The sequence below is a fragment of the Nelumbo nucifera genome, chromosome 3 (assembly GCF_055504915.1).
Source record: "Nelumbo nucifera cultivar China Antique chromosome 3, China Antique-T2T, whole genome shotgun sequence".
NCBI classification, from domain to species: domain Eukaryota; kingdom Viridiplantae; phylum Streptophyta; class Magnoliopsida; order Proteales; family Nelumbonaceae; genus Nelumbo; species Nelumbo nucifera.
In genome coordinates, this window is record NC_142651.1 from 40,778,732 (window position 1) to 40,838,318 (window position 59,587).

Sequence of the window (59,587 nt, forward strand, 5' to 3'; positions counted from 1 at the left end):
GCTAATCTAATCTCAGAATTCACCCCTCACATAACTGATCAAATCATCCCAGTTCGAAATGGGCTTTAGGCCCAATAAGGTTATGTGCTCACTTAGCCTTCCAACTGTTGCCCAGTTGGGCTTCCTTATATGGCATGGGACCCAAACATTGATCTACACATCAGCCACATGGGTTCAGCCCAGCCTTTGTTACAAGGCCTGGCCGAATACACTATTATGGGCAGTGCACCCCTTAAACCCATCACATGGGCTCTATGGGCCCAACACTTACCCTAAGTGGTCATTGGGCCAAGCCACCTTGTAACATATAGGGACTGTGGGCAGATGCAAGATTAGCCCATCAGGTATTACCCTCATTGGCCTTACACTTAACCTCTCAGCCCATAATGATCAAACACTGCCCAACAAGAGAGAACCTCTCCCTCGGCTGCAATGAACAGTGTTGCACTCTCTACTCACATGGATCCCGAGAATTAAAACATTTTTGCAAACGTTTGGAAACCATATATATATATATATATGTATGTATGTATGTATATCAGTATATAAATATATTTTGCAAAACAAAATTTCAACGATTGAAATCGGCTGCCGGCAGTCTTGGTTTCCATCAGAGAGAGTGCATCCCCGATCATTACCTTTGTCTGACAAAGGGGCTGATCCTGTCACTATGATCACCCACTCAGATGAATTCTCAGACTGTCCCAACATACACAGGTTTTGACCCCCGCTAAGGATCTCACTGATTGGCATATCAAAGACATCCCAATCCGACACTTAGTGCAATATCATAATCGAGTCTAGGGGTCAGGTGTAACTTTCCAGTTTTGCCCATCAATCTCCAAGGTCCAGGGCAATACTGGAAATCTGGTCCGGTTCAAAGATTCAATTAATCCTACACTGCATGTGCCTTGGGTCTCACCCTGGTGGCTGAGACAGGCCACCCCAACATTTGGCAGCACACCAGTGTCAGCCTTGGCATGATAAATCTCCCCAGACTTACCCAACGGCTGTGAACATTCTAAACCAACACGAGTCTCATAAGTGTCCAGTTTAAGGGTATTACACAGAAACACACCACAGGAACATGAATCAAATATGTACTTTATTCATTTACAATAAATTCATAATGTACATCATTCTGATTGGAGCTAAGGGCATACAACTGTCTAACACTTTTTGCCCTTAATATCAATAAAAAAATACTATTTTTATATAATAACCAAAATGGGGTATTTATTTAGGAAAATACCAAACAAGGGCAGTGTCACTATTGATCGTCTTCCTCTACCTCTGTGTAAGTCCTCCGGGGATGGCCTACCAACCTACCCTCTAATTGGGTGCTTGATCTCCTTCTACAAGAACTGTTGCCGTCTCTTGGACTGGTACACGGACCTTATCACGGAATCCCTGATGCAGACAATCGTGGTACGCCGTTTCGATGCAAGATGAATAGTCATCATGGCGAACCCTTCACTGACATCCTGAGAAACTTGCTCGGCTGTGGACTAGACGAAAGCAGAGATTTTATTACAGTCTTGGTCCGACTGAGAGACTTGCTTGGCTGCGTGCCAGTTGTTATTACAGTCCTGGTCCGGTTGAGAGGTTGTCACTCGACTTAGACAGAAGCGACAATCGTGGTTAGACCTGTTCATGGGCCGGGCCGGGCCGGGCTCGGGCCAGGCTTTTACTCATCATTAATGGAAATACGCTAGGCCTGAGCCCGAGCCTGACCTGACCAACGGGCCTATAACTTGGGCCTAAGCCCGGCCCTGATAAAAAGCCCGAAGCCTGACCTAATAAAAAAAATTACAATTTTCCCTATTCAAATTAGAATTAAAAATTCATATGTTTTTTTTCCTATTTAAATGAACAATGGGCCTATAAGATGCTTTTTCTCCCTTTCTTTTACGTTTTAAAACACAGTTTTACATTCTTAAATAAAAAATAATTATTCAAATGGACATAATCACATAACTCATTTTAAGTCTAATTTTAGGTCGGGTCGGGCCGAGCTCGGACCGGGCTATTTTGACAAAACCCGAGCCCAGCTCGAATTTATTGCGGACCGGGCTTTTTGGCCTGAGTTTAAGCCCGCGGGCCTATAAACATGTTCAAGCCCGTCCGGGGGCTGGGCCGGCCCATGAACAGGTCTAATCGTGGTACCCTTTAATTGGGAGCTTGTTTCGAAGAAGTCACCCAAATACAAAGGAGGAAGAAGAATCCCTTATTTGATATTTTTCAAAAGAAGATATTATTTTTATTGATATAAAAAATATTATTATTATTATATAAAATATTATTTTTATTGATAATTGATGTAGCGCGATCCGGTCACTCCTAGCTGGCACTCACGTGGCTCCTGAGAGGTACCTGAGACAAGAAGAAAGAAGAAGAACTCCTGGGGGGTTTGCCTAGCGGGAACACTCCAATGATTAAGTCAGTATTCTGTGTGAGAAGCAAAGGGAAAACGAAGGCTAAGAGTGCAGATTGCGCAGATGGTTCGAAAATACCTTGTTCCTTGAAAATCAGCTTCTTATAACAGAATTCCGTTGCTTTGGGTCTTCCAGTTCGTCCTGTTCTCCCAGTCCGGTTGCGTTCCTTTGGTGAGTCCTCCCGTGCTTCCTTTCCCCTTTTAATTTGTTTCTTCCCTTCAGTTCACTATGTCATCTAGTGTAGACAGCCTTATCGACGAGCCCGAGGTGGGTACCTCGGCTCGGGGTGGATCTTCTGCTACTCATCCATCCGAAGTACGGGTGGCTTCGGGTCATCTGGTGTCCACCTTCCACCGAGGTCAGGAGCCAGATCAGTTCGGCCCTTCTATAATGACTTCGAAGAGGCTTCAGGACCTCATACAGAAGTTCAACCTCCCTAGGGAATACTCATATAGCCTTCCCACCGGCAACTTTCCATGGGAGCACGGTCCTGACGAGATCGTGATCTTTAGGGAGCAACTGATAGCCAGGCCCCGACTTCCACTTCACCCTTTGATCGTTGAGGTGTTGGTACACTTTAACATCACCCTAGACCAACTCCACCCAAACTCCATACGGAATGTGGTGGGGTCCATTTCTCTTTGCTTTGACCGTTCTCTCTCCATAGATTTAGATATTCTTAGCACAATTTTGGCCATAAAGAAGAGTGCTTCGGGCGCTCTCCCCGGGCACAGGCGGTCCTACTACCTGTCCCCCCGCCCGGGTTTCAAACTCAAGCACAAGCTCCCGAGTAAAGTCCCAGCTTGGAAGTGGGACTACTTCGTAGTTCGGAGCAGCACGGGGTGGCCTTTCCCCACTGATTGGAGGATGGCCATTCAAGACCCCGGTGTCATCCTAGATGGGAAGATCAAGAAAGCGCTCCAGTCACTGGCTCAGCTCGGGTTGAATTATACAGACTTCACATCCGAGGAGAAGCTCATCCAGGCCAGCTTGAGCCCGGGTAGGTTTTCCTTCATTTCGGCTTTCTGTTCATATGTTTACTTTGGGTAGCTGATGTCGTGTTTTGCTGTAGGTCCCATGGAGGCGGAGAGAATAGATAACTAGAAACTCTTCCGCCAGATGAAGAGAAAGAAACGCGTAGCCAAGAAGGTGCGCGTTGAGTCCCCGCGAGCTTCAGCCGAGCTCCAACCTCTGCAGACTTCAGCCTTGGGGCCCGAGGTGGTAGCGGAGCCTGTCATCGACTTGGAAGAAGGGGCTGTGCCTCAAGGGACCGAGGTGACAGCGGAGCCTGCCGTTAGGCCCACCGAACCTGCTGCCAAACCCGCCGGACCTGCTAGTGCTGCTATCGGGGCTCATCCTGCCGAAGCTGCCGCCGCCGAGGCCTCTGAGAGTTCCACTTGTGATGTGGAGATGACGGCATCCAGCTCGGAGGGTCAGGGGAGCCAAAACGTCCTGAACCCCTAGCGCAACCTGGAGAAGAGCAAGCTGGCTACATACCCGGGGGAGGTCAGCGAGTGGGCTGAACTCACTCCTGGTCAGCTCGGTGCCTGAGCTGCCACTCATACTATGGAGGTGAGTCTCTCTTCTCTTTTCTCTCTTTTTTTTTTCGGTTTCCCTCTTGACAGGTTCCCCTTTTGCAGGTGAACTCTGCCATTCGCGCCTTGACCCTTCAATCGGACCGACACCTGAGGCGGGCTTTGGAGACTGAGAAGTCATCCCGCACAGCCCATACTGAGTTGAGGGCAGCTCGCTGTTAGGTCCACCGCCTAGAGAGTGACGCCTCGGTTCAGAAGAGCTTCATCGAGGTGTTAATGGCAGAGAAGGGGGAGCTGGCCCGAGACAAAGATAAGTTGAGGGCCGAGGTAAACAGGCTCAAGGTCGGTCAGGAGGCCTTAGGGCTCGAGGTGAACAGCCTCAAGGCTGAGCGGGATGCCCTGAACCTCGAGGTGCAAGGCCTCAAGGAGGCAGAGGGGAAGCTGGAGCATGAAGTGGGGTACTTCCAGGAAGATATAAGAGAGAATACTGTGATCTTCGAGGGTGCTCTCGAGGAGGCCAAGACTCAGGCCGCCATCGATTACGTCAATTCTTCAAGGTTTGACGACGTGATGATGGAGGCCTACCGTAAGGGCTTCAAGCTTAGTCGGTGGCTAATCAGGCACCTCTACCCCGATCTGGATACGAGCGCCATCACTACTTCGCGGATCACTGACGACATCGTGCGTCAGTCAAAAGATGACCCCGATTTCGAAGATGAGGGTGCCGAAGATGAAGCTGAGGATGCTGGTCCAGTTACTGCCCCCGAGGAGGTCCCTGACAGAGGCGACGAGCTCCCGAAGTAGTTCGCTCTTTGTATTTGTAAACTGAATCTTATCCCCTTTTCTTTCTTGTAGTTAAGACATTCTCAACGGAATTTATGTACTAAACCTCCTATAATGAAGAGATTTTTTCTTTCTTTTTGCCAAAAGTTTGTGCATTTTATTTTGTCGAAGTGGTCATTCACCCCAAGCTGTTAACCTATCGAATTGAGCTTCTGAAGTGGGTGTACCTTAACGGTCATCGTGGCCCCGAACTGTTTAGTAGGGGTAGCCTTGTGTATGTCGGGGTGAGGGACATAGTAGGGCGCATGCCTGACCTGTCTGCACCCGGGGTAGTTTTCCATCAGTTGTCCCTACGTGTTCAACTCTTCGCATGCCAAGGCGGGCTATTTGTTGTAAGGTTCGTGCCTGAGTCGCCTGCGGCTCAGGCGCTGCAAGTACTTAGTTCATGCTGACGGGGCAACTTAGTTTTGTACGCTGCCGGGGCTTCTTCATTAGCTCGGCGTTTCAGCCCTTAGGCTGGAGGAGTGGCTTGTGGCCCACTCTAAGGGTCTGCCCATGCCATAGAGGCGACCTGGTCCTGTGGTGCCGAGGTCATATTAGCTCGATATTCTGGCCCTTAGGCTTTTGGGAGTTGCTCGTGGCCTACTCACTTCTTACAGATATATTGTCTTAGGTTGACAATATTCCATGCCCAAGGTACTTGTTTCCCTTCGAGGGTCTCGAGCTCGTATGTTCCTTCCCCGAGCACTCGTTTCACTCGGTAAGGGCCTTCCCAGTTGGACCCGAGCTTGCCAGCGCCGGGCTCAGGTACCATGACTTTACGAAGGACCAGGTCGCCAATGCGGAGACTCCGCTTCTTGACCCTGGCGTTATAGTACCGAGCTACTCTCTGCTGGTAGGGTGTTGTCCTGATGTATGCGAGGTCCCTTACTTCATCGAGTAGATCGAGGTTGGTACGTAGCTCTTCTTCGTTTGTCTGATCACTGTATGCTTCTAATCGTAGCGTAGGTACTTCAATCTCTGCGGGAATCACTGCTTCGGTGTCGTAGGTGAGATTAAAGGGTGTTTCTCCCATGGCGGTCTTCTCCGTGGTCCGGTAGGCCCATAGAACACTGGGTAGTTCATCTGCCCATAATCCTTTAGCTCAGTCCAGTCGTGCTTTTAGTCCACGGAGGATGGCTTTGTTCGTAACTTATGCCTGACCATTTGCTTGAGGGTGCGCGACTGAAGTAAAATTTTGTCGGATTCCCATGTCCTGGCACTAGTCTCGGAATTTGATATCCTCGAACTGCTTGTCGTTGTTAGAAATCAATACCCAAGGTAATCTGAAGCGGCACACAATGTTCTTCCAAAAGAAGTTTTGGACATTTCGGGCTGTGATCGTTAAAAGGGGTTCGGCTTCTACCCACTTGGTGAAGTAGTCCACTGCTACTACTAAAAACTTCCTCCCACCCGTTGCTGGCGGGAATGGCCCGAGTAGATCGATGCCCCACTATGCAAAGGGCCACGGGCTGGTGAGATACTTGTGGTCGACAGCGGGTTGGTGGTGAATATTGGCATGTCTCTGGCATTTGTCACATTTTCTAACGAGCTCAATAGCATCTGCCTTCATTGTTGGCCAATAATACCCCTATCGAAGTGCTTTCTAGGCAAGGGCCCTGGCCCCCAAGTGCCCGCCGCACAACCCCTCATGAGTGTCGCGGAGTACAAGCTCGGCTTCCGTAGGCCACAAGCAACGCAGATAGGGGAGCGTGTAGGATCTCTTATACAGTCGTTCGTCTATCATGACGTATTTGGTTGTCTGGCGCTGCACCTTTATGGTTGCATTGTGATCTGCAGGGAGGGTTTCGTGTAGCAGGAAGCTCGCAAGTGGGTCAATCCAGCTCGGCTCTGCCTGAACGACGGGAGCGACCTCCTCTGCCCTCCTGAGAATGCTACGCCGGGGCAAGTCCTCTATGTACACGGTTCTCATGGTGATGTCGCTAGTGCTGGCTAGTCTGGACAGGGCGTCGGCCTCAACGTTCCCTAACCTTGGGATTTGTGATGAAGTGTGACTGGAAGTTGAGCAGGGCCTCTCTGACTTTGGTCAAGTAGGCAATCATGGTTGGCTCGCGAGTTTCGTACTCGCCCATGACCTGGTTGACCACGAGCTGGGAGTCGCTGCAGAAAATGATGTGCTTGGCTTTTACTTCTCTGGCTAGAGCTAGTATAGCTATCAACGCCTCGTACTCCGCTTCATTGTTAGATGCTGCAAACTTGAAGCGCAGCGCGTACTCTAGTTTCGTGCCACTTGGGCCGTGCAGAACTATTCTGGCTCCACTGCCCTGTTGGTTCGAGGAGTCATCTACGTGAAGGATCCAAGGCTCTTCATCCCAGCTCGCGTTTGGCCGAACTAGGAGAGATGCCACACTGGCTATTACCTCACGGTGCTCGGACTCGATCGGCCTGGGAGCTTCGGGCTCACCCGAGCTGGGGGCCTCGTGCTCAACTGGCCTGGGGACTTCGGAGCTGGATGTGCATTCGGCGATGAAATCTACTAAGGTTTGTGCCTTAATGGTAGTTCGCGGCTTGTACTGGAGGTCGTACTCGCTGAGCTCAACGGCCCACTTCGTCAACCGACCAGAGACCTCGGGCTTAAGTAGGACTTGCCTCAGAGGTTTGTCGGTGAGAACGATAACAGTGTGAGCCTGAAAGTACGGGCGGAGTTTCCGAGCTGCAATTACCAGTGCGTACGCTAGCTTTTCTATCTCTGGGTATCTCGTTTCTGCTCCCTACAATACTTTACTAACATAATAGATGGGTCATTGGACCCGATCTACTTCTTTTATTAGTACCGAACTGACCATTTCGTCGCTTGCCAAGAGGTACAGTTCTAAAATATCGCCCTCTTCGGGCCCAGTTAAGATCGACACCCTAGCGAGGTATTTCTTGAGCTCGTCAAACGTGAGCTAACAGTCTTGGGTCCATTCGAACCCTTTGCTCTTGATTGCCTTAAAGAACGGCAGACAGCAGTCCGCCGATTTGGACATGAAGCGGCTCGGGGCGGCTACGCGGCCATTCAACCTCTGAACCTCCTTCAACTTCCGGGGTGGTCTCATATCTAAAATGGCCTTAACTTTGTCCGAATTGGCCTCAATGTCGCGTCGGTTGACGATGTATCCTAGGAACTTGCCCGGTGTCACCGAAGACACACTTGTTTGGGTTCAGTCTCATATTAAACTTATGCAGAATTTCAAAAACATAATGCAAATCTTGTATTAACTCATGTGAGAATTGGGTTTTGACGACCATGTCGTCTACATAACATTCTACTTTTATGCCGATTAACGGCGCAAATAATTTATTTACAAGCCTTTGAAAGTTTGCCCCTGCGTTTCTCAACCCGAAGGGCATAACCTTGTAACAGTACAAACCGAACTCCGTGATGAAGGCAGTCTTTTCTTCGTCCCCTGGGTCCATCTTGATTTGGTTATAGCTCGAATAGGCATCCAAGAAACTTAGCAATTCGTGCCCTGAGGTCGCGTCCACCAAGCGGTCAATTCTGGGGAGCGGGAAGCAGTCTTTTGGGCAAGCCCGATTTAGGTCGGTGTAGTCGACGCACATGTGCCACTTGCCATTGGCCTTTTTTACCAGGACGGGGTTGGCTACCCAGCTCGGATAATGGACTTCTCTTATAAAGTCAGCTGCGAGGAGCTTTTCCACCGCTCCGGGGCTAGGTTGCGTTTCTTCTATCTAACGGGCCTAACTACAGGATCAATATTCAGCTTGTGAGTTATAAGGTCGGGGTCTATACCGAGCATCTCTGCCGCAGACCATGCAAAAATATCCAAATTTTGAAGTAAGAAACTTACCAGTTCGGATCGTAGAGGTTCCTAGACGAAAGCACTGATCTGAAGCGTCCGAGCTGGGTCTGCCGCTGAGGTCGGGACTGCGACGGTTTCTTCTGTGGGCACGACTCGTTCTTCGCCTTGCTCCGTAGGCCGCTCCAGTTCGAGGTCGTCGGCTACCTTGGTCTTTCCCTTCAGGGCGGCGACATAGCACTTGCAGGACTCGAGCTGGTCGCCCCGCGCTACCCCCACTCCGAAGTCTGTAGGGAACTTCATAGCCAGATGGTAGGTGGAGACCACCGCCCGCAGGATATGGGTGATCGACCAACCTATTATGGCATTGTACGGGGAGGGGGTCGCGACCACCAAGAAGTTGTGGTTGAGTCTGACTACGCAGGGCCATGTGCCGACTTCCACAAGTACTGTTATCTTCCCAAGGGGCCGGACTTCTTCTCCGCTGAAGCCCACCAAAGGAGTGTCCGCAGGCCTCAAGTCACTTTTCTGCAACTGCAGCTGGTCAAACACAACTTTGAAGAGGATATCTGCCAAGCTGCCCGAGTCAACGAGTACACGCCTGACCTCGAAGTCGTTGATCCTCAGCTTTATCACAAGTGTGTCGTCGTGGGGGTAATGGACCCTTCGCGCATCATGTTCCGTGAAGAAAATTGGCTCTTCTGTCCTCGGCCGCTTCGGAGGATTCTGTTCTTCCCGGGCGGTTTCGCGAACTGACGTCCGAGCTGCTGCTGAAGTGCTGTCCGCGACGATTGATCCTCCCACTATGACGTGGATGGTGCCCCGGACCGGCCTCTCTTCCGGAGGCTGCCTCTGCGACTGCTCGGTCGGCCTGCTGCTGGACTCGGGAGCGTCTTTACCGTACTCCCCTTGCCGACCTGTTTTATTATTATTATTATTGCTATTTTGTACAAAGTTTCTTAAATATCCACGACGGATGAGTTCTTCAATCTCGTCGCGGAGATTTTTACAATTTTCGGTGCTATGATCGTGATCTTTGTGAAAACTACAATATAGATTCTTATTTCTCTCGTTGGGATTTCCCCTCAAACGGGGTGGTCACTTCACATACGGAGGAGCGTCTTTGATCGCCATCAGGATTTCGGCCCGCTTCGTGTTCAGTGGGGTGTAATCAGTTCGGTTCGCTGCAGGAGCTCAGAACGACTGAGCTGGCTTTACCCCCCGAGCTGCGTCCTTTTTCTTTCGGCTGTCCCCTTAGCTGGAAGGCTCTTCTTCCCTCTTCCTCTTTTCGGGCGCGCTCTCGCCCTTATGGTGATATCCTCTTCGGTGGCTATGAACTTGTCCGTGAGCTTAAGAAATTTAGTTATGGTCGCTAGTTGGTTGACGACCATGTGCCATTTGAACTCTTTGTGCGTCACGCCTTTCTTAGTTGCTGCAAGGTGCACGGCGGGGTCCAGGCGCGGTATCTGCATGCAAGCATCATTGAACCTTTTGACGTAGCCCCGGATGGATTCTCCTTCTCTCTGCACTATGTTGAGGAGGCTCTCTTCAGTTTGCGGGCACTGCTTACTGGTAACAAAGTGGGATGTGAAAGCCTGTGCGAACTGCGCCCATCTTCTTATTGATCCGGGCGTCAGGTTCCGGTACCATGTGCGGGCTACTCCTCTGAAAGTGGTGGAGAAGGCCACGCACATGCACGACTCACTTGCTCTTGCTAGGTGCATCTACGACTGGAAGGCATCTATGTGATCATTTGGGTCGAACGACCCATCGTACTTATCAAGAGGGGGAGCTTGAAATCTTTGGGCATTGGAACTGCCAGGAGCTCGGGAGATAGGGGGATTGAACTGAAAGGATGGGTGCCTTGACCTCGCCCGAGCTAGACCGGTGAGCTCGGCGGTGGCGTCTTTGCTTCCTGGCGGGCTCGGCATTTGTGCTGCTCACTTTTGTATTATCATGAATGGTGTGTGCCAGAAATAGCTCGGGCCGCTGGTGACGGCTTCGGACAGAGGGCTCCTGCTTGGAACCTGTGGCCAGGATTTCGAATCGGTTTTCCAGGAACGGGGTACCAGGCCTTGAGGGCTGAGGCGACGTGGGCCTGGCGAGCTGAGGTCCTCCCGACCTGACTGCCCGTGGCGAGGTCGGGGCGGCTGGTCTTTCTTGTCTGCCATGGGTGGAGGCCTGGCTCCTTGGAGGGTTCTGGGGGGCCTCTCCTTGGCGAGATGGGTGCTCCTCCTGTCGGCGAGACCTAGCTCGCTGTGAGACTAGGTGCCGAGGGGTAAGCTGTGATTGTTGAAGCTGAGGTTGAGGTAACTGGGGAAATTGCTGCTGATACTAATACTGGGAGACTTGGTGCAACACATGTTGTTGATAGAGCTGAAGTTGCTGGAACTGTTGCATTTGGGCCTACATGGCCCGCATGCACTGCATCAAGTCCTCCAGTTGGTTCGGGCTGGCCGCTGGGGGCACGACCGAAGGTTCGGTGAACGTCGCTCCGACTGTAGCAGGGAGTGGCGCGACGACAGATGCCACTGCAAGAGGCACATTCAAGCTGGGGATTCCGTCCACCGAGAGGGAGACGGTGAACTGTCCGATGCAGACAGTAGGAAGCTGGGGTTGTTCCCTAGAGTTATCCATTTCCGTGCTTCGTCCGACGTTGCTAGAGGAAGCCATGAGTGTTGGGTTTCTGGAGAGTAAAGAGACATGAAAGTTTGGAGAAAGGCTTTTCGAAGCGATTCCCACAGACGATGCCAAATGATGTAGCGCGATCCGGTCACTCCTAGTTGGCACTCACGTGGCTCCTGAGAGGTACCTGAGACGAGAAGAAAGAAGAAGAACTCCTAGGGGGTTTGCCCGGCGGGAACACTCTGATGATTAAGTCAGTATTCTGTGCGAGAAGCAAAGGAAAAACGAAGGCTAAGAGTGCAGATTGCGTAGGTGGTTCGAAGATACCTTGTTCCTTGAAAATCAGCTTCTTATAATAAAATTCCGTTGCTTCAGGCCCTCTGGCTTATGACAGGGCAGGTATAACCGCCCCTGTCAGTCTGCCACAGCCATTACAGGCAAGGCTGAGGTGGCACGCGCGGGGCCGTCATTGTAGGGTACGTGCCTGCCAGGTGTAAGGCACCTTCTAAAGGTGGCTGGCGCGACGCTATCTAACGAGGGGCATGGCTGATGTCCCCAGATTTGTCAGGTACGGTGGTCGGGCAGGAGATCTTTCGGTGGCGCGCCGAACTACCCTTTCGCGAGTTACCCTGTGCCGGGCTATCCCATAGGCAGCGAGCTGCCTGTGGCAAGCTATGTCGAGCTACCTGGCCCGAAGTGTTTTCACTCCAGGGTGTCTAGAGGTGGGTTGGTGAGCTCCCGTCGAGGAGTGGTCCGAAGTCCAACGGGAGGAGCTCGGGTATAGAGAGAGGTCAGGGTACCCCGACCTCAGGGTATCCCGAAGTGCCTTAACCTCGGAGAGGAGACGCAGGCAAGACGGCTTTTGGCGAGTAGTTTATCTGTCCAGTTGCCGAGCTCAACTCGATGGGACCCCTCCTCCCGAGTTGTGGTCATGTTAGTTGTGCTGTCACGCTGAGTCACTATTTAAACAAGGTCATACCCACGTGTACCTGTACTGTGAGGTCGGGTCAAATCACCTTCCATCAATAATAAGGGCAAAAAGTTGCCCTTAATGGCTAGAAACCCATTTCCTAATAAATGGGATATCAAATGGTTAAAAAGCTACCAATGCATTTCTTTTTTACCCTGAGATCCGGATTAAGACAGGGATGAAGTTAGGATTTTATTTTCTCGGGGGAGGCCAAACATTAATAAACAGGCAGCCAAAATATAAATTTAAACGGGCATTTGTGAGGATTTTCAAGGCTGGGGGGTTTCTTGAAAAGTAAAAATTGGGGTGGGGATGAATTTTGTGAGTTTACAATTTGACTATGTAATAATATTTTGAATTTTATATGAAAAATAATTAATAGTTTATATATTTTTTACAGGTTTAATCAAATAATTGAAAAAGTTAATGTTTGTTAATGCTATTTTAATGCACTCTCAAATGTTGAGACGATCTTGCATTTTCCTGTACGAAAAGAATTTGGGTTCTGAAAATCAACCCGCTTCGGCTTTTGGTGTGGATACAGATTTGAAAGGGAGGCGGATAAGGTTTAGAATTTGGAAAACCCTCTCTTAACCCGTTTCATTGCTATCTCTACTTGGAGTCTCGGACCTGATAAATAACTGGTCTATAGGGTTGTCAACTGTCCAGGTTTTGGTTTGAGACAGGGTAGAACCATTCTAAACCGATTGTTAAAATTAATAATACTAGAACAAAACCAGCCTGATCGGTTTTATTGTTTCAAAACCGGAATTGAACCATTTAGTAATTGGGACAATTGGGTCTAACCCGATTGGACCTGACTAAACAAAATCCCTATTAATACCTAAGACCTATATGTTTTGATAAAAAATATTTTATTCAATAACCTATTATTAGTAAATGTGACGAATAGAAAAATGGAAAGGGTTTTAGATTTTAAACTTGCCTAAAATTATCATGTTAGATATGCAAAATACTTATATCGGTTCAGGTCTAATCGGTTTGGACAGCCAAAATCAGTCCCGAACCAATAATAATCGAGACAGAAAAATTAAAACCAGAACAACCCATCGGAATGATTCATAGAACCAGAACCGTTATAAACGGTTCGGGTCTGTGAGTAGACCCGAACCATTGACAGACCTACTGGTCTTGTATTCCCATTGAACGATCACCAACTGATGGTGGCAGGTGGCAGCTCAGTTGGTAAGTTAATTGGAGACTTGGGATCAAATCCGGTTGCTCGCAGGCCCGTCACAGCTCATATATCACAAGATTCACAACTTTGCCACTCGGGGGTTCCACCACCCGGGACTGGTCCTGATTCCTGAACGCGTTATCAACTGGACAAGACAGAAAACGAGAGGATGGGACCTGGCCGTGGTTGTCCTTTTTTAAAAAAGAAAATGGCACTATTGTCACTTTAACTCACCTTCTCCCATCCTTCTCTCCCTCACACCCCCCCCCTCTCTTTCTCCACCGAGAGTCTGTGAGAAGACGAACGCAGCTTTGACAGTGATCCTCCGGTGAAATCCCAGTCATTTTAACGGTTTCCATTTCAGCTTATACATCACAGGTTTCGAAATACTTCTTTGATATTCCTTATTACTTTCTGGGCAAGTACTGATATCATTTGTCTTCATCTCTGGTGGTACCTGTTTTAGTTTAATTTATTATATTAATATTATTGTTTTATTCTCTGTAGATGGATCGCCATTAACTACTTTTCTTTTGTTTGGCGCCTTCTCCTCGGAGTATTCCGTCTCCAGTTTTAGGGCTTTTTAAGCAAATCTTAATCTCCTCTGGATTTGCTCCCTGTCACTGCTTCCACATCACCGCACTAGAATCTGTTTTGGAGTTTCCTCGCAGTCCACGCAAATCTGCTTCATTTTGGAGCTTTCGCTTCACTGAACTAATCGATTACATTTTGGAGCTTTGTATTTGGAATTCTCCGGTAAGCAACAATTTCGATCTCATTTTCCAACTCTCGTCGCTTTCTGAACTTTTTTACAGGAATAATCTTTACTCCCCCAAACCGCCTACTTTGATTTTGCAATTCTGATTTTTTTAAAAGCTGGGGTTTAAGTAAAAAACTCTAAGCTATTCTCGTTTGTGAGTTGTGATTATTTTGTGTATGATTCTTTATTTGATAGAAAATAAAAGAGAAACAGAAAGTTGAGGGAGGGATCATTATAAATTTTGTGAAATTTTTAAGAAAATATTTCCTCAACTTTCTATTCTCTTCTTATTTTCTATCAGACCAAAAACAGCCTTAGTGATATCATTTTATATCAAATCCTTAGCTTAGCTTCCATCTATTTTCCATTCTTTTCTCGCCATTAAAGCTTTTCTTCGTGGTTTCGGTCCCCATTTACAGAGGTTCTGGTCAACCCTTCCACTCGGGACTGGGGGACAAAAGAGGTGAAAAAAAATGCTTCGATCTGTTATCTCCTTGCTCCTCTGCTTCTCGGCCATGGTGCCGTTCCTGAAATATACGTCGGCTATCGGTGACGTGATAACATGCTCTGGGACTGTACCGATGAGATATCGGAGCGACAAAATCTCCATCACGGACTTCGGGGGTGTCGGAGATGGGCGTACATTGAACACGAAAGCGTTCAGGGCAGCGATATACCGGATCCAACATCTGAGGAGGAGAGGTGGTACGCTACTCTACATCCCTCCAGGCGTTTATCTTACCGAGAGCTTTAACCTTACCAGCCACATGACTCTCTACTTGGCCAAGGATGCCGTCATAAGAGCTACTCAGGTAAGTAAGCCGTAATCTGTTGTATGTAACTATGTATAAACATTGTACTTTCCACGGGAATTTGATCATTTTTGTCCAATGATTTGTATTCCTCTCACCCCTCTTTGCGATGATGATGATGATGATGTTTATTCATGGCGAAACTAATGATTTTTTTTTTCTTTTTAAGACAATGATTTGGACGTATCGGGGACACACCCACTAGGATGTGCAGACAGAAAACGAATCGGGATTAGCTGCACTTAATGGCAGTGTTAAGGGCTGTTTAACCAATAATAACGCTTCGCGACAGTCGATGCGTGCGAAGATGCGAAGTGAGTGGTCGTGGCCTCGTGGGGATATACTCTTCATGTGGGGCGTTATTATTAGTTAAACAGCACCTAACATACCATCAAGCAGTTGCAGCTAATCCTAACACAAGAAACACAGCATGTGCCCATACCATTCCCCATCTTTTATTATTATTTCCTCCAATAACGGTACTATGGTGCTTCACTGCTTCCCTTCTCGTCATCCGTTACCCATGCTACCCAAAAATCTATAATATTGAAGAGTGCATAAATGCGTGCACTTGCTGCAAATAATATCCCTAATATTTATTTATTTAATGACCATATAAGGTGCCTAAATAATGGGCAGTTGCGTTATAACTCCTTTGGTATTGGCTGTCATGCCAAGTTGTATTGATAGCAAAGTTGGCCCCCCAAATGTCGGATACGACAGTTGTGGAGCAGGAGGAAGATTATAATGATTTCTACTTGTCTATTCATTTTATTTCATGCCTATTATTGTCATGGAAATTGGAAAGCCTCTTTAAGGGAACGGGATCTGCTCTTCACATGGGGGCGCCTCACATGCACATCCACCGTGCATTGGGAACATCTCCCATGAATAATAACTTACAAGTACGGGAGATGTTCCCAATGCATGGTACGATGTGCAAGTGAGGTGCCCTGTGTGAGGAGTAGATCCGGTCTCCTCTTTATGGTCCTTGGTGGGTTTGGGGAGGTTTTGTTTTTTTTTTTAAAGCCATAGGGGAGGTTTTGTTTTTTTTTTGAAGCCATTAAGGAGGTTTTGTAAATTGTAAACTCTATCCGCTTCCTTAGACCTCCCAACTCCTATCCTCCTCAAGACTCAGATTAGATTTTCAGAATCCAAAACCCTCCCCACACATGAAAATGCAAGACCCTCCTCAACCCTACCCCTCACATTTAGGGACGGGTTGGGTCTAGACCCCACATCTAAGTTCTTATTATTTTCTATTATATATAAGCAATAAACAAGTAAAATAGCATGAACAAACATCAAAATATCTAATAATTTGATTAAAACGTGTAAAAGCCACAAACTATCAATTATCCTTAAAATAAAATTCAAAATATTATTAAATTAATATGCCTTCCAACAATATGAGAGTCATGTGTACCCTAATACCGTACCCTACCTGTATCCATACGGGATGTAAAATCCCAAAACCCGTCTTTGCCCCAAAATTCGTTTTTCAAGCAAAAAAAAAAAAAAAAAACCTGCCCCGTCGAGGTGGGTAAGGGCAGGTACCCACCAAGTAGGGTAGAAATTTCCATCCCTAGGTATTGATGCAGTGAACTCCAGTTCCTCTATTTTTTTGGTATCAATTAATAGGAGGTTCCATGAAATCTGGGGTAGCAGGTTCAAATAATATATAAGCAAGTATGATTAAGAGAATCATAATGATAATAATAATATTATTATTAGAAAGATCATTTACACCATCCAGTTTCACAAACCAATCTGTGACTTGATCTACTTTCCTGTAGGCAATGTATTAGTTTTACAAAATGTATCCTATGGTATCCAAGGGCGCTGAGCTTTATTAAACTAGGCTTGTTTAGCCATATGAGCTCAAATTCAGGCCCATGAACTGAGATAGCTTGGCTTATTTACAGTGGCATTTAAGATAAAATACTTTTGCAATTGCAAAAAAAAGGGCATAGTGATATAAAATATTGCCTTCAGGGGTATCCCCTCTACTTATTTTTTAAGAATGAATGTTATTCAAATATGTGCTTTAGGGTTGAAATAGGACAAGCCAAGAAAAAACATGATGTTAGTTTTAGAGATAGACAAATTTGTCCCAACTCCAATTATCCTTTCCAAACCTTATCTTATTAATCTCCTCTTAATCACTGAGCTACTTGATAGGTGTTGACCTTAACTTGGGTCGACTAAGGGATGGATAAATGAGCAAAATAAAAAAGCTATTGATCTTGAATTAATTACAGTACAGAGGATTAAATAAATCACTAATAAACAAATGAAATTTAATGAAGGATAAAATCACCTATTTTGAGAAATTAATAAGAGGTTGTTCTTGAGCCATCTTGTTACTAAATGCAAGTATTCAAACAAAATAACCCTTAAATGAATTTAAGTTCTATCCTTAAAAAACAATATTCTATATCATTGAGCCTCTTTTAGAAATTTTTAAAAAGATTTTAAGTGCAAAAAATTTCATACATAGTCCTGCATTCCTAACCGGAGGTTTATGTATTACATCAAAATCAATTTGGCTGGTCTCCAAAGGACTCTAGCACTGCTTATTAGGCCAATGAATTAGATGGGCAAGAGTCAACTGATCATATTTTTATTCTAATTTTTACTTTTTGGTTGGTCTCTATCTATTGACCAATATTTGCCATTAAAACATAACAAACTTGTGGCACAGTACTCCATTTCGAAGGTTGGGTCTGGGCCATTGGACCAGATTGGGATCTGGGACACCACAATTTGTGAACTGTCCAATATTTAGAAGATTTGGAGCCACAATACACTTGATCCCATTTTCACCATGAAGCATGATACCAGTAATTTTTTTCTGCTTACATTTAGATAGTGGTATCTTCTTTTTTGATCTATCCAGTAGGATCCTGATCCTCTAAATATGGAAAACTGGTATCTGAGTGTCCCAGGATGCAAATGTAGGCCATGTAGCCCCAGACTAAAGATTGTCCCTTGAGAAGATAGAACTTGGGGTTCTAGTATTACTTTTAGAGTGGTTTGGCAGTTAAACCAGGGAACCCGTGATGCTTACAGCTTTCCAGTTCAATGTATGATCCCATTTCCACTTTCCAAAACATTGGCATGAATTCATAAGCAGATGTACTGAAAATGTGATTAGATGAGTGCCTATGGTAAAGGATAAAGGTCATTTGTCATCTTTATCATTTTTTGTTTCAGAATCTGGACCATATTGGTATTTTAACCCGAGATTTTTATAGATACTGCCAAGAGGTGTGGGAGAAAGATTGTAATGAGTTGGATGAGGATCAGCAGTCTATTTTGGCTGTAGGGGAAGAAGGTTCTAATAAAGAGGTTTGTTTGAGTGAGGTGATTACTGAGATGAAGGGAGTTGAAGTGGTTACTTGAGGAGAACGCTTTACGGATGAAAGGGTTAGCAACCAATCAGAGGTGGAGATTGATAGACAAATTAAAGAACAGGTTGCAGCTGATAGGTTAGTTGATGGAGGAAGTTTTGTTGAAATTGTGGCAGGGAAGCTAGAGAAAGATTTGGGGAGAAGGAAGATCAAAGCAGAGGAGTTTGGTAAAGGAGAATAGAGAGATCAGTGGATTCTCCTTGAACTTGAAAAGAGCAAGGGGATCAAGCTCTTATCAGCTGGTCCATGTGACCAACGTATTTTCTTGGCTGAAAGATGGGCTGTTTAGGGCTGGTCCTTGCAATCAATGTACAAGAGGAAGAAGACATTAGTTAAAGCAAGACACAATAAGGAAAATTTGTAAGATTCACCACAAGTTGAAGATTAGGATCTTTTGCAGATAAAGGATGCTGATCACGTGAGTGTACAATCAGAGTTTGTTGATTCAACTTCTGTTGGTGAAAGAACAGATTGGGATGGCAAAGATTCAGATGTAGTGGAGAGTGAGGATGAACATGTTTTAGATCAAACAAGACCACTTGAGAAAAAGTTGGATCTAAGATAAAATGGTTGAGGCAGCTCCTCTCAAAATAGCCCTTTTTACATGGGTAGCATCATTGGGAAATTTTGTTTAACATCTGAAAACCTGGTGAAGAGAGGAATGATGGTGGAGCCTAGCAAATATATAATGTGTGGTGAAAACTCGAGGACATGGAATATTTATTCATGCATTGCAAGTTCACAAGGGAGCTATGGCTGAAGGCTTTTGAGATGCTTTGGGGTGCATTTGCTTTCCAAAAGGTTAGCTGGAGTTACTATATGAAGCTGGAGTCTAGCTGGTCTATCAAAAAAAGGAAAAGTTATTTGGGGAGTAATTCCACCAGTTGCAACGTGGACAATATGGACAGAGTGGAACGGGAGATTTTTTGAAGACAAATACAATACAATAGGCACAATATTGAAAGGATTTTGGAGAAGAATATTCTCTTGAGCGGTAACACATAGGCTCTTCAAGAGTATTGCCATACAACTCTTTTTTTGATGGCAATAATCTTTTTGTATCTAATTGATTAAAATGGGATTTTGGGATGCACAAAGAAATTTCTGATTCCTGCTCAGTGCCTCATTGTGCAGGACTTTGTAATTATGCTTCTCCTTTGGTTTGAATCAGGGAGACGGGGGTGTAGAGGCTTTCGTTGGTATCAAGTTCTGGAGGTTGGCATTGGGCGGTTTTGGGTTGGAAGGTTCTTGGATAGTTGGATGTGGTATTTAGCTCTTGATTTGATTGTTAAGGGTGCCCTTGTGAGAGTTGGTTGTTTGGGACTCAGGAGGCAGTTGGTTTTGTTGTTTTTTTTTGGCTGTTTTTTGCGGTGATTGTTCATCACTTGTCTTTGTATACAGCCTATCTTATTCTTAGTGAATTTCTTTTTTATTTGTCTTCCAAAAAACTGCTAGTTTTTTTCTTGGATAACATGTTCTACCATAAAAACAATTGAATTGACCAATAAAATCAATACACATACTAGAAATTTAAATTTTATGGCAAAATGGAAGCTGTCTGACTTGAATTCGAACTTGCGTGAAGGAGTTTTGCTTTACCAACCACGAAGTCTTGTTTTCATTAATTTATAGATAAATTCTTGTAACCAAATTTACTATTTGTTATTGATTTTAATCTTCAATACTTCATGTTTAAATATTTCCCTTGCATGTCAGTTCCCTATTTCTTTTTCTTTTTTTTTTTCGTTTTAGTTATAGAATTATCCTTTTCTTTTTAGTTGCATCTTTTAATATAATATTTTACTAAAGTTATTATTTATTTATATATTTATAGTTATAAGTAATGAAATCGAATTTGATCCTCACAAAATTGTGCTCACACCATTCTCACAGCCTTTTTCATCGTGTATTGAGAATATCTCCATGAATAAAAAGATACAAGTATGGAGATGTTTCCAATGTACTGAAAGGGCTGTAAGAACGGTTTGAACACAATTTTGTGAATCCGCCCTCATAAGTAGTACAAATGGGTTTGACTGATTCAACCTTGGTAAGACTTAGGTTTTGACCTATTTGGCAATATCAGTCCTATCACTCGTCCAGATTTTAGAATACTAATTCATTTATTTGATGCTCTTGAGGGCCACCAGACAGTAAAATCTGGTCCTAAATCCAGTCCTAAATGTAATTGAATTCCTTAATTTAGAAAAAAAAAGCAATCTGATATTGACTACTTTCCAGAAATCAGAGGAACCAGACACATATCTACAATGTTATTCTCCTAGTCACATGTCAACAAATGCGTAACTCTGTTGGATGTAGTGCACTGCAACATAAAGTCATGCATTCTAGTTTAGTTTATCAACCACCAATATAAAATTATAAATATGATAGTTTTAAGAATTCCACCCACTGAACCTTAATTCTAGTTGAATGAAACCTTGTCTGAGACCCATTTTTGTACGGAAAATACTACACTGCAGCCACAAAAACCGGCTGTACTGTAAAGGCAAACCCAGCCAATCACACCCCGTGGTAAGTTACCTACTTGTGACCGGCAATAGTAGGTCACAAGCCAGCTGTAATCCACAGTTATTAAAGATGATTGGCTCAATTTTGGCTTTATGGTTTTGCAATTTTTTTTGCCGTAGTATTGGTTGCCACTTCTATGATATTGTTTGATTGGTTATAAGTTTTTCCTGCCTTTCCAGTATCATAGTTGAACACTTGAGCATATACTGCAATTTGATTTTAGATCTTTTTCAAGTCCTGATTGGGTTTATTGAGTGCCAAATTATTACTTTTGATTGTTTTGATAAATGGTAGAAAGTAGCACTGTTAGTTCTAATTAATGCTCTAGTCCTGTTGACTTTTCCTGCTTTACTTGATTGTACAGGATACATGGAACTGGCCTGTGATTGCTCCCTTGCCCTCATATGGGAGAGGGAGAGAACTACCTGGAGGGAGGTATATGAGTTTTATCCATGGGGATGGAGTTCATGATGTGATAATCACAGGTGGTTTCTGAATTCTACAACTGCTTTTTTCTGCTTGCTTTTACTACATGTGTCATTACCTGAAAACTATTCTCTTGTAGACTACATATGAGTTTACTACATATTAGTCTGTCATATAGCAGAGCCTATTCCAAACTAGTGGTGTGAAAATCGGATTACATATTAGCATTGGATTGAAAATGACTGAACCCTGTCAGATTTCTCCAGATTCCGAAACCACATTATGTGGAAAACTGCCCAAAACTGTTGAGAAGGACCAAACCAATAAGACCACATTAACCACCTGATTTGGCGATGATTCCATGTTCAAATGATTTTCCCTTTACTTTTACCTACTTTGGACTATTTTATGAGTTTGAAGAACAGCCTGACCGTGAATTAACTAAAATGGAACCAGCTTCACTTCCAATTTGCTGCCTTCTTCAGCTTTTAAACTATTTCTAACCAGATAAGCACAAGTTCACAGGTGCATATTCATATGCATTTGTGTATGTGTATAATTGTAATACCTGCAGCAATATATGTGAGGGAGAAAAAGGTGCCAGCATGACATAGAAGTATTGAGGCAATACCAGTGATTTAAAAGGTGCGCCTAGGCACACAGGCGAGGCGCATTTTGGGGTATGCGCCTTGCCCAGGTCCTAGGCGTACCCCTTTCAAAAGGCACACGCCTGGTGCGCCTAGGCGCACCCTTAACATAGACTTGTTCGGGCTTGCCTCGAGGGGCGTGGTACAAAGGCGACTCATAGAATCAAGAATGCAATATGTTTTACATCACATTAGCTACTTGAAGCAATGCAATTAAGGAGAAAAAGAGATTGTGGGTTTTACATGCTTGAAAATGCTTTATATGTTTGCTTTTATTTTTAAATTTTCATTTGAATACGCTTTACATGTTATGTTTATGTATTTTAATTTTAGATAATAGGTTTTTTAAAACATTTATTTTAAAATTTAAGTTTATATTTTTTATTAACATTATTTTTAATATTTTTTGATTTTTTTGCATTTATTTTTAAATATTTTTTGGCATTTTTTTTTGAATTTTATGACTTTTTTTTTGTAATTTTGCGCTTTTCTTGAAAAGGCGTGTGCCTTGCCTTGTGCATTGCGCTTTAAAACACTGGGCAATACTTTTTATTGCATTCTATGCTGTATCTTTTTCCTTTTTCATTTTTTGACAAGTATTTACTTTTCCTTTATTTTTCATTTTTTCTGATTGATATTTTGTTGTATCTTTACCATGTTTTTAAAGAAAATATAATTTGAAGTGTGATGAGTTTTGTCAGAACCAGGCCATTCACAGAGCTGCAAAGGGAGCTTGGATATCCTGAAAGCAAAAGCTCTGAGAACACAGAATCCAGCTGCACATCAAGAATACCTCATGTACATGTTTCTTAAATTCATGGGGAGATGTTCCTAATGCGTAGCTGGCTGCCCATGCTTGCAGAGTCTTTGCAGGGTTTTTCTTTCAGGATATACTTGGGCCAACTAGGCTTTAGAAAATTATGAATACTTGAATGTCCAGTCTGATATCGAGTATGATTTCAAAACAGAACTACATTTTCTTTTACAACATATATTGAGTGGAACATTTTATAGTTAAATAACTAGTGCTTTTGCAGGTGAAAACGGGACAATTGATGGCCAGGGTGATGTATGGTGGAACATGTGGAGGCAGAGATCCCTCCAGTACACAAGACCAAATCTTGTTGAATTTATGAATGCCAAAAACATCATAATTTCCAATGTGATCTTCCGCAACTCTCCCTTTTGGAATATTCACCCTGTTTATTGCAGGTAACAATAGATAAAAACATAAATGTGTACTTAAATCTTGTTCAGGAAGTTCAATGTGATTTTGGTTATTCTCTCTTATGATGCATGTTATTGAATAGAATGTGATTGATGTAATATTTTGTAAACATTGCTGGGGTCAGGGAAGAGTGGATACTGGACTGTCTTAAACAAAACATCTCCAGTTCATCTGCTGAAAATATATGTCTTGGGGGACCAGGAACACCTCTTTTGTTGGGTTGGGGAGGGGGGGGAGGAAGATATCTGTTCTATCAGGTTATGTTGAGAGTTGGTCCTTCTCTCTATCCTCTCAAAGCCTTATTCTCTAGGATCCTGTTAAGTGCCAGTGGAGTATAGAAGCTATAAGGCTTAATATAGAATTGTTTCCTTCCAAACCAATATATGGTCATTCAAGGGACCTAGGACATGGAATCCAGATGACCAAGTAGGGAAGAACTTTATATTAATTCATACTTGAATTGTTCAGGAAATCAATATGATTTTGGTCATGCTCTGTGACGAAGCATGTTATTGAATCTGAGTGTGATTGATATGGGGTCAGGGAAGATGAGAAACTGGACTGGAAGAAGATAAATGGATTGGAGGACCACAGATTTCATGCTCCCAAAACGTTACTCTCTAGGATCCTGCTAAGTTCCAGTGGTGTGTAGAAGTTACAAGGCTCAATATGGGAATGTTTCTGGTTCAAGGGACCTAGGACATGGCATCCACATGACCAAGTTGGGAAGAACTTTCTACAATTGTATATGCATAATTTTTTTTATGGGGCTAACTGGTATTCCTCTTCTTAAAGCAATAAATATTAGGATATATGTAATTTATTTGATTAGTCTCAACTACTCATATGTCTTTGTTATTTGCAGTGGTGTTGTTATCCGATACGTTACCATTTTGGCTCCTTTTGACTCACCCAACACAGATGGAATTGATCCAGGTTACCTCTAATTTAACTCTAATGCGGTGGTAGTATTTGTAACATATAATTGTACAGTCTTCCTGTCCATATATTAGGCTGCCTACCAGATTGGGGCCACAGCTTGATCTGATTGCCCTAATTTCTTCTGAATTATTTATAGTATTAACTCCCAAAGGAACTTCCTGCTTTTGGCAACAAGAGAATATCCATAATTGTCAGCAGGGACACCAAATGACTAGGATCATTGATTTAATGTCTTAGTGCAATATTAGGTAGAAATGTTTCTATAACCCAGACAGTCCCTTGAATTTTGTAGTTTTAAGTTTAACTATTTGTTGATGCAGATTCGAGCTCCAATGTTTGCATAGAGGATTCATACATTGCTACAGGAGATGATTTGGTGGCAGTGAAAAGTGGGTGGGACGAATATGGCATCGCCTATGGCCGTCCGAGCTCTGGCATCACCATTCGACGGGTTACAGGTTCATCCCCTTTTTCTGGAATTGCAATTGGAAGTGAAACCTCTGGCGGGGTGGAGGATGTCTTGGCAGAGAACATCAATCTGTATAACATGGGTATTGGTATCCATCTGAAGACAAATATTGGCAGGGGAGGGTTCATAAGAAATATTACAGTGTCAGATGTGTACATGGAGAATGCACAAAAGGGGATAAGGATAGCAGGGGATGTTGGAGACCACCCAGATGACAAATTCAATCCAAATGCTCTCCCTGTTGTCAATGGTGTCATGATCAAGAATGTGTGGGGTGTGAAGGTTCAGCAGTCCGGGTCAATACAGGGCCTGAAGAACTCACCGTTTACACAGATTTGTCTCTCCAACATCAACCTTCGTGGTGCAGTGGCGCCAGGAAGTACTCCATGGAAGTGCTCTGATGTTAGTGGGGCGGCTGTTCAGGTAAGCCCTTGGCCATGCTCAGAACTAATCGGCACCGGTAGGACTGCTTCCTGTTCAAGTTACTTTTGAGATGTTTATGATATTAATGTCAGCACGGGTATCAGTTTAAGACATTTATCCATTAAACTGCAAATGTATAATCCATCTAGTAATGATAGACGATTCTTTTTTTTTTTTTCCATTGGACAAAAGCTCAATGAAATGAAAATAAACTGTTCCTGCAATCTCAAAAGGAAAAGTAATTTATTCTTAGCTTACGGTTGTCCTGAAACTAAGTAAAGCCTCTTCTCGTCTTTAGGAAAAATCCTTAAACGACCTTGAGGTTTCTGAAGTTGACTTAAACATACCCTGAGCCTGAGGTCAGTGGACTGAAACATACCCTCCATCACTAAAACGTTACATGTTTGCCCTTTGAAACACTTGTAAGTTCAACCTATGCTTTCTTGTGTGTTGGACCAACCTTCCATTCTTTCTTTGTTCCTTACAACCCCAACAGAGTAGCAACTTCCCCTCCCCAGTCGAAGCAGTTTGGACGTATGATGCCAACCGTGGCAACTGGCAACAGCACCTGGTATAAGGACATGTATGACGCTCACGAGTCACGACAGAGCTGCAACCCCCCTCATTTTATTTTTGATTATTAAATCCTCTTTCCTTGTTTGCTGAAAATGGGTTTCTCTGAATCTGTCAAAATAACCATTCTTCTGTAGTTCCTATTCATCTCAATTTCTCCAATCTGTGCTCCAAAGCTAGAAAGCTAACAACTCTACCGGCCACCACCTATCTTTTAACCTATCACAATGGAGCTTTAATCGAAAAAGTCCCTTTTCTATTCTCTGATACAGTAAATTCACCCCAGCTTAAAATCCATTGTTGCAGACTTGGAAACAACGAAAGGCTTCCTCGTCTACAACATCTTCGGTTTCTCAGTGGTGGAAAATAGGAATGTTAATGGGTCGGGTTCGGCATGGGTTTGCCTCAACCCTAACCCGACCCTCCAGCACCCCGACCTGACCCATCTTAAAAATAAACGATTCCCGAACCCAATCGAATCCCATAGAGTTTAACTTGATTCCGACCCAGCTTGACCTATATAATTTCAAATATATTTTTTAACACAATTTTAAGACTTAAAATACATTAATTTAGATAAGGAAATTATTTTATAAATTTTAAAGTGTTATTTTTTTTCATTTAAAAAAAATCAAAATCAACATATAAATAAATTATAAACTTTAAGGCTATAAAATTAAAAGGCAAAAAGTTTCAAGAATATAGAGGATATCATGATTTAGCAGGGGATCAGCCAAAACTAGAACCCGACTCAAGTCAAAGAATCAAAATCATAGATCCCAGATTTTCGAGTTAGGCCAAAAAGCCGATTTGAAACCCTGAAGTCTCGTAATCGTTCCAACTTCCAACGGCAAAGGACATTGAGGTGGAGGGGTTCTACGTGAGCAGCTGCGGCTTTCATGGCTCAGACCGGAAGAAGTCGGCCTACATCTGGGTTGGCAACTCTGAGCGTGTTGCCATTCCACCAGCTCATCTATGAATCACAAACCCCAAAGAGAGAAGGTTGCCATTGCACGAGTTCACATCTGCGCTCACAGAGGACGCTCTATAAGTGACCCATTGCTATAGGGCTCTATTTAGTTTGTTATCTCCAGTTCTATAGGATAATAATGTAGGTAAAAGAGCTTCTGTCAATTTAACTGTCATAAATCGACTTCTGACTTCTGACACTCAAGGGTATGTTATAAGGAATTTTTCCCTATGCTTTGTATAAACTAGCGGGATTCGGCTTAAGTCAGTGCAAGGTATGGAGATATTCCCAACTCTGTACTAGGCCCAACCAAGATAAGCCCACCTAACTCACAATTCAAGGCCTGGGTCTAGGATTTTTGTTCAAGCCTTGCCTCAGGCTTGAGTGTGCATCAGGCCCACAAGTTTTCAAGTTGGATTTGTTTCGGACACTTCAATCCCAATTTGGGCTTTCCTAGATGAAACATAATTAGAAGACTTAATTAATACATTAAAAATATTTATTATCTTGTAAATAATATTAAAAGTTCATCCAATACTTCAATCCTTACTCGGGGCTTGCCTAGATGAAACGTGATTAGAAGACTTTTAATTAATTAATTATATTGGTTAATTGAAAAATATATTAAAAACATTTATTATCTTGTAAAAATTCATGGAGAGAGTGGTTGGAGATAAATGAAAATTTGAAAATAAAGATAAATGAAAAAAATAAAAATAGTACTATAGTGGGAGTGGAGAGAGAGATAGGGTTGTCAATGGGTTGGGTCCAAGTAGAACTGAAACCGACTTGACAATAATTTCTAAGGACTCAGAACCTAATTGGACCTAGAATCAAACTGATCGGTTCTCAGGACAATCAGCTCTAACTTGATGGACCTGATTATAATAAACTTATTGAAAAGAACTGGAACCGAACTGACCCAATTGTTTTAGGTTCATCAAGTCCAACCTGACCCATTGACAGCCTGAGAGAGAGAGAGAGAGAGAGAAGGGGTAATAAATGAAAAGTAAAGGGAGTAATAACAATTTTGTGGAAATATTATAATTACATGTTGATGGCACTCTTGTAATTATAGGGAAACTCAATGTCATATGCACAACTAAAAAAGAGGCAATGGTTGCTTTCAATGGTATTAGCAAAAAACCCTAACAAATATTGGTATTCTTGTGATTACATAAAAATTCAATATCATATGCACAACTAAAAAAGAGGTCGTGATTGCTTTCAATGGCACTCTTGTAATTAGTAAAAAAACGCAATGTTACAAATAATGTTTCTCTTGTAATTAATAAAAAAAATGGGATTATAGCTGATAAGGGCAACTTTTGGCTCTTATTATCAATAAAAATAATTTTAAAATATGGTAACTTTAGTAAAAAAAATATCAAAAAAGGGTACAAACACTGTTCATCTTTTTCTTCCTTCAAACCATTGAATAAATCTCCCCACCTCCGGTCTCCATCTTTGACTTTCCTCCTCCTCCTTTTGATGGCCATGAAAGAGCTTCATCGTCAAGCACTACCTAGGAAGGCGGATGCCATGAAAGACTGGCATCCAGAGCTCAGCACTACCTAGAAGAGTTTCGATGGCCATAGCCAAGATCGCCATGAAAGAGCTTTATCCGCCTTCCACCTTCAGACCACTTTGATGGAATGCATGGTCTCCGTTTTTCCTCGTCGACCACTACTTGGAGTTGGGAATCTGAACTTCTTCGGGCCCTACCAATTATTTTGATGTTGCCAATTACTTTTTTTTTCTCAAAATTTTGACAATAATAATGAATCATCTAGAGTTGGGAAGGCGAATGAAGCTCTTTCGATGACCATGCATTCCATCAATTGGGAAGGAGGACAAAGCTCCTCCTTTCGATGGCTATGAAAAACCGGCGATCTTGGGCGTAGAGGTGGATCTGAAGTAGAGGGTTCTGGTTTGAGAACAAATTCATTCGTCCAGATCTAGTTCATTGAGTTCTAGAAGGCGGATGAATTGTTCATAAGCCAAATAGACAGATGAGAGAGCGGGGGATAAATCATTGACGACGAAGCAAATAGGAGACGGTAGCGAACCACAAGATTTATTGGTATAGTGTTTCATGTGTTCTTCTAACTATTTAAGAAGAAGAACTCATAGCAGCTCTGCTCCAAACTTAGATGCAAAAAAGAAGAAGAAAGATGAGGAAGAAGAATAAGGAGGAGGAGGAGGAGAAAGATAGAGACCAGAGGTGGGTAAATTTATTCAATGGTTTGAAAGAGGAAGAAGATGAACAGTGTTTCTACCCTTTTTTGATATATATTTTTTAAAAAAGTTGCCCTATTCTAGAAATTATTTTAAAAAGAATATTTATATTGATTATAAGACCCAAAATTTGCCCTTATCAAGGAGACAAATAATGACATTCTTGCAAATAGAAAATGTCCATGAACATCACACAAACCATTTGTGTCAAAATAACAAATATTTCACAGAAGCCCATATATACTAATAAACATGGTTTTCAAAACCAGACTGGACCGGACAGTCACAGTGAAAAAATTGGGAACCAGTCAAATGACCAGTTCCGTTTTACCCCAGAACCATTGATTTGGTTAGCAAACTGCTGACTTGGGCGTTGAACCGTTTCAACAGTTTGGCTGATTTTTATTTTTTTTGTCAAAATGGGCTGCCCATTCGGTTCGAACAATCAGACCGAACGACCCGAGAACCAGAACCCTGACCATTCGGTTTTAAAATCCTTGCTACTAAAAGTCAGAATGAGAATTGCATTCCTAAGGATGGAATGGCTAATCCTGCATACGCCAAAATTCCATTCCACTTAGAATGGGAATGGAGAATACCATTTCGATCAACCAAACGGTTGGAACTGAAATGGGACTTTCCAATTCTGTTTCTAGGCACCCATTCCAAAAAAATAAACGAACCCTTAGAATGGTTTAACATTTAAGTTCCGTTTGATTTGAGATTAGAATGAGAATTGAAATCCCTTGAAATTAGAATTTATTTGGTTTAGATATGAATCATGATCAAATTCCATAAGAAATAACACCCAAGAAGGATTAGCGTGAAGCCGTGAATTAAAGAGAAAGGGGTTTAAAGGGTTTTCCAAAAATAGAAACGAAATCCTATTTTTTTATTTGATTTAGATATGAATCAAGATCAAAATTCCGTAAGAATAACACCCATTAGCGTGAGTTAAAGAGAAAGGGGTTTAAAGGATTTTCAAAGAATAGAAATCGAAATCCTATTCCACCAAATGGCTAGAATATGATCTGATCCGAATGGATCCCCGTTCTAAACAAATAAATTAAAGAAATAATTAAAATTAAAAAAAAAAAGCTAAAAACGGATCAAACTAATTAACCACCCATCGTTGACCGATTCAATGATTTTTAGGCAAAGACCTAAATTTGTGGTAAAAAGAACCAATTGCCTGGACAACGGCGGTTCGAAAACCATGGCCTATTATCACCCAACGCAAATATGCATGGAGTCCCACGGGAACAATCTTGTATTAATAGCATAAATACAATTTGTACCAAATAGAGAATATAATTATAGAGATCATTTATTTTAAAATAGGGAAAGAAGGAACCAAACCAATTCAGACAATTTTCATATATGTACACCTACGCATCTCTACGTATTAATAATTTATTTTTACATGCATGAATACTCTAGTAGAAGTCTAGAATATGTATATATGCTTCTCTACTCTGCAATATATGCTGCAGATCTGCCATCATAAAAGGATTATATATGCAAATACATATAAAGGCCTCTGATATGAAGCGAAAAAAAAATATAAAGGCCTCTGATGATCTAATTCATGGCCAGAAACTTTTAATTCAAATTAAAAGTGGTTCAGAAACTTGAGAAACCTGTTCATAAAACTGTCTTCATCCTCCTCATCTCCCATCGGATGATGGTGGAACCTCCTTCCGTCGTCTCCATGTTTCCAGTCGTCGGAGGGCTTCTTCCAGAACCGTCTCTCGCGGGGAAATCCTCCCCACTTTCCGGGAATATGACGTGCGTCGCCGGAGAACATCGGATCGAAGCTGGGCATATCCTCAGCCATGAGCATGTCGTTCCCGTATGGGATCTCTTTGCCGGTGAATCTCGGGCCTCTCAATAGCTTGGCGTAGTGATCGAAGCTGGGCATATCCTCAGCCATGATCATGTCGTTCCCGTGCGGGATCTCTTTTCCGGTGAATCGTGGGTCTCCCAAGGGCTTGGCGTGGTGGTGGCGGCAACGGTGAGGGAAACGGAACCCGAAGGGGCGTTTCACGTGCATGTGGTGGAAGCGGCGGTTGATCGGAGGACGGAAGCTGATGTCGTACGTCAACGTCAACGGTTGGGTGATCCCGATTGCCTCGATGGATTCGGGTAGATCCTCGACAGTGCCGACATCGGATTCGGAAGCTCGGTTTTCCACCGGCAGTGCTTCCTCTGCTTCAGATACAGGTTTCTCGCTGGGGAGGACGATGGTGGACTTGGCGTCAGTATCTGGAAAACTATCGGAGGGCTTCCATTCAGTGACGACCTTTTCCGGCAAAGTGAACTGATCCCGAGCGTGGCCAAGAACAACAAATACAGAGAGGATAACGATGGAAGCAACGGTGGCAAGTTTAGCGGCCATCGTAGAACTGCGAAAAGGCCGGTCGGTACCAGGGCAAGGAGAGATGCCTGATGCCTGATGGGATGATGGGATGAAGGCCTTTTATTTAAAGTCCAGAGAATGGAAGAAGAGTCAAAGAGACGAGGAGAGCTTGTTTTCGGGCACGTCGGTCAGGTGAATTTCGACGCCCTAAGTCCCTAAAAGATTTTTTGTTTTTTGGGAGAGGGAAGGGGCAGCGGGTAAAGGAAGGTTGACTGACCCACCGGTCCACGCGATAGTTTGGCACCTGGGCCGGCCTATATAATCTGGACAATCTGGATGGGTGCTATCTTTTATAGAATACTCCGCCCTACAGCTGCAGTTTGGTCAAACCGTAATTTGAAAACCGGTGGCCCCATCAACTAGTACATCATGTGGGGTCCAGTTTTTGTTCACACCACACAACAGCCTAGCTGAAAATTGATACTTTTGTTAACTTAACGTACACGAAATTATAATTTATTTAGAACAATTTTTTATTACTACCCTGTAATTTGGGGTTAGTGCCACTTTCGTTCCTCATTAACCAACTGTTAAATATCCGTTAAATAGCATTTGAAAAAGACATAAATGCTTTTTTAGTATCGTCTAATTTTCTTTCTCAATTATTCAAATATTTAGTATCGTCTAATTTTTAGTATCGTTTAATAAAAAAGATAAGGATTTAGGACGATTAATTTTTTGTCAATTATTAATTGTTTGATGAAATTTGACTAGGTAAATGGATTGCTCGGAAATCATTCTTTATTTTTACAGGACCCATTAACATAGAAAATATAAAAATATGAATTTATTTCATTTCCTAGGACATATCAACTTGACCGCCTCCACTTCCCAAAAAATAAACAAGGCATATGTAGAGTTTGCATCTATACAGGTGCAAACAAACCATGTTATGCATACATATAAGGCCCTGTTTGGTTCACAGGAATAAGGGTCCAGAATTGGAGTAAGAATGGGCTATTCTGGTTCCAACCTTTTGGTTGGGAATCGAAATCCCATTCCCATTTCTGCTGGAATGGTATTTCCCCAAATTGAGGGAATGATCATTCCCTTTCCATCTCTTAGGAATGAAATCTCATTCCTACTTATTCCAATTCTCATTCTCATTCCCATTCTTGTTTGCATCAAACAAACTAAGAGAATAAACCATTCCAATTTTGACTGCAAACCAAACAGATCTTAACATCAATTCCGGGTTTAAGTTTAAACTTAGGTCCATCTGTTTTACAGCTGGAATTAAAATCAGAATGATCTATTTCTATAGTCTGTTTGGTTTAAATAAAAATGAGAATGAGAATTAGAATAAACAAGAATGAGATTTCACTCCTAAGAGAGGAGCAAGGAATGGCCATTCTATCAAGAATGAAAATAGGATTCTGATTCCACTCAACCAAATAATTAAAAATTGGAATAATTTATTCTGATTCTGATTCTAAACCCCTATTTCCGCAAACCAAAGAAGACCTTAACCTAAGCTTTTATCCAACGGTCCAATCCAACCCAATCCAAATTACATGCCTTAGTCCAACTTAAATGACTTGTTGAGTATCATCGGAAGATGTTTGCGGTACACGGCGGGGATGTGCTGTGGGGCGGCCTCTTGTCGGGCGGAGATGTAAAGTCAACTTAAATTGCATTCCTGACCACAAGATGATTCCCATCGAAATAGGCATACCGCATACGGAAACCACACTGTTTTTTGTAGTCATTTCTTCCGTTTGAAGTAATGAAGGCTTCAAATAAATAAATAAAGAAAAACCCTTCCGTTCCAGAGGGGAATTCTAGTAATTGCATACATCTAATTGAATGACGATGACGGAAGAACATGACCCCGGATCATGTTCGCCTGTCCACAATGCACTATCTCCCGTAATTGGATACATCTAATTCTGTTCGCCTGTCCACAATGCATTATCTCCCGTAAATTAAAATGTTCTTCATGTATGATTACGATAAATGTGAGCAGAATTCTCGTAGACAAGAGATTTCCGATTAAGAGAACAATCCATTTTATTTTAGGTAAAATCGTAACACAAGAACCTCCTGCCAATCAACAAAATTTTCACACCAACCTCACATCACATTTCAATTAGACCTGGACCAAGCTTTGTCTTTTTATTAATAAAATATGTTTAGGCCCTAGTTCAGGCCTGGTCCAACCTTCATATAAAACCTAAAACCCAGCTTGGAAATTGAACAGGAAAATTTTTCTTTACTCAACAGCAGAACTAATTTATTTATATTAAATGAATTTATTTCAAATATACTGAAAGATCTCACTATGATTTGATAAAACCCAAGCCCAACCTAAAAAAAGTAAAGCCTAGTGTTTTAGTTCCAAACTTGAACCCGCGTACTTAAAATCATGCCCAAGCCTGACAAAAAATGGGCTGGCACCCACCTATCTGGTTTACCTGATTGTGAGTAGAGCCACAAATGGATTGGACCAAACCAGATATGCCTAAATTTAATTAGTTTATATTTAAATTGATACCAAATCTTAGCCTTCTGCCAAAAAAAATACGTAAATAAAATCTTATTCATTGGATTTAGATCAGATCTGGACAAGTTTGGAACTTTCAATTTTGAAACATATTCGGAAACAAATACTATTAATAGCAAACAGACCACAGAAACGATCAAGATATTATATATTATTAATACATATCATGAACATGATAAAAAATAACTTATATAATATTTTAATCATGACTCTAGCAAAAACAACATTATAAATTATATAATCACATGCTTTTGAATATAACCAAATCAATTATACCGATTGAATTTAAATTAGGATTGGATTCAGATTCAAAATTGGACGAATGAATATGGTTTACAGCCCTAATTGCGAATTTTAAGAAAAAGGTTTGAAAAGTTTGTCCTGCTAGAAACAAGTCTTTCTGAATGTGCCTCATTGCTTTCTTAAGGGTTGCTTGTATTAATCTATGATGCCCAAAAGAAATGATATCAGAAAGGCTTTGACAAATCACAATCTTCCCTTAAATTTAGTTGACCCTAAGAAAATAAATAAATAAATAAGAGAGAGCCAGGTCAGCAACGATGAAACCATGGGAGTACAAATATAAATTTTAAGAGTACAAAACCTTATATATTTTTAGAGTATAAATACAAATATGTACAGTGCAAAACTTCTCATTTTGTATGCATTTACACTGTCCATATTTGTATTTTGAACCCTTTTCAAACTACGCTAGAAAAACTTGGAAAAAAGCTAGTACTTTCCTCTTCTAAAACCCGTCAGACGTCAGTAGTGCAAGGCTATAATTCCAGACCAATATGGACGAACAAAAAAAGGATGGATCCTAGTCCTACTAAGGAACAAAATCCCTTCCTCAACGATGGATTTGAATTCTGTATTATATGATGCCAAATCTCATACTCGGTTTTATTGACTTTGATTACAGTCTGTATGGAACAATGGATTATATGATGACCAATATAGACGAACAAAAAAAGGATGGATCCTAGAGCAACGTGAAACGGGTTTGTCAAATTCAAACTACTCTTTGTTGGGATTTAGGATTCTTCTGTATGGAACAATGGATTCTTTTTCAGTTTTTCCTACATGGGTCCTACCTATTATTTTATTACCTTGCACTACCAAGCAATGTCCCCTACCCAATATATCCTCTTTGTTTGTTTCGATAGAAAACAATAGAGATACAGAAGTCAGAAAATTTACAAATTTTGTTAAAAAATTGCCCTCAACTTTTTTTTTCCCATACTTTTATCAAATAAATCATAACTTAAATGACCAATTGACGTCTATAGCTGATTGAGCTGAATTCAGATCTCCTGCACTCTCATTCTACACGTTTACTGCACATCAGCATTGCACGGTAAGCTAAGACCTAAGAGGCTCTTCATTTGGTGGGTTCTTTCATTTTTCAAAATTAAAGATTCATTAACAGACTGCTTTGACAAGAAAACTAAGGAAGAACCATAACTTATTTTTATCTTCTTCAGCAACAGCAAAGGTCTTTCTACCAAAGAAACCGGGTAAAATCTCTCTTTACGACAGTTTGGTCAAGTTAAAAAATGAGATTGCTCACCTGGTTTTCTGATCAGACCACGGGAATTCCTAGATTACAAACCACATATCTCTGCAACAAGTTGGACAAGTTAGAACCTGAGAATGCTCACTCAATTTTCGAAATACACTATTGGAATTCTACAAGTTTTGCTTTGATAGGAATCTGCAATCATGATTTATTTAGGAATTTGTAACCATTTTGTCCAAAACCTGATTTTCTAAACAGACTAAGGTTGTGTTTGGTATCATTGTCACTTCTACTTGCAACATTTTAGGTCAGTCAATACAAATTTTATGAGAATATATATATTTTTTTATCACAAACGTTTTGAGTTTTTAATACAACATTTGGTGCTATTGCTGTGTTGTTTAGGAAACGCCAAATTTGGTGTTTCAACTATAAATGCTAACACCCAATCTGATGATTATATTTTTTTAGTGGGAGTGGTTATCCATGTGATGTGACAAAGCAATTTTTCAAAAATTTGTATTGATCAACCTAAAACATTACAAGTAGAAGCGGCAATACCAAACACAATCTAAGTAACTATTTATTTAGAAATCAACAATCGAGAGAATCTGCTTGTAGAGTGAAGATTTTTTCCTTGCAGTAGCTTCACTTGCTTAAGAAGAAGGGGTCCTCTGATTTTTACCCAACAAGTACATCTTAGTTTCAAACCACATAGAGCAATGATTCAACGGATTGCCGAAGAAGGGGAAGGAGGAGATAAGATTGAGTTACAGTCTCTCCCCTGTTTTCTCCACCAAATATGGATTGGGTGTTTGTTTTAATTTATTTTCAAATTTCTTTAATTTAATATATATTGAAAATAAATGAACCCAACAAACGAACACTCAGCGTGTCAAGTGGCTTGTACATGTCTCAGAATCAAACTGTGAAATGCTGATGTGTGCGTCAGTCATTGGAAGTGCAGTAATATGTACATAACTAAGAGTGCAGGAGATCCAAACTTGATTGAGCCATTGGAAAATGGAGGTTTGTGTAGAGTCCCTGGACACAAAAAGGAATACAGGTACTGAAATATTCATAATGAAAAGCAGTGGATCAAAATAAAAAAAAAAAAGCTTAATAAAATAACTTGTAAGTTCAAAACATGTTTTTATCTGATTATTTCTATAAAGCATATAACTTCTGCACTACCAAATTTGTTTTCATTTTAAAAGCATTATTTTGATGGTTCCAACAACATGTATTGTGTTTTTGAAACAAAACCAACTTGTTTTTTTTTTCCTTTGAAAACAAAAACAGAGTTTAAGAACATGTTTTTGGGTTTTTTGCTGATGTGGCGATTCCAAAAACAAATGAAATAAAAAAAATTCATGTTGTAGAACACCCCATAAATCATTACCTAAATTAACTAAAGAAAGATAATTTATTCCCTAATAATATACAAGTTCACAATTTACCTTTTTTTGCAAATCTAAGAAAATTCCCTAGTTTTGCTACATGATTCAGAAGATTGCTTCAGAATTTTAGAGAATAGGAAACAATGTGAGAACCAACATGCTGTCCAGTAAGCACCAGCGATGGATGTCATGAAGATTTACAGTGTTGAACCAAACAAAGCATCTTGACTTCTTCAGTTGGGAACTATTTAATTTACCCTTCAACTAACATCTCCAATGCCCCCCACCCCCTGTCCCCAACTCTGCATCTCATCACATCCCTCAGCTCCATACTGTCCACATCTGAAGCCCAACTTGTGACCACTGACCACTCCATCCTCTTTACCCACAAACATCCACTCTAACAACAGACCCATTGACATTCTATTGTCCAGAAACCCAATACTCACTTCCTTCAGAATTGAGGGGGGAAAAACCCCGATTCTATCTTCTTGTTTTTTCTTTGTCTTTCTTCTATTTTTCTTTTGTCTATCTCTCCCTTCTAACTCCTAAAGTAGATAAAGTATTCAGTTGTAAATATTAGGTATGTAAGCAGAAGCCAAAACATTATGCCCCATAGGTGTTCTTATGCAGCTTGTTTTACCAGTTATGTAAATATGGACTTACATCCCCATTATTAATTGAAACTTAGCTTATTTTGGCAAAAATTAAAATAAAAATAAAAAACTCCTAAAACAGATTTCTTCCAAATTCACCTCTTGATATCCACCTAAAAAGAATAGTTCCAACATTTTGTCATTTGTGCTTCTTTATTGACCATCATTTTTCAATCACCTTCCTATTCAATTTATCAGGTTTATCAAAAGAAGCATTATTGTCCTCAACTTCTTGCTCCTCTGTTTCTTCAGCTCCTTTCCCAACAAATTATATCATTAGTATCCTCTTTCTTACTTGGACCCTAAAAAATTGGTGGAGTTCAATATCTCATACTCTCAAATACAGCAGTGATCCAGAAATATAATATTGCTGCAGATAATTTGGCATCAGGCACACACAATGTACTAGCCTGCCGTTGAAGTCTTGAAGATGCTTCCATTATTTGGAACTATTGATCCGTTCAGATTCATGTTCAACAAAATATCATAGAACATGATAAAGCACACGCTAATCCCATAATATCCATACACTGGATAAAGAAGACTGTTATTTGTGACATGTTTATCTTCCCTATCCATAAATAGAAAAATCAGTAATTTGCACACCGAGTGTAAGACATAAACACTTAACATCACAAACCTTAGACACCCCTGATTGTTATTAATAGCACAATGCTGGGAACCAACAGTATGAGATCATTGTGATGCTGTGATCCTATGATTTAGATTGGCCTATTGAAACCAATAGTAAATGGGTGAATATTAATGAGGCGGGACAAATGAACAGGGATTTTCATTTATGAACTCAATGAAAAGCTGATTCGGATTTGCTCTAACATTACACTTTGCGTTGACTATTTTGTGATCCGAGTTCAATGCAAATTCTCAAATGAAGTATGTTGGAAGGTGGTTGGGCGCAACATAACTGCAACTGACTGGATAAGGATGCCATTCCCCCCAATCTGACCTACTGAAGGGGGAACAAAAAGTAAGGAAAAAAGCAAATAAAGGAAAAAGAAACCAATTGTGAAGTTCTAAATACTCAAACCTTTTAGCAACAAGCCCAAAGACCCTTCCCCCACCCCAAATGCACAGATAAATTTTTAACATTCCAATGGGTCATTTTATCATTAATCGATTGCAGGCTTCTAGTTCCAAAAGGTTCCTCAATGGGCCATTTCTCTTTCCATTGAAGAGTTGAACAAAGATACAGAATCACAAAATGGTGTAAACAACACAGTCAATTTTTTGGTTAAGAGGGTAAAGTAGCTATTTCTGCTCTTTACGGAACTAAAATTATCAAGTTATTCCGATTATTTTTTTTTTCTTTTGTTGAGGTATGATATACAGAATTTATTGTTTTCTAAATATTTTAACACCGATTTTTAGATTTTTCTTTTTTAGTTTTACTTGAAACCCTCCAGTAATTACGGACATATCACCAGAACGATAATAAAAGACTGCCGCAAGAGCTAGAGGGAGAACTACAATTGACATAACAAAAGCCTCAGCAGACAGACAGAGAAGAAGCAAGATCTTGTGAGAGGAAGATTCAAAATTAGAGATGTGTGTGCATGATGCTCTAACAGACATTGAATATAATTAAACGGGAAGCTTCTCTTCTCATCAGTCAAAATTGAATCCAAACACAATTTGAAATCAAATGAAATAGGAGACCAATTCGCTCAACAAGAATCATCAGGAGCTGCAACGAGTTGATATAATGTCGATCATTAGATTACCTGAAGAAAAATGTTCCTTGACGGCAATTGTCTCACTTGGTCGATTAAGGGCTAGAAGTCCGAACACTAGTTCACCGCAGGAAGATCCCTGGGTTTGTTGGGCTTTTAGCAAAAGCCAGGAAAAAAAGGTCAAAAAAAATTTGGACCATTTCTCGATTTGTGCGTGTCATCCTTGCGCAGGGGCCATGCTAATCTTCTCTGTATCGTTCCAATTTTATCGGATGTCTCCGAAGAGACACTAATACATTAGCGGTACTATAACATTAACGGCCTCTTCCTTTTGTACCTAAACGATGTGGGACTTTCATAAAAAACGAAGACCACGTGGCAAATCTAACAATGGCTTCAGTAGACGGAACTCAACGGGGAGGTGGAGAACTGATGATACATGAATCCAAACAGACGAGCTCGGGATCTAATCCCCTCATTAGCGATCCAATCCGCTGGACTGTTGGAGCGTTTCTTTCTCTTAAGAGTGTGAGTGCAGACAGACATAAAAAGTTACCCAAAATATTCCTACTTTTATAGAGAGTATAGCAAGGCACCAACGACCCCTTGAAACATATAGATCTTGAAATGTTACCCAAAATAAAAAAAGATCACCCTAATCAAACATCGGAGTATAAAGTTATGGTTTTTGAAAATTTGTATGCATTTATTGTGTAACCCATAACCCGTTGACAATTGAATCGGCCCAATTGGATAGTTCTTGACCAAGTCAACAATTTTGACTGCTTGACAGGTTTTAACAGAATTAGACCCGAAATCCTATTCGGGCGACCATTCAAATGGTTCAATCAACCGAGTCAATGGTGGGTTGAAAACACTGCTAAAAAATGTTTGGCCAAGGTTTAAATAAGATGGTCGGACCGTTTGACCCAAGAACCAGTGGTCGAAGTGGTTCCTCTTTCAGGTCCGTTTGTAAAACCATGGGCTTAATTATCTGCTTCTCTTGCTATACCAATCTCTACCTCCTTGGTTCTCTTAACAGTTGTGCCGAAGTTTATTTTGATCACTAATATGAGCCTTCCAAAATCTCCATTGAAGTCATGGCCTTTTCTATTGTCCAAGTAAAGTGCAGAAAAATCAGAAAAATCATGCCTCCACACATCTTTGAACTCGCTTAGTCTCAAGCTTCGTTCATTTACTAGTAAATAAGCCTGGGAAAGTTGGTCAATGGGTATCTTTTTCCCATTGACCAACTTTAGAATGTTCTTTTTGCATTAAGTAGTGGGCTCTATAGTAAAATCATCTTTACTTGGGTAAAACTTACCCATCTCACAAGTGGGTAAGTAGTTTTCCCACTTGGGGGGAATTTTTATGATACATAATGGGATAACTTTGTCTATTTTAATACCATCTTTTTATGGATAAAAATGTCATTATATTACTTATCTAGGAATCAAAAGAACATGGGTAAATGAATTTGCCCATGTAAATGTTGCACATGAAACATTTACTTGGGTAAGTGCACTTAACCGGTAACTTATGGTTTCTATTGTAGCTTTTCAATGTGAATCCTGAAACAATGACAACAATCAATGATATCTTCTACTGAAATTTTATTTTCGTTTTTTTTAAGTATTTATTCTTTAGACTACATTTGTTTGCAATACAAATGTTGAACCGAGGTATTTATGTACCCTGAGTTGGATTTATAAGTGTTTGTTTGACATACAAAAATGCAATGATTAAGAGGTCAAAAATATATTTTCTAACATTTTTGTATCCTTATGAGAGAGCGTTGTTGTACCAATTTTTTGGATACAGATTTGTGCTCTTATGATAATTGGCGTGTTTGACCAAAAGTTTAGGCATTGGAGCATTGGTAAAGGGAGCATTTAATGATGGGGCTCATACTTTGCACTGAGAAGTGCGGAGTGGGGAGGGGAATAAATATAATTGTTCATGCTATTATCTTCCTTTCATGTTGATCAGCAAATTCTTGAGTGAAATTGTATCTGTAAATCATGGTTTTCAAAACCGGATGGTCGGATCGAAAAAACTGGGAACTAGTGAGGTGACTGGTTCCATTTTTCTAGAAAACTGAATTTTGGTCAACAAACCACTGACCCGAACGGTTAACCATTCAACGGTTTTGACCATTTTTTATTTTTGTAAAAACGGGCCGACCATTCGGTTCGAATAGTTGGACCGTTCGACCCGAGAACTGGACCCCTGACCACTTCGTTTTCCGGATCGGTTTTAAAAACCTTACTGTAAATATAAATCCTTTGCCTTAGCTATCTCATTTTTATAAATTTAATACCAACTTGAGTTGTTAAATTGTTGATACAATTATAGAACACATGCTACATACAATGCTAAAAGCTGCACAACACTTGCTTTTTATTGCCAAAAAAATAAAAAAAAATCAGGCTAGCATTCATTCATGTGGAATTGACTTGCATCCTGGACATCACAGTTTTCATCTTCTATAATATTATATATGCAAGACTTATAGATTAGTTCATCAGAGGTGGTGTTTAGTTCCCCACTTATATATGCTTAATAGTAATGTTTTCAAAATATGTAAACAAAGATAGGGTGTGTTCCTTGAGATGTACAATGGCTGGAAGTCCAATACACTGAGGATTGTGCGGGAAATAAGAAGCATTTTGAGGCAACTGGACACCAGCATTATTTGGGTTCATAGGGAGGCTAACAACCCAGCATTACATGGTTGGCAAAACAGGAGGCTACAAGAGAAAATTTGTTCTGAGGCGTGTTATTGTAATGGGTTTCTTTGATGTGCTTTGAGATGGTGGCTAGCCGAGGCTATCCACCCATGTAATGTGTTACAGTATTTATGATACAAAGAATTTGACTTGCAACATCAGAGGATGCCAATGGGTTGGATCTGGTTCAGACGGGGAGGAACTGGTCGCAATCCAATTAGAAGTGGGACACAAAACTCAGAACCAGAACTGAATAAATTCTAGATTGGACCGGGAGGGGGGGTGTTCTGACATGACTTGACACTTATAATTACTATAATATGAAAACTTGGAATTTTTTTGATAATATAACCTTAATAAAAATGACAGTAAATAGTAAACTGTCTATATGTTGATAAAACAATTGCTTCTAATCTTTTTTTCCTCTAGCTCTTCTTTCGTGTTCTCTGTATATATATCTTTTTCAGCTTATTCTTCAGAGCTGATAGGAAGAGGGTGAATAAACTAATGCCATGTTGCCCTATTAGCATGGACAGCTCTCCCCTAAACATGCAGGTGAAGCCCCAGACTCCAGAATGTCCAAACAGTCGTCCATGGAGTCTCCTAAATGGTTGAACTGTTTGTGGATTCAATTGGAATTTTCCAATTATATAGGCCACTTTTTAAAAAAAAAAAAAACTTTTCTAAACATAATCAGAACTTCGCCACTTATTCCACTGTAATTTTGGGCTTCTTTTCTTCTTTTCTTTGAGATCAGGGGTCTCCAAAAACCTCAGCCACTTATTCCACATCAGTCTCAGTCATGCCTCTAACAACGAACAGCACATATAGATCAACTTGTCATGAAGTGAGAGCCTTGACAATGAACAGCACATACAAACTAAGCTTGTGGTAGACTTTTCCAAAAACCACTTGTTTTCTAAACATAAAATGTAGCAAAAATTACAAGAAAACCATGGTCTTATTTATTATTAATTACATAATCAGTTCAGGCCTTAATTAGTTTGGAAAAGCAAAAACCAGTCCCTCACCCAATTATAATGAGAACACAAAACTCAAAGTCAGAACTGGTATAATCGGTTCAGTTCTATCAAGTAAACCTAACCCACTGACTAGATTAAGTTCTCCAGTTTGGAAGGTAATCTCGACCTCTTAGTTGCAAGGCAGTATGTCAACCATTTGTGCATCCCCCCCCCATCCCAGAGTGTATTTGAACTACTTTAGGGTGGTAGTAGTTAAATCACATAGAGCTAGGGCCCCTTTCATCTTTTGAAAACTAGGGTCCCTTTCTCTGATGCAATTTTTACACAACAAGTTTCATCATTTGAAAATTACAGTAATACTTTCACCAAAGGATGCCATCCATAAATTTCATATATTAATTCTACAATATGGAAATAAAGTATAGTCAGGAAAGAAAAATATCTATACATTAAAGTTGGAACAACTACTGCAGCACCATAGGTATCCGTGGATTTGCCGTAGCCATGTTTTGTTAATGAAATTATCAAACAATTGGTGCATCCTACTAGCCAAAGGGAAAGAATAAAACCTAAACGTGCTTGGTTAGTTGGTTTTGTAACTTATGTATTCTAATAGCTTTCATGGCTATAGCGACCTAACATTCCTAGTTATGGGTACAGATATTGATAAGAGAAATCAGTATACAAATTACTTTTCAGCACCCAACAAACTAGATCATCATTATCCTCTTTCTCACTTGGATCCTCAAAAATTGGTGGATCCTCAGAAATATAATGTCACTGCAGAGTGCAGATAATTTGGCTGCAGGCACACACAATGTGGTAGGCTGCCGTTGAAGATGCTTCCATTATTTGGACCTATTGATCCATTTAGATTCATGTTCAACAAAATATCATGGAACACAATAAAGCACAAGTTAATCCCATAAAATCCATACAACCTGATGAAGAAGACTGTTATTTGCGACATGTATATCTTCCCTATCCATAAATAGAAAAATCAGTAATTTACACACGGAGTGTAAGACATCAACACTGGCATCACAAACCTTAGACACCCCTGATTGTTACCAACAGCACATTGCTGGGAACCAACAGTATGAGATCATTGTGATGCCATGATGGTTTGATTTAGGTTCACCTGTTGAAATCAACAGTAAATGGGTGAATATTGATGAGGCAGAACTAATGAACAGAGATTTTCATTTATGAACTCAACGAAAAGCTGATTTGGATTTGCTCTAACATTACACTTTGTGTTGACTATTTTGTGATCCAAGTTCAATGCAAATTCTCAAATGAAGTATGTTGGAAGGTGGTTGGGTGCAACACAGCTGCAACTGACTGGATACGGATGCCACTCCCCCCAATCTGACCTAGTGAAGGGGAAAAATAAAAGAAAAAGAAACCAATTATGAAGTTGTAAGTACTAAACCTTTTAGCAACAGCTTTTTGGGATGCAACTCCTACCAAGGACAAATTATCCTTCTTAAGCCTAGAAGATAGATTGTGTGTTTTTTGTGGGGAAGAAAATGAATCAATACATCATCTTGTCTTTAGGTGTTCTTTTGCACAGGCAGTATGGTTCGGACTTCAGGTGGGCCTACATTATTGGGTTGAAGAACCAAAGATGCTTCATGAAATTCTAAATCAATGGCAGCAAAAAAGCTCACATATCTTATCAAAATCAGAGATTAAGGGAAATACGGAAAAAGCTGCTATTGTTTTGAGGCTGATATGGGAAGCTCGTAACAGGAAGCTACATGAAAATGTCATTCCAGATTCTCATTTCATTCTCAAGGCATTCAACAACCTAATTATGCTGGAAGATGATCATAGAGAACAGCACAAAGAATTACAAAGGCATACACAACAAAAATCAGAAGAGACCATTCTATATATTGATGGATTGTATATGCCTAGTACACATAGATCATCTGTTAGTTGTGTCTTAATCAAACAGTCATGCAAAGTAATAGCAGCACAGAGCTCAAGAACCTCAGCCCAAACTCCTACTGAAGCAGAATGGCTGGCTTTAATCTGGGGAATAAAAGCAGCAAAAGAAATGCATATCAAGTGCCTCCAAATTCGATGTGATGCTATGTATATAGTTCATCTTTTAAATCATCCCTCTAAGCATTGCTCTTGGAGAGATAAGCTATACAGGGATGGATTTCTGGACTTGATTAAATACTTCGAGATATGCTATATCATACATGTAAACAGAAATTAGAATGATCTAGCTCACAGACTAGCTTATAAAGTCTGCAAGGAGGGAATCAATCTGCAATATCAATTACCGCCTCAAGGCTTGGATGTAAATATGTTCAGAAATATCCTTCAATGAAGTTTTTCTTTGCTTTGTTTGCCGACAAAAAAAAAAAAAAAACTTTTAGCAACAAGCCCAAAGGCCCTTCCCCCACCTAAATGCAAAGATAAATTTTTAACATTCCAATGGGTCATTCTATCATTAATCAATTACAGGCTTCTAGTTCCATGAAGTTAGTTCCTCAATGAGCCATTTCTCTTTCCATTGAAGAATTTAACAAAGATACAGAATCACAAAATGGTAAACAACACAGTCAATTTTTTGGTTGCGAGGGTAAAGTAGCTATTTCTCCTCTTTAAGGAACTAAAATTATTAGGTTATTCCGACTCTAATTTTTTAGTTGAGGCATGATATACAGATCCATTGTTTTCTACAGATTTCAACACAGATTTTTAGACGTTTCTTTTCTAGTTTTACTTGGAAGCCCTCGAGTAATTACGGTCTTACGGACATCATCAGAATGATAATAAAAGACTGCCGCACGAGCAGAGGGAGAATTACGATTGACATAACAAAAGCCTCAGCAGACAGAGAAGCAATTATCCTAAATAGAGTGAATCAAGCCTCTAAGATCTGGTGAGAGGAAGTTTCAAAATTAGAGCTGTGTGTGTATGGATGCACTAACAGACATTGAATGTAATTCGACGGGAAGCTTCTCTTCTCATCAGTCAAATTGAATCCAAACACATTGAAATCAAATGAAATAGCAGAACAATTCGCTCAACAAGAATCAATAGGATCTGCAACGAGTTGTTATAATGTCTATCATTAGATTACCTGAAGAAAAATGTTACTCGACGGCAATTGTCTCACTTGGTCGATTAGGGGTAGAAGTCCAAACACTGGTTCGCATTTGCCAGGAAAAAAAGTCAAAAAAAATTTGGACCATTTCTCGATTTGTGCGTGTCATCCTTGCGCAGGGGCCATGCTAATCTTCTCTGTATCGTTCCAATTTTTTCAGATGTCTCCGAAGAGACGCTCATAAGAGAGGGATGTTATTATATTAAGGGCCTCTGTATTTCATACCTAAACGAGGTGGGATGTTCATCAAAAACTAAGACACGTGGCAAAACTAACAATGGCTTCAGTAGACAAAGAACTCAACGGAGGTGGAGGAGAACTGAGGATACGTGAGTCCAAACAGACGAGCTCGGGATCTAATCCCCTCATTAGCGATCCAATCCTCTACTCGTTTTTTGTGTAGAAAGACATCAAAAAACGTTTTCACTGGTGCAGAGTCTGCAGACAGACATCAAAAAACGTTTTCACTACTCGTTTTGTGTGTAGAGAGTAAGGGGGATTATCTGAATTTTGAGTCTTTTACTTGAATCTTCTTTACACCAGTCTCCTTGGCGATGAAGATGTGCTTTCCTCCGCTAAAACTTTCTTCTGCTACAACCTACTAGTTACTGATCTGTCAAGAAGCTTTGATTTCTCATAGATTGGTGGCTTAATCATAAATTTTGAAAACCGGACCCCATCAGACAGATGGACCATTTGAGCCAGGAATTGGCCATGGCTTAACATCTAGTTTTGGTCCTTAAAAACTGTTTGGCCGGGGTTAAAATCAGATGGTCGGACTGTTTGACCGAAAAATCGATGGTGAAAGCGGTTCCATTTTCAGGTCGGTTTGTAAAACCATGAGCTTAATTATCTGCTTCTCTTGCCATGCCACCAATCTCTGCCTCCTTGGTTCTCTTAACAGCTGTGTCGGAGTTTATTTTGATCACCACTTTGAGCCTTCCAAAATCTCCATTGAAGTCAGGGCCTTTTTCTCTTGAGTCTTGACCGTGTAAGATAAAAAAAATCATGCCTCTATAGTCTATACCTTCCAATTTGTTTCGTCTTAGAGCTATACTTGCGCCATATGGAACCAAAAATGGATTAATTTGTTTGTAATTAAGGCTCAGTTTGGATGGATTATAAATGCAAATATGTAAAGTGCAAAATTTTGTATTTTCTAGGTGTTCTAGCAATTTTATCCAACTCAAAACATTGTTTGACAAGTTGTTTTAAAAAGATCTTTTAACAGCCCAAAAGACCACAAGATGTATTGATTTTAAGGTTTTTTTTAAAGCAAAAACACACAAAACATATTTTTGGTTGTATTTTTTGTTTTCAAAACTGAAACAAAAAACATGTTCTTGAATCTAGTTTCAAAAATACGTTTTCATCTGATCATTTAACATCGTGCTCCATAAATTATATGATTTTTTAAATTCAATATTTTGTTGGTTTCAAAAACATGTATTGTTTTTTTATACAAAACCAAATTGTTTTTTTCTTTTATTCAAGTGTCACTCCCAACCCATTTCAAACCACATAAAGCTATTGATAAACTCTATTATAATAAAACTACCTGGTCTACACCTGAAATTCTTACCTCAACTTGTGTTGGAAGTTAAAATGGATAATTTCAAGTTTAGAGATAACTTGAATTAGTTTGACTGAATTTTGGTCAACATGAGCCACCCACTTAAGGGGTTGTTTGATAATGCTGAAGTGAAATCTACTGGGCTTTTAAAAATGCATATAAGGATTATTTATCATGTGGAAAGACTAGAAAATTTTATTTGAAGTTTCTCAAAATTTAACATTTTGGATCCTTTGAAATCTTTCTGTGCCCACATCTTTTGGTCTTACAGCCTTTAGTAACTAAAGGAAAAAAGATCAATTTTCAGTCTTCCAAGCTTACCAAACCCCCAAAGAATACAAAAAGAATTAACAGAAACTACCTAAATTTACTGTAGCGTTCATACACACCTTAGTGTGAGGTTTGACATTTTTTCCTGCTGGAATTGATGTTTTGACGTATGACTTTTTTATTTTTAAGCAAAAATGTTACCATTTTTTTTTGAAGTCTTAAAGCATATTTCATTCATTCAAGAAATTGATACAAAGAACAGCCAACAAGGTCGATCAAAAAAATCAGATACAATTTCTCAATAAGAACAAAATATAGAAATAAATGAAGGAGAACCAAAAGAACTTCTACAATCAAAATAAGGTGAATTAAAATTACCAACAGAAGTAGATAAGCGCGTCTCACATCCACCACAAATGGTGAGCGAAACTAACAGGAGAGGTTTCCAAAAGAGATTGTAGCTGTAACTACCAAGCCATAACGCCATGAACTGTAACTACCAAGCAATCCAATCCAATCCAATCCGCAAAAGACAGCAAGGCCATGAACTGTAATTGCCATCCATAACACTGGAGAACTTGAACTACGAACTTCCATCTGGAACGTCGGAGAACTGTAACTACCATCTAGAACGTCAGAGAATTGTAACTGCCAGCTAGAACGCCAGAGATGACAATACGTGAAGCAATCTCCACCGGTGGTGATCGCAGAAAGGATTAAAGAGAAATAACCCCATGTCAGAATGCTTGCAAATAAGAAAAGAAAGCATAAAAACTCTAAGGCGACAGAAGAAATGAAAGCAAGGAGGAGGGGAGAAATGGAGAACAGAGATGACAAAAGGAGAACAAAGAGAACAGATGGGAGAAAGCACGAAAAATGAAATCATGGAGGAGGGGAGAAATGGAGAACAGAAAAATAAAAGAACAGAGAGAAAGGGGGATTCCCCAAAGGGAACCACCCCTAACAAATAGAGAGGAAGCCTAAGAATCGAAATCCTCAAAAACCTTCAAGAGGAAGCCTCTCTCGAAACAGAGAGAGTGACTGACTGATGAAGCCTGGCTAACTGATTGACGAGTAACTTGGCGGTGACTGCCGCCTGCTGCCTACTGCCTACCATTAACACTCTTGTGCCTGATGTCTTGTGCATCCAGATCTGCTAATTCCCATCTAAATAAGCACATGGCAATAACACTGGCTTTCATTGGTCATTTCTTCCATTTGAAGTAGTGAAGGCTTCAAATAAGTAAGGGTAAATTGCAAAAACCTCCCCTGAAATTTCTGGTTGTTGTTGAAACTTTTCAAGTTTGGTAATTGCAATCATTTCCCATAAACTTTTTGATATAGTTACAAGTAGGCATTTTTTGTTAGAATCATCTAAAAAGAGGCATAAAAATGTCCAAAATACCCATACAATTACTTTGACCAAAATGTTTATTTTCCAAATTTCTATACATATGAATTGCTACCCCAAACCTTTCCAATTCCTTTTCTGAAACTGATTTATTTTTCAAATTTATCCTCCATATCAACCTCTCAAAGGTAAAGCTACAACTTTAAATTCTCTTTCTTTATGGGAGGTTTTAGCAACGGTCCAAAACTTCAGAGTGGGTTTCAGCAATTTACCCAATGGATCTATATCTATATAATAAAGAGGAATGTGTGAGGGCCAAAGATCTCACACCTAGGCCTCTCTACTCTCAATGCTTGCACGTGTGCAGTTCCAAGTTTTACAATCATATATTTTTGGTAAACCAATTGTTTTAAGGGTAAAATACAAAAACCTCCCCTGAGGTTTGTAACAATCATAAAAACCTCCCCTCAAGTTTCATTTTAACAAAAACCTCCCTTAATCTTTTAGAAAATTCAACAAAAACCTCCAATCAGTGACTTAAACAGAGAACGTTTGAGTAATGCGTTATTTTTTTTCAAAATATCTGTTTTACCCTTTTATATGATTTCACATTTCAGATAGAACTTTACTAAAAAGAAAATTTAACTTGAATAACCCATTTGTCTCCTCTTCTCCTCTTTCGGTCTTTCCATCTCCTACCCCAGAAACTCTATTGTATCAAAAAAAGGAAGTTTCAGCCACTGTAAAGTGGTGTGGCCATTAACAATAAGGGAAATTGCAGTGACCTTAACACTCTTGCAAGAAGTAGAAAAGTGGAATTGGGTTTCCTTGCAACCACCAAGAAGCCACTTCCTAACAAACCAAATTGGTGGGTTTTTTGAGAAGTACGACTAAAGCTGAAATAGAGGCTTCTCCTTCTTGTGTGGTTACTCTGAAAGCATTATTCAGAGAAGAGGAGACGCCTGACCATAGAGATACACAGAATGGTGAATCTTCCAAAGAATATCCAGTTCTATGCAAAATTAGGTCACCTATACATACAAAAAGATCTCGCATGACGAATTTGAATTATCAGATTCCCTTTTCCCAAGTTCATGGTGAAATGGATCTCAGTTCCTCAAAGGACTACCACAAGAGGCACAAAGTTTGCGAGGCTCACACTAAAACTACCAAAGTTATCATGAATGGAGTTGAACAGAGGATCTGTTGTAGCAGGTTAGTCTTCTTCCCTTCCAGACTTCAGTTGAAGTAACCTTTTTTTTCCTTTGGTTCATTTTGAAGTGACTTTCAGTGAAAATGTGAAATGTAGTGTTTGCTATTTACTTCCAGTATATGGCATTCCTTAGAACAAACTCTTTTAACTAGTTTCCATTCTCTCTCTTTGTATGTTTTTCTTTTTCACATTTTTTTCCTTGGGGTGGGGGTAATCTAATCACTTCACTTCCAAATTTTGATAATGAAATTTTCAAAAATTTTGTATAAATCGGTTATTAAATTTGACCAGGACTTCAATTCTTTGTGGGTCGAAAAAGTTGAACATCTTCAGTACTATGGCACAATCTATTTTTTCTTAGTTAGATTCTTATTAACGGCATAACATAAACACAGTTGTGAGAAGATCATTTTGTTATCCAGGTTTCATTTCTGAGTTCGACGATAGTAAAAGTAGTTGGTGTAAATGCCTTGCAGGCCATAATAAACGTCCAAGTTTCATTTGCTTTCCAGCTATGGTGGTTGAATGGTTCCTCTTTTCTTGTTGGGAGTTTCAGTGGTGGTAGATTGAAAGAGAAAGAAGACAATAAATAGGTTATTCAAATTAAAGTTTCTTTTAGAATTATTTTACTAGTATATAAAATTATATGCAAAAGGATAAAATGGGTATTTTAAAAAAATAATGCATCAGTCCAACATTTTCCGTTTGGGTTGGTGATGGAAGGGAGGCTTTTTCCGAGTTTTTCCAAAAGTTTAGGGGAGGTCTTTATTAAAGTGAAACTTGAAGGAAGGTTTTTATGATTGTCAGAAACCTCAGGGGAGGTTTTTGTATTTTACCCTTTTTTTCAAAAATTTCATTTCCTTTGACTAACTCGGCATTGATGTTTCTCTTATGCTTCAAACCCAAATTCTTTATCCATTACCCTTCATCTTTTTTCTAACTCTTCATCCAAATCATTTCTATATCTGTTAGGAAGCATGGGAGGTGCATTCTATATTGATGTGTTTGGCGTTCATTGTTATTGGCTTTCTTGAGTTCTCTGAGTGGGTTGTTTGCTTTAGTTTTCTGGTTAAGGTTATGTTATTGGTAATTAGTCTAATTGCACAAGCTGTAGTACAATCGAGGAAGGTCGGGATTGCATCAGCCATGGAAGGTCTGTCATTAGGTGGAATGGCAGCACTAGCTTCCAATATCTGTTCAACTTGGACTGAGCTAGGGATTGACTTGGACTCACTAGAGCTTTCTTCTCAATATCCGATCAACTGGACAAATCAGAAGGGAAGCACTCATTCAATTGTTCACTATACCTGAAACTTGATCCAAAATCATTGAACTAATCTATTATTATTTGCCCGCCACTTTCTTTTGATTTAATAAGTGGTTTTATATTAGTTCAATGCCTATTTTTTGGCTTTGTTAATTAGATGACAAATTGGTGGTTGTTTTGATGATTCATGCTTTTATATTTCTTTTTTCTTTATGCCAATACTTTTAGATTCCTTGATCTTTGTTGGAATATCAATATATTATTAACATCCTTATGAAATAGTACATGTTGGTTTTCATGATTGTTTCTATTAGTTTCCTAGGAAAAATAGTAAACCTTTCAACTTCTATTTCTGTGATTGTTTCTGTAAGACTTCCATGTTTTTACCTTTCAATTTCAATTCTCAAGTTGGTTCATGTTAATATGGAGAAAAAAAAAGGGAAACAAAAGGTTGTGCACTTCGTTAGACAAAAAGGAATGCCTGTTGGCTTGGGCTAATAGGGAAAGTGAAGGATCTGATATATTTTTTGGCTTTATTTTTTACAGGGGTTAGAGATGTTTTTTTTCATGTAATTTTTGAGTTATTAGATTATGGTAGTAGACACCACTTTTATATAACACCGATGAAATGAATCCAATAATTTTTTAGCTTGATTAATATAAGAGGTTTTCCCTTTTCTTGTGCCAATGGATATTGTTTCATGGTTTAGGTCAAAAGATCATTAACAAGTCATAGCATATGCTAGGAATGTAGTTTTTATGATTTTTGTGGGCAGTTTTCTTTAGAGAATCAGTTCAATGTTTTGCCCATCACTAAATTACAGCTCTTTTTTTTGTGCATTATCATTAAAGCCAAAGTGGCCTTACTTACTGGTTGAACCATTCCACATTAGAATAATACCTCTAAATGATCAGCCTTTCTGGTAACCAAAATTCTCATAGAAACAGTTTGAACCAAGTGACTAATATTTACTTGGTTGACTTGAATGAGTTGGGTCATAGGCAATCTCTGTTTACAAGCAATCTAACTAAGATGGTGTTTGGAAGCGTAGGCATTTTTTGGGACCGATTTTCAAGAAAAAATGCCCATATTTCCAAAATCCGCTTTTCACAAAAAAAAAAATGTTTTGATTTTGTTTGAGAGTGTTTCTGCCACGTAGGTAGTGAACAACACTATTTTGTTTGGTAAGGTGATTTTCATCATTGTTTTTCATGTATATGTTGACAGATAAGCACCACATAGGATACACGTAATCACCAATCAGTCAACTGTTGAAGGCAACGGTTCACCGATGCATGAAACACCAAATTTGACGTTTCATGCATCGGTTGGGTCCCGATTTACGAGGCACGCCCATGGTTCAAGCGTTTTGTCAAAAAACGTGTAAACCAAACAATCATATATATGGGCGTTTGTTGAAACACATATATGAATCCAACATGGCACCGTTTTTTACAAAAGCGGCCACGGTTCCAAACAGGCTTTAAAAGGATTTACTAACAATTGATATGATAGGATTTATGGGAGAGGGAAACAAAAATGATTTTTGGGATAAGTGTCAAGGGAGCTTTTGACATCCTTTTACATGGAAGATGAGGAAGCATTAGGCCCAGAATGCTATTAGGTAAGCTAACAAGGAGTGATATAGATATAGACCCTAAGATTAGTGCAAATAGTGCATCATTATTCAAAAATTTGTATTGTAAAAGTGATTAAATTAATATCTCTATATTTACAAAAATTTTAATAAAAAAATTGATTCCTTTTGTAATTTGAAGCAAATTGATTCTTTGTTTGTACACATTTACGAATTGCAAGGCTTAAATATATTTTAGCATTCGATTCTCTCTTGTACCCCTTGAGGATATATTCTTATTCCCAATTTGAAAATGTCTTTATGGTGAGTTACATTGGAAAACCTAAAAAGTGCTATTAAGCAAGGAAATGTAGAATGATAGAAGCCAAAGTTTGGTTCTGCAAGGAAATTGTTCTTCAACAATTTTAAGCGGCACCAATTGCAGAGGTCCAGGAGTTTGATCTATGAATGCTTGATAGATATTTCTCTAATAATGGTTCTAAGCAAAATTAATGCAATATAATAAAAAAAGGTTGCTAACCATAGAATGATGAATTTGAGACCAAGAACCTACACTTCAAGGAGAACTTTACATGCAAGTGAATCCATTTATGTGATTTTCTAATGTTTGGAAGAAACAAATAGAAAGTTTTTTCCATTTCTTAAATTTCTAATTTTAGGATTATTTTCTGTTGCATTTCTGCTATTAGAATGCATCTAATCGAACATTAACATGCCTAACTTAAATTGCCTAAAGACAAAATCCAAGACAAATTACCCATCTGATAGAAACTATGTATTTTCTAAAATAGTTACATGAGAAATCAAGTTAGCACATATTCAATTTAATATTTATTAGGTTCAATTTAAGCATTCAAATGCAACAGGCATATGCAAGATCAACAAGTCTAATATAAATATAGCTTGTAGTCGAAGCATGTGGCAGCTTTACTTTTATTTGATTGCTTTGATTAAAATATCTGGATTCTATTTTATTTTATCTTTGGGGAATCTTCATTTATCCCACCTTACAAATTTTTACTTCATCGTGCAGTTGAGAACAATGACACAACGGAGGAATCGATGCTGGGTTTCAGTGAGATTTCCCCTTTTATCTTTTTAGATAAGTATGCAGATTCTCAATGCTCAAGCGATCAAGCCATAATTTCCAATTTATATGGTATAACAAGTGGTTTGTGTCACTTTATAAGCAAATTATTGAGGTATTTTGTTCTTTGATTCATTGTACAACTGAGTAGAAAAGACATATTTTAGCGTTTAGTTTCAAGCGAAGAGTCCTTGATACCGTCTACATGTTTAACATTTTTTTTATGAGCCTGATACCATCTATGTTTTTGAGGATGCTTAAATTCAAAATGGTTAAATTAATACTTATAGTGTAGTGTTCACTAGCAAGTTACAGGGAATATATATAACGATCAATGCTTACAATGTAGTGTTTTACTAGCAAATTATAGGAAATATGTAATGTTTTGGCCATTAGGAAGATTGTTACAAATGCAACCTCAAGCTTTGTCTCCTCCATTGTTTTTTTAATTTCATTTTCCCGTGAATTGCACGGATTTACAGCTAGTCTTACCCATTAATAAAAATAAGAATGGTTCAATGTTATCGTCAAAAGACCCTGATTTCATTTTTCCATTTATGCCCCTGTTATTAAAATATATTTTCATATTTTATATATATATATATATATAAGAAATGGAATCTATTCGTACGAGTAGATTCCACGTGCAAGCACCTATTTCCTATTAATAGATATATAAGATAACAGTAATTACTGATTATTACAGTAATTAATTACTGTAATTTAATAATTACTGATTATTACTGTAATTTAATAATTACTGATTATTACAGTAATTTAATAAATATATAATTAGTGATTATAATTAATAATTTCTGTTCTTATAAATATTGTTAATAAATAGATATTTACCTTAATTTTACTTTAGATTAAAATTACAAATATTGTTATTAATAAATACTGTTAATAAATTTAGTAATTATTGTTATATTAAAAATGTTATTAAAAGTATTGTTATTGATTATTTAATAAAATATTATAATTACTAACTATTACTAATAAATACTGTTAATTTAATTTAATTTTGGTAATTATTAATTTAATGAATATTTCTAATAAATCATATTCATAAATTTAATAGTTACTGTTATATTAAAAACAACTAAATAATATTATTAAAGCTATCATTAATGATTATTTAATTAAATAGTATAATTACTTACTATTATTGATAAATGTCGTTAATAACGTTCTGACAACCGATGGTTCGATCGTCTAGTTCGAACGGACTGTCTGCTTTGATAACAAAAATTATAGGCAAAAAATTGAGTTTGCAAGGTCTATTAAGTAGTATCATACGTGTTATGTAATTCGAGCGTGTGACTCATACGACCCGAAAACGGAACCATTTTGGCCACCGATTTTTTGGTCAACGGTTCGACCATTCAGTTTAAACGGAAGGACTGTTCTAACAACAAAAAATTATAGAACCGTTCTGGCCACCAGTTTTTGGGTCGACGGTTCGATCACCCGGTTCGAACGGATGACCATGACAACAAAAATTACAAGCAAAAAATTGAGTGTGTGAGGTCCATTAAGTAGTATCATACATGTTATGTCATTCAAGCGTGTGATTCATACGACCTGAAAATGGAACCGTTCTAGCCACTGGTTTTTGGGTCGACGATTCGAACAGACAACCCATTTTGACAACAAAAAAAAAACAGCCAAAAACCATTGAATGGGTCAACGGGTTGACGGTTCAACCACTTGGGGTCAATGGATCGTTGACCGATTCAATGGTTTTTGGCCAAGGACTGGGATTGGGGTAAAACGGAACTGGTTGCCTGGATGGTTCCCAATTAAAAAAAAATGTGTATGAGGTCCATTAAGCAATACCATATGTGTTATGTCATTCGAGCGTGTGACTCATATGACCTGAAAACGGAACCGTTCTGGCCACCAGTTTTCAGGTCAATGGTTCGACTATTCAGATCGAACGGATGGCCCGTTCAGACAATAAAAATTAAAAAAATTAAAAAATGACAAAAAACCATTGAACGAATCAACTGCCCGGGTCAATAAGTCATTGACCAATTCAACGATTTTTGGGTAGGGACCGAGATTAGGATAAACGGAACTGATTGCCTGGATGGTTCCCGATTAAAAAAAAATAAAAAACAGCTAAAAACCATTAAACGGGTCAACGAGTCGGTGGTTCGATTGCTCAAATCAAAGGATTGTTGACCGATTCAATGATTTTTGGCCAGGGATCGAGTCAATGGGTCGACGGTTCCATCCAAACCCCTACGAAGTAGGGCCCCTCCGCTAGTAAATAAATAAATAAGAAAAACTTCTGTTTAAAAGGGGCATTCTACATAGTATTATGCAGGGGGGAGATGTTCCCAATTCACGGGATAGTGTGTTGTGAGTAGACATGGGCAAAGTTCTCATGGGCAAGTGATCTGGAGTCATTCTAGTATTGGATAAATTTGATGGAAGGACGATGATGGAAGAACATCCACTTTATTCTAAACTTCTAGGTAAATCGTAACGAGAACCTCCTAGCCAATCAACATCCCTCCCAAATCTGGATCAGTTCCTCCTACCAATCTCACGTCACATTGCAGCCATACATCGAGAACATCAGTTGTATTCGTATATTATCATTCATGGGAGATGATGGTGCGCAATCCGGCTGGTCCTAGCTGTCAATGACCTTGCCTCTGAACGGAGCAGCGAGGAACCTGAAACGGAGAGGATGAGGAAGCTCCGGGGGAGACCCGGTGTGGAGGCTCCGAAGCTCAAGTTAGAATCCTTCAAAGGCAAGATGAAACCAGATAGCGCAGAGTTTTGCATACCTTGTTCTTGGGGGGTCGGGAGCCTTTTATAACCACCTCGCGCACTCACTTCCAGGCTCTGTCAGATCGGGCATGATTGTTTCTGAGCTCCTACCAGTTCGGATGTCATCCCCTCTGGCTGGGCAAAACCGCCACTGCTCCCTTTGTCGGAGCCGTCTCTGCGACTGGTAACGATGGTGGCGGGTGGTGGTGGCAGGAGGCCGTTTGAAGTGCGGCTGTCAAGCGTCAGATCCCAAATCAGTTAGGTGCGCCGCCCTTGGATACGGACACCCTCGGTGTCAGGTGTGGTACGTTTGGTCAGCCTAGCGCTTGGGAGGCGAAGTGCTGGAGTGGCGAGGCAAGATGAAGTCTTGAGTTCGGATAGGGGAGTGTCCCGAACTGCCATGAGGTGGGCCAGTTCGGGTCACTGCCTTGTGAGGCTCGAGCTCTTTGTAAGGAGCTCGGGTCTCCTAATAGGGAGTTCGGACTGCTGGTTCCTTTGATGCCCGTGCCTTGGGTGCGTTGTTTGTCCCGAGCTGTTTGATTTTGCCACGTGGAGTGATTGCGAGGTCGGGCCAAATCTTCCTTCATCAATTGCCCCCCACTCCCTGCACTAAGGGTCCTGCCCTGGCGCAGGGAGTTTGCAAGGTGGCAGGTGGATTTGCCCCGTACTTTGAATTTTGGTTGACTGATGGCGCGAGGTGCGCTGTCAGGGTTCCTTGGGTTTCTTCGAGCGTCAAAAAAGGCGGGAAACGTGCCGATCTGCTCGAATGCTGATAGACGTGACGGCACGTGCTTTATTTTGAATTTTCAAAAAGCGCGCCGCTTGGGAGACGTGACAGCAGGCATTTTTTTTTTCAAATTTGAGAGTCGTGCTGTTGCCGCCTTTATTGTGAGGAGATGTGCACTGGCGTTCCGTCAGTTTCAAGAAGACGTGCACCGGCGCTGTTAGTTTCAGAAAGATGTGCGTCGGCGCTCTGTCGGTCTCAAAAAGACGTGCGCCAATCACGTCTTGGTTTCAGGGGACGTGCGGTCAGTGCGACTGTGGGCCGACGGATTGGCTTTGATCTAAGTCGTCACTTTTCGGTCACTGTGGATATAAATAGCGGGGGGGGACCCCAGTCGCTGTCACTTCTGTATCTCTCGAGCTCGCGTCCAGGCTTTTTCAGTTCACGTCCGGGCTTTTTCAGTTCGCGTCTGGGCTTTTTCAGTTCGCGTCCAAGGTTCTTTTTGTTCGTTCGAGCTCCTGTGGTCTACTCCAACCTCTTTCCGGGTGAGTACCTTCCTGGAATCCATCTTACTCCCCGATGTCTAGCTTGGATAGCTCAGACAGTCCTTCAAGCGGGTCCGATGCAGGTTCTACGAACCGAGCTGCATCCCCTGATAGTTCTAGCGAGCCCGAGGTAGAGCTTGAGGAAGAGGTTGAACCCATAGGCCGAGGCACCTCAGGTAGTTTGGCGTCCACCTCTCGTCGGGGTCGGATGTTAGACAAGTTTGGCCCTTCGACCATGACGCCTGAGGGGCTCCAATCCCTTATTACCTACTATAACTTGCCCGGGGAGTATGCCTACTTCATACCTTCGGGTAGCTTTCCTTGGGAACACAGTCCTGATGAGATCGTGATATTCTGGAAGCAGCTCGCCGCGGGGCTGCGATTGCCTTTCCATCCCCTCCTTGTCGAAGTTCTGAACCACTTCGGCGTGACGGTCGGCCAGCTTCACCCGAACTCCATTCGAAATTTGGTGGGGACAATCTGCTTATTTTGCGAAGAGAGCTTTCCTTTAGACTTGGAGGTTTTTTCTTCCATTTTAATGCTTAAGAAGCAAGCGGGTCCCCTCTCCGGGCGTAGGCGGGCATACTACCTGTCTCCTCGTCCGGGCTTTAAGCTTTTACATGAACTCCCCAACAAGGTCCCGGTGTGGAAGCGGGACTATTTCGGGGTGCGAAGTGTGCTGGGGTGGCCGTTTCAGACCGGGTGGGGGATGGCCGCTCCTGACTCCGGTGTCACGCTTGACAAAGAGACGGTGAAGGGCCTCCGGCAATGGGCGTGGCTTGGGCTGAAGTGTCAACAGTATCTGACGGAGGCCAAGCTCATTGCGGCCGGCCTGAGTTCGGGTAGATTCTTCACTTAGAGATCCTGTCTTGCTCTCTCTTGCTTTTTACTGATGCCGAACTTCTTTTTGCAGGTGTGATGGACTCTCGAGGGACCCGTGGCGGGAACTTGTTCCAAGGCATGAAGAGGAGGAAGCGGGTTGCCAAGCGAACTCACGCCGAGCTGCCCCGAGATGCGGAGCCTGAGGTGCCAGATTATTCGTTGGAAGATTTGCCTTGGGAGCCCGAGATGGTTCCTCCTATGCAGGAGCCGGTGGGGGCCCCTTATGCTGAGACTACTTACACAGGGGCTCCCACCTACTCCGGTGCTCCTGCTTACTCTGGGTCTGCTCATACGCGAGCTGGGCCCTTAGGCTCGGGGGCCCTGGGGGATTTCAGGAGTGTGCTGTCGCCGACCCATGCTCTTCAAAAGAGTAAGGGGGCCATTTTCCCCGAGGAGGTCGCGGCGTGGACCGATCTCCCTCTGCATCAAGTGGCCTGTCGTGCCGTTACCCATGCCATGGTGGTAAGTGATTTCCCTTTTT

At 40.5% G+C, this 59,587-nt stretch overlaps 1 protein-coding gene, 2 long non-coding RNA genes and 2 other non-coding genes across 8 annotated transcripts; 1 reads left to right on the plus strand and 4 right to left on the minus strand.

Moving 5' to 3' along the window:
- Positions 1-13,572: 13,572 nt before the first annotated feature.
- Positions 13,573-25,179, plus strand: LOC104603983 (putative polygalacturonase). Of its 2 annotated transcripts, none has more exons than XM_010268176.3 (7): positions 13,573-13,724; positions 13,854-14,102; positions 14,526-14,918; positions 21,228-21,348; positions 22,974-23,148; positions 24,030-24,100; positions 24,427-25,179. In XM_010268176.3, exons 3-7 carry the CDS (start codon positions 14,580-14,582, stop codon positions 25,065-25,067), a joined length of 1,347 nt encoding a protein of 448 aa, XP_010266478.1. In that variant the 5' UTR covers positions 13,573-13,724; positions 13,854-14,102; positions 14,526-14,579; the 3' UTR covers positions 25,068-25,179. The 2 variants fall into 2 exon arrangements, with proteins under 2 accessions (XP_010266478.1, XP_088758308.1); XM_088902182.1 differs by having other exon boundaries at positions 13,624-13,764.
- Positions 25,180-36,037: 10,858 nt separating this feature from the next.
- On the minus strand, positions 36,038-39,161 carry LOC148801147 (uncharacterized). Its single transcript, XR_016084639.1, has 2 exons — positions 39,022-39,161; positions 36,038-36,267 (listed from the first exon to the last, which is right to left on the minus strand). It is a non-coding gene; the product is annotated as an uncharacterized LOC148801147 (long non-coding RNA).
- Positions 39,156-39,258, minus strand: LOC148801148 (U6 spliceosomal RNA). Its single transcript, XR_016084821.1, has one exon. It is a non-coding gene; the product is annotated as a U6 spliceosomal RNA (small nuclear RNA).
- A 4,252-nt stretch (positions 39,259-43,510) lies between these two features.
- On the minus strand, positions 43,511-46,479 carry LOC104603982 (uncharacterized). Of its 3 annotated transcripts, XR_736306.3 has the most exons (3): positions 45,789-46,464; positions 43,929-44,058; positions 43,511-43,823 (listed from the first exon to the last, which is right to left on the minus strand). It is a non-coding gene; the product is annotated as an uncharacterized LOC104603982 (long non-coding RNA). The 3 variants fall into 3 exon arrangements; XR_016083563.1 differs by lacking the exon at positions 43,929-44,058 and having other exon boundaries at positions 45,789-46,479; XR_002023035.2 differs by having other exon boundaries at positions 43,511-44,058; positions 45,789-46,479.
- LOC148801149 (U6 spliceosomal RNA) lies at positions 45,886-45,988 on the minus strand. The gene has a single exon (XR_016084822.1). It is a non-coding gene; the product is annotated as a U6 spliceosomal RNA (small nuclear RNA).
- Positions 46,480-59,587: the final 13,108 nt, after the last annotated feature.

What these genes read in the sequence shown, in the direction of transcription:
- LOC104603983 (XM_010268176.3), top strand. Translation starts at nt 14,580, where the DNA reads ATGCTTCGATCTGTTATCTCCTTGCTCCTCTGCTTCTCGGCCATGGTG. An exon ending in CCGTCATAAGAGCTACTCAG is followed by an intron (nt 14,919 to 21,227) that starts GTAAGTAAGCCG and finishes TTGATTGTACAG; the next exon opens with GATACATGGAACTGGCCTGT. An exon ending in TCATGATGTGATAATCACAG is followed by an intron (nt 21,349 to 22,973) that starts GTGGTTTCTGAA and finishes GTGCTTTTGCAG; the next exon opens with GTGAAAACGGGACAATTGAT.